The following is a 69,599-nucleotide window of genomic DNA, read 5'->3' as shown; positions in this document are numbered from 1 at the left end:
GTGTCCCTTTTGCTCTGCCTCCAGCTTGCCTCAGTCCGTCCCCTGAACACAGCGCTTGAGCCCCTTACCCGAGGGGTGGTGAAAGAAGAAAATTCCATGTAATCCTCCCATCACCTTATTTGGTCGCCAGGGGTATATGCGGGAGAGTCAAATCAGGGAATCTGCGATGTTACGGATCTGTTGCGCTGGCTGAAAAATTCTGGTAGTGTTTCCGAGGCAGAGGCCAGATTGCACGCAGGGACTCTGAGTCCCCAGACAACAAGGCCTCCGGGTGTGGTCTGGCTCGCTGGCCTTCAGGAGGACAGTCCCAAGCAGGCCCTGCTGGAATTGTCCTCTGCATGGCGCTATTTCTAGGCAGCCGCACGCTTATCCCTCATCCCTGGCTGTTCCTGGCTCCGTATCCTTGCTCTGCTTTCTCGGGATCTCAGGGTCCTGGCACGTGTCTCTCTCTCTCTCTCTCATGTCTCCCTCGGGCCCTCCCCTTTTCCACATCTCCTCCAGCAAGGACGGACTCCATCCTCCTTACACAGTAGGAGCGTTGACCCCTTAGGGCCCAAGCGTTTACCTAAAAGCCTGTTAAGGAGGTTCTGGTCTGGGCCATCCACAGCTACTGGGCAGTTTCTCCTGTCTAGCCTTGAAACCCAAAGATTGATCGTTTTCCCAATGAGGGGAAGAAGCAGTTAGTTTTGTGCCACAATGGTATTTCTCTAATTAAAGAGAATTGATGACACTTGTTTACGATAGCGCATTTTGCTGAGTTTGAAGCCTTTGTTGAGTGTCAGCACTGACCAGAAGCCACTCTGACCAGCACACTTGCCCTCTCCCTCCGGCTGGGTGGCATGCCTCTCCTCCGTGCCCCATAACAGGGCAAGAGACAGCTCTGGTCCTGCCCACACGGCACCACACTGCGCGGTCTGCTCATACTCCTGTCTCCAAGCACACCCGAGTCTTGGAGAGCACGAGCGGTGCTTTAATCACCTTCGTGATCTTTATGCCAACAGCAGTGCCCAACACACAGTAGGTGCTCAAGACATGACGGTTCTTGTTTTGTTGCATTTCATGCCCTCCTCTGATATCCGGGATGCGTGAGAGCCCTGACCCATGCCCTCAAGGATCTTACAACCAGTGCAACGTTAATTATTACTACTATGAATAACGATCCTTTCCTGATATGAGGGGGTAGATGAGACGCCAAGAATTAAGATGCAGATGGAAGACACAGAAATATATTTAGCTAACCAACAACTAATAGCTCAGATCAGCGGAATGGCCAGCTGTGATGACTCAGCATCAGTTGGGGGCTTCTCCTAAGTCCAGCAGGAGCCCAGGTGCTCTCCCTTCTCTCCAAGGTTCTGGATGAGGTCCCCACTTTGCGGAGGGGTGGTAAGTACTCTGACCCCCCGCGCAGAGTCAGATACCAAAGGGGCAGCTCACAGATGCTCCTTTCAAATCAGCTGCATGTCAAGGAAACATCCTCAAGTCTAGACGAGAATTTATTTAAAAAAAATAAAGACATGTAGCGGAGTCTAAGGGATGCATACAGGTCGGTTAGAAAAGGGAGTCTTTCGGAAACTTTCATTCTTAGGAGATGAGGCAGGCGTATGGGCAATTGGCACAGGGATATCACTCTATCTCCTTTCTCCGAATCGCAAAAATTGGCAGAGAGGCAAGATCTAGTGGTGATGAGGGACTTCAACTAGCAGGACATCTGCTGGAAGTCTCATGCAGAACATCTGATGAATTCTTGCCTTGCCCTGCTGACAACTTAATCTCTCTGTAGGTAGAGAAAGCAATGAGGGGGAACTGGTACTCAGGACTTAATTATGACCAGCAAAGAAGACCTGGGTCATGATATGCCTGTTGGAGGCAAGTGACTGGCATTTCCAAAAACGAATAATAAAGGATAGGGTGCCCTCTTCTAATAAAATATGGCAGCCACCTCCATTCCTTTTGGGAAACAGGCAATGTATGAATAAGTTAATTAAAATATTCAGATCAGTGTACCCCAGACACCAGGAGAGCCTATTTCAAAAAGGTCAGAGTGAGGGATTATGATCTTGTGACCCACGATGCAAAATAGCAATGGAACTCCATTCTTTAATGGGATGGGCACTTCTGAGACACGAAATCCAAGTAAAATAATCATGAGTCATCCTGATAAAAAGAGAAGGCAGCTAACAAAACCCACGGGGCTTCATAAAGAGCTCTTTGATGAGCTCAGATTGAATAAAGACCTGCACAAAAGATGTTAGGAGGAAAGTGGAACTCCTAGCAAATCCACAAGTTCACATAGTCCTGCAAGCCCAGGAAGAACATTAATGCCCCATAATTACTGACGACTTGCTGGGTGCCTGGTACCGTTCTCAGCACTTCACATATATTAACTCAGGGTTTCCTCAGGAGAACATGAAGAAGTAGGTGAACATTTTATCTTGTTCCCACGGATGAGTAATCTAAGAAACAAGGTGGTTAAGTCACTGGCCCAAGGTCAAAAACGAACACGGAGCGGAGGTGGGATGTGAACCTGGCGAGCTGCCTCCAGGACCCTCACTCTGGACTTCTCAGGGCACTAGGAGAAGGTGAAAGGGCGCAATGCCTCCGTCTTCGGCAAAGCAATTGCTTCGTACGGCTTTGAGAGGCTCCCCTGAAATGCTCCTTGTGTTGCCCTTTTGTCCAAAGCGAAGAATTTTAAGTGGGAGCTTGTAGACTAACCCATGCTGTGAAATTGAAGCCCAAGGAAAAAGAAAACAGCTTCTCGTTGCTCCAAAATCAGAGCTGTCCTGGGGATTCTGTTAGCCGGCCAGAAAGGAAACCGGAGCCCTGGGTGGGAGGGGCGAAGGAGGGACCGTCAGGGGACTCGCCATCCTGAAGATGCCCCCTGCTGCCGTTGTCTCGTTTTAGTCCCTGTGGTTGACTGGATGGGGCTCAGTTCTGGGTGTGATGGCCAGCAGGAAGCAGTCACCATCATGCCACCCATGCCCAGGGGAACAAAGCTGACGGTGAAGGGTGGGTGCTGCACCAAGTTCCCTCGATGGCCACGGGGCTCCCCTGTCACAACGCACATGACAGTCACAAGGCATGTCACCCTTTACAGAGTGCTGCCACACGCATCACCGTGTCAGTCCCCACAGTACGGTTCCATAGTAGATGCTCCTAGCTTACTGAACGGAGGTTTGGAGGCGGGGGCAACATGCTTGCAGACCTGGAATGGAGTTAACCACGGGCTCTGGCACCTGGAGGGCAGTGGTGTAAAAGAGGACTTCCCTGTGTCGGGGTGTGGGGGGCCCGTCTGGGCTCTGCAGGGGCAGGACGTCCCAGCAGAGGCAGCACCTGATGCTGGGAGTGTTCACGTGGGGCAGAGGGACTGGCGACTGCTTCCAGGCTGGTCTGCTAGGTTCACACTCCCTCGAGAGAACACCACCAGCAGTAATCATCACAAACGGAGGACTGGTGTGGGGGTAACAATCCTGCCAGCTGCCTTGCATCCGCCCATTAAAAGAAAGAAAACTCGGGGCACCTGGGTGGCTCATTAGGTTACGTGTCTGATTTCAGCTCAGGCCATGATCTCAGGGTCCTGGGATTGAGCTCCACATCCAGCCCTGTTCTCAGCAGGGAGTCTGCTTGCGCCTCTCCCTCTGCCCCTCCCCCTGCTCGTTCTCTCTGTCTCTCTTTCAAATAAATAAATAAAATCTTAAAAAAGAAGAAGAAAATTCAAGGCCAAAGAAAGAACAACTTACTACTACATCGGCTTTTGTTTTTACATCTTGCTAGAGACTGAGAAAAGATTTGTCACAAACTGGCAAGAATCCACAGACCAGTATTTGGGAAACATTGGATTAGAGGGTTTTTAAGGTTCTTTCTAATTCTAAAAATTGACCAACTCCAAATCACTCATTCGGGTACTTAATTACGGCTTTCTCCTGTTGCATCCAACTTCTTGACTGTGGACTGGGTGCCAAACATGGTGCCGAGCCCTTCACATGCTAGGCCAGTATAGTCTTCGGGGAACCCCTGGAAGGGGTGCTTGCTTGCACACTTCTGGTGGAAGTGTGAGACCCTGAGATGCCCGGGGCTTGTCCCTGGTCACATGGTTGGGAATCCAGCTCTGGTCTCTGTCTTCAGCGCCTTTGCTCTCAATGACCATATTACAGCCCTTTGGTTATTAAATACTCATATGATATTTCAAGTGTTTTTAGAGACCCCGAGCTCCTGGATGGCAGCGTCCGTACGTTTTCTATTTCTGTGTTTCATGCTCACAGTCAACGCACTATGTCTACTCAGTCGACAAAATCAGCAGCATGCGTGCCATGCCGGCTGCGGGTCGGCCAGTCAGCTCCGGATTTACGGAAAACACCCAGAAGCCACTGGTTAACGTTTTGGTCCGCAAATTCGTGTAGGAGAGTGGGGCATCTCTGCAATTGGTAAAATTGTACTCTTGTTTAATTTATATGCTGAATCTTCAAACTCACAGGAATCATCAGCAGAGACCGTCTTTTCTCTGACTTAACAACCCAAACAAGGAAAGTCCTGATGTGTTTTTGCTTCTCAGATGCCTCTCGGTGCCAGGGAGAACAGCAAGGACCCAGCCTGCCCTTTCTCTCTTGCGTTCTCCAACCACCCAGGCAGGCCTGCCAACTGTTTTACAACCTGGAAGACCAAACGGGCTCCCCTCTGGGGCTTTTTGAGCCTTGGCACCATTAAAAATGGTTGGGAATAACGCGGTGTGAGCCAAACAGTATGAAGGGTGGTTCTGAGAAGGGGGAGAGTGTAAGATTCTGGGGGATGGACAGCTTGGTGCCTGGCTTCCCAGCTTCTGTGCACACAGTGCACATCCTGGGCCACTGTCCCGCGTGCCCAGGGGGCCGAGGTACTGCACTGCCGGGGCCACAGGGGAGAGAGAGCCCCTTGCCCAGGGTCCGAGCTGCGAGGCTCGTCCCTGCCTGTTCCCTGCATGTGAGCACGCGGATGTGATCCAGCCGCTTCTTCCGAGGCTCACCGGCTGCCCTGGCCGCCCCTCCCCCGCCACCCGCCCCTGGGCGCTGCTGCTCGCCTTCAGCCCTGTCCTGCCCACCCCACCACACGCAGGCATCCAGTGCCGGGGCTCAGGGCCTGTGGGCGGCGGGTGAGAAGAGCAGAATCTATCCATGACAACCTGAAGGTGGCAACCATCACATCCACTTGAAAACTGCCTGAGAACGAACTGCATGTTCTTGTGTGGATATGCAAACACATGCAAATGTATGTAAATGTGCGACCCTCTTAACTACTTTCTCCATCTGGTTGTGGCCCCTTGTGGTGAGGCCAGAAGGAAGTGGGCTCCAAGTGATGGATTCTGTCCAGTTCTCCCCTGGGCGGTGGGCGTGGCTGGAGAAACAGATGCTCTGTGGGGCCGTTTGGGGAGGGCGCAGGGCACCTGGGTAGGCTCCCGCCGGCGCCATAAACGTCTCTGGTTTTGAATCAGCCTGATCCGGCCAGGAGAAGCAGGAGGAGCGGGAGCAGCCGGCCTTCTGTTCCCCGGCCCCTTCCTCATCGCCAGCCCCTCCCATCCCACACGGGCAGTCTGTGATGCCGCTATCACACTGATGGGAGGATCACGAGGACGGGGAAACCTCCACACCCCTGAGGCTCAGCCGCGGGCTGGGAAACAAGAGGGCTGAGCCCGATTCGCTTCTAGGTCCCTCCCAGAAGCTCGGATCTGAATGTCTGGGATCTGTGATGGAAAATAGAGCAACAGGGCCGTGAGGATGTGACTCACCAGCAGCGTGGATGCAAGAGAGAAGGGAGCACGCTTGAAAGGCAGCCGGGAACACAGGCCTGGGTTCAAATCTCCGATTCTTCTGGGTCCTAATAATTCCTGCGTCGACAGATCGCATAATTTCTGATTTAAGGGTCCCATTTTTCCCTTTTGGTACTTGACCTCTGTCCTGCATACATGCACCAGTATATACAACAGACACTGAAAATGCATGCTTTGTGTCCAGCCCTGGGCAAGGTTCTAGCAATGGAAAGACAAGGAAGCCATAGACTCTGTCCTTCAGACATCTAACCTGGGGGTAGGGGGCACCCAAGAGCAGAGGTGAAATAACCCAGGGTGCTAAGATCCCAGAATGCTTTGGGAGCACAGAGGATGGCCGCAGGTAAGGGGACACCTGAGGCAGGCCTGGAGGACAAGCAGGCGTTGGCCAGACAAAGGGGGAGGGGCTGTAGAGAGGGCTCAGTCCAGGAGAACAGCCCCACGCAGAAGCAGAGGGCCTGACAGAAGGCGGCTAACTTTGGGGAGCAGCTTGTCACACATCGTGTCTGGAACTTTGCGTGACTGGCACGGCGGTTCAGGGAAGGAAGGGAGGGCTGTCTGTGCCAGGCTGAGGCCTGGCTTTCCTCAAGGATGGTGGGAAGCCGGTGACTCCCGGTGGAACGGTGGGTGTGTTTTCAGAATCTTTCTTGCTGCAGGGGGAGTGGTCTCAAGACGGGTTATGGCGGGCCCGAGAAGCCCATCAAGAGGCTAGAAACGCTAGTTCCCCCACGGGCCCCAGAGAAGGTGGGTCTGTGCCCACATCCCGCCCTGTGAACCAGAGCTGCTCCTCTGCGCAACTGTGAGGCCGGGAACGATGAGCCTGGGGTCTGCATCTCTGCTGCTTCTTCCCTTTGGTTCCTGATCTGCCTCGGCTGCTCGGTTTTCTCCTGTGGCCCTTGGCTTCCTTGCAGCAACATTTCTGATACATGAGCTCGCACTTATGGTCTGGGCTTTAATTCATGGCCCGGCTTAGAGGGATTCTGTGTTAAAATGGGAACCCTGGGTGAGAGGAGGTGTTGGCCAGTGAGAGGCAGAATGCTAAGGGCAGGCGTTTGAGGAATCCGCAAGGCCTTCCCACCGCCCCACCGCGTGCTCCCATCACAGGGCAAGGCTGCCTCCTGCTGCCCGGAGACCCGCCTGCTGGGGTCAGCTCTGTGCCACCAGACGCAGCAAAGCTTGGCCTCTGCATAGAGGACAAGGTGCCCAGACTCGGGGTCAGAAGCTGAAGGCCGTGTGTGGCTGTACACATTGGCACGGGTGAGCGCGCCCGCCTGCCCCCTGACTGCGTGGCCTGGTGTGAGACCCTGTTCTGCATGATGCTCTGTGGTCTTCACTACCCAGAGGAAGGGATGCTTTCCTTCCTGCGACTCGCGGCCAGCTCCTCGGGGCCCCCAGATGCTCTGTCCTGCCTATTGCTGCACTCACAGCACCCCTGGTCTGCTGACAGTTTCCCACAGTCGCCCTTCCTGGGGTCCCTCCCAGCCCGAGCGCGGGAAGGACAGAAAGGCAGGAAGGTCGATTCTCCATCACCCCGCCCTCCCACCTGTGCCCTGTGGGGGAAGATGAGACAATCGTCTCTACTTCTGGGAATGAGGGGACTGGGGAAGGAACGGGAAAGTGTTTTTGTGTTTTTTGTGTGTGTGTGTGTGTGTGTGTGTGTGTGTTTTTCTTTTCTCACTTTTTCTAAACTGTGGGAACTAAGCGTGTGCAGAGCCTGTCCCCAGTGCATGGAAAGGTCTGAATTTTGAAGTCCAGTCTGGAGGGCAAGGAGACTGAAGAAGGGAAACGTCCCAGGAGCCAGGCCTTCACCCGCTGGGGGAGGGGTGTGGGGACTGGGGGGTGAGCGCCCGCCGACGCGTGCAGCGTTCCTCACCCTCAAATGAATTGCCCAGCATCCCATGAGAGTGCGGATTCTGACTCAGCCGCGGGTCTGGGGCCGGGCCTGGGACTCTGTATTTCCTCCAAGCTCCGAGTTCTGCCAATACTGGGATCCGCAGCCCATATTTTGAGTGGCAAAGGCATAGAAAATGTGCCATTAATCCACTGCCAGAGAGCTGAGGGCAGCTCAGCGCCTGCTGAGCGGACTGGTTCTCCCACAACAAGGCGCCTCTGAAGGACCCATGTTCCAAGGGACAGAAACCACAGGCGACCATGTGCGAGGAGCTGGGGCGTGGTCATGTTGGGGTCCCTGGGGCAGGGCTCAGTATCATAAACAGCATGGAGGAGGTATCGCTGCTTTTTGGCAGTCCAAGAACATTTTATGCTCTGCCCTAAATAATACTGTAATGCAGCCAAAGCCGGCCCAAATGCCCGGAAAATGCCTACAACAGCCACATTGTCGCCCTTGCGGGGCTGGCCTCTGTTTTAAAGGAATGTTTCCTCGGAGCTTCTCGTTAGGCTGTCTCGGGCACAGTGTATTAGCCTTTCGGTCCCAGGGCCAAGTGGAGGCCCAGGAGTGGAGGTGGAGAGCATCCAGCAGTCCAGCTCCTTCTGGCAGAGCTGACGGGCCGGGGGAGTGAGCGGCCCCGAAGGCAGTGGACGCTTTCCCAGTTGCCTGTAGGGCAGACTCTTCTTTAATACTAATGGTGGTGTATTTCCTCCGCTGGAACTCGTTTGACAGCTTCCAGTCTGTCAGTTCATTCAATCTCCAGGTCAGATCTGGGAGCAAGGCAGGACTGGCATCACTACCTGCTTTTTCTCAAGTGGGCAAACGGAAGCCTGGAGAGCCAAGTGACAGGCTCAGAACGTCTCGACCCGGCCGTCCTATCTCAGCCCAGCGCTCGGCCAAATACCGCGTCCTCACCACTGTGTACCTTCCCAGGGCACAGAGGCGACCTTGGATTCCTTGGCTGGTGGCCGGGCATCCCGAGGAGCGGTGCACTCTGGTTAGTGGAGGGTGTCTAGGTTAGGATCATCCCAGGCTTGGCAACAAGGGGCAGGTGGATGTAATCGGTCAGCGGTGCCTTTGTTCTACCACCTCCATTTCTTAATGCTAATTCTACTGAGAGCTTTCTAAAAATACGTATTTTGGCTTCTCTGCTTTCCCTTCCTTTGTCCTCTTACGGCCCATATCAACTAGTAATTTCCGGCTAAACCTGGGTCTGGAGAGACGAGGGGCCGAAGTGACCACTTCTGGCCACTAGAGGGACCCCAGGCACCAGCTTCGGTTTTTTGCAGCAGTTGGTGCCTGGAATGGCCCCCACCTCTTGGAAAGATTCATGTCAGGTGCTCATCTGGCTAAGAGTCCTTTATTGTTCTACAGACCAGGTTTGGAAGAGGCCAAAGTATTCTAGCTCTGAACCAGAGGACTTTAATTCAAGGATCCAAGCAAAGAGATTAAAATCATCACAAGTGGGACCCAGACACCGGAATCAAAGAATTAGTAGCTCTTTCATTTAACGTATCATCCCAGGGGTTTCAGAGTCTTCTGGCCCAAATATTCTGATTCAGAACATCTTGAATTGAGTCAAGGACTATTTAAAGCCTCTCCCCAGGCGATTCGGATGCACTGCCAATTTGGGGGAAAGCAGTTGGACTAGCCCTGGCTGGGTCCCCGTGCAAGGGGGATCCCTCCACTGCGTCTGAGGATTTGTTACTGTTCAGCCTCAGCTTGAGTCCTTTCTGTAACTGTGAGCTCATAACTCAAATCAGATCTGTCCTCTTATTCTCTTGCAAGATACCAGTTCTGTTCTCCTGTAACAGCATTTAGAAGCACGTGCAAGTTATCTGTCTGTTTAGTGTCTAATCTCTGCCGCTCACATTTGTCTCTAAACTCCACAAGGGCCAGGACGTCCTTGGATGTGTTTGCCACAGAAAAACAAGAGCACAGAGCAGTGCGGAGCTCCATGTGTGAGGGTGTGCGTGTGTGTGTGTGGATTGTGTGTGCACACACGTGAGTGTGTCCGTGTGCATGTATTTTTTATAGTAACAAGAATGCCATAGCCCATCCCTGTCATCTGTATTCCAATTGCAGAAAGACTTTCTTAACATTCAGCCAAAACCAATCTGTTACTGCCTCCCCGACCCAGGGTCCCTAGTTCTAAGCTACAGCTGACTTTTCTCTAATGCTCCTTTCACAGCACAGCCACTCAGTGACATGAAGAGAGCTGTGTGTTTTCTACATCCACCCAGAGTCAGGGTCTCATCTACCTCCCCTGCTCCTTCAGCCCTTCTGTTGGGGGTAGGGGTCTGTCCTTTCGGCCGCTCCCCTTTAAAGAGCTCTAATTCATTAGTGTGGGCCCCAGAGCTGAGCTCTTGGTTCCCAAACTGGCCAGGGCAGGGCAGGAAGGAGCGGTGGCACGCCCTGCCTCATCCCCTACTTCAGCTTGAGTCTGCATTAGCTTTTTGGCTGCCGCACACACTACTGAATCATCTTTAGCCTGTGGCCAAGTGAAACCTCTAAGCTGGTGGTTGGTTTTGTTTTTTTTGTTTTTTTTTTTTTAATAAGAACATCTGTCGAGCCAGGTCTCTTTCATTTTGTTTTGGTGCAATTGATCTTTTTTTTAAACACAGGTTTTGCCTTAATTTCTATTAACTCGTATTTAATTTCTGCGATTTTTGCTTTCCCAGTGGGCGTCCCTCCAACTCTGTGCTCCCAGAGATTTCCATGGATTGCTCCTTGTCAGTCAGCCCAGAATGTGGCAGGAGCAGCCCTGTCCTGGAGACTGAAGGAGTGGCCGCAGAGGAGAAACAGGGGCATGCTTTTGGAGCCTGCAGGCTGCTGGCAGAGACGGTCCACTTCGTCCTCATCTCTTCCTCGGGTCACAGACGGAAAGGGACCGACTAATTTGTAAAGGGCTTTCTTCCCCGAAGCTCCCCACCCTTTCCCTCTCCTCTGGGTAATTGCCCTCATTGTACTGACTTTCATAATCCACCACACCCACCTTGGAAGAGTGTGGAGGGAAAACACCCCCCCCCCTTTCTAGTATCTTCTTGCATCTTCTCTGTGTCTGTACAGAAAGAATGTTCCTGGCCACCCCAGGGAGGCAGGACCACCCGCTCATGCAGGGCTTTGTGATTGGCTAAGGGTCTGTGGGTGTGAAATAGAAGCCAGGACCGGGACTGAGCCGTCAAGGTGACCAAGGATCTTGCGGGGTTTCCATGTGTCCTGGGACCCAAATTCATGAAAGGTTATTAAGGAGAGAGCTGAGAAGTCCTGAGAACCTAAGAAGGAAGGGGACAGGGAGGGACCAGGTGGGTCCAGGGAGATGTCGATGTCTAGAATTGTGTCTGGGTTCTTTTTGTGTCTTCTGGGACCTCTCCCAGTGTGGTGACCTTAGGAGTCACTCAGTATATCCTTTAAATGAAATGCGTTACACACCCCTAAGTGCTTTAAAGGGTTAACCTGACCTAGTGCCCAGAACTGCAGAGAGAATGAATTGGCCACAGTGGGTGGGGGTGGGCTCCAGAAGGCTGGAGAAGGAGCCAGAGCCCAGAGGTCTGGACGGGGTGGTGGCAATGGACAGTGGGGGCCACAGGCTGAGCTGGAACTGAAGCGGAGGAGAAGGAAGAATAAAAAAACCAGCAGCAGGGAGGCCAGAGCATCTCGTAGGTCCACGAAGGGTGTGGGCTCCCTCCTTGAGTGTGATCAAATCTGAGAAGGCTGCTGGACTCCAAATTGGATTCTGAGCCACTGGAAGACTGTCTCCTTGAACTCAGGACGTCCCTGGATACTCACTTTCCCTTAAGTAAAGATGAAGAGTGACAGGCCTTCCAGCTCTCCCCCACCGCCCAGAGCTGTACTGTCCCAAAGGAAGGTGAGACTCGCTCTTCCAACCTGGTCTTGGGGCCTATGGAGAGTCCCCTGGCTGCAGCTGGCCCACGTGGACACAGAAAACAGGTTCTCAGGCCAGAAATCTTTTATTTTTTTTCCTCTGAGATGTTATTTTAATTCAAGTTAGTTAACACGGAGTGTGGTACTGGTTTCAGGAGTAGAATTCAGTGATTCATCACTTATGTACAAGTGCCCCCCTCGATGGCCATTCCCCACTCATCCCATCCCCCCACTCTCCTCCGTCCACCCAGGCCAGAAATCTTGTGCTGATTTTCCTCCGGTTTCTTCAGCCCACAGATGATTTAGGTCTGGGAGAGGAGCCCTGGAGGCCTTTGGGAGGAGGAGCTCCATGTCCTGACATTTGTTCTGGGGACTTCTGTGCTTACTTATTCCTCAGTCCCAGGGGCCTGTAAGCCCTCCAGGTTGGGGCACCACACTTTATTTGTATGAAGTTAATTAATTCACATATTTAGCACCTACTTACTGAGCTCTATGTTCCAGTTACAAAAGAGAAAAAGCTCCTGCATTCCTGACCCTTGTTTTTTGGGGTGGGGGGGTGGGGGAGGGCAGAGGAGCAGGAAACTGGCCACCAAACAATGAGGAAAGGAGACAATTTCAGAGTGTGATATACACCATGCTGGAAACATCCCCGGGGAACCCATGGAGAGTAACAGGGTGGGGTAGGTGGGGGCTCTCTCTCACTGGATGTCAGGAAAGGTGAGTCTTGGAAGAGGTGATACTTGTGTTCAGATATGGAGGATGAGAAGGAGCCAGTCACGGAAAATGCACAGGGAAGAGCGTTCCTGGCAGAAGGGATGCCAAGTGCAAAGCCCAGAGTAGACACGGGACTTGCCCATTCAGAGAACAGAAAGTTCTTTAGGTCCCTGGGCCTCAAGCTTCCTGAGCAAGGGGGAGACGAAGCCACTGTCTGATCACGGAAATTCCTGTGTTGAGTTTAACTCCAAGGGCTGTGGGGAAGAGCTCCATGCCAAATTGTGGGTGTAATATTCTATTTTCCTAAAGAGAGATTCATCACTTTCACTGGATTTTCCAAGAGACCTAGGGTTTCCCCTTCCCCAGCATTAGTAATACCCGACTTTGAGGGAGAAAAGCAGGCTCGGGTCCTTCAGAAAGAGGCCGTTTGCAGCCATAGACAGTGTGTCATTCTTTCAGGACCTAGGGAATGACGCCGGAAAAAGGTTCAAACCATTAGCCTGGAGGAGGACAAGGCTGGGACTTGGAACATTATCTGGGAATCTTGGGAGTAGGCAACTTTCAGTGCTCCCAAAACGTGGTACAAGGAAAGGCAGAGAGACTTGGCAGTGTTGGGTAGATGGGGTTCTAATGCTGAAAACCTTGTTCCCAAACACCTGGTCGGTGAATTAGACACATCTGAGAAACTGCAAGGACTTCTTCCTCTCGTTTATACAACTGTGTCTGAAAGATGTGCTAAATCTAAGTGTGACATCAAGACGGCTGAAATCCCCTATAGCTGTGCCCACCCCCAATTCCCCTGAACCAGTTTTTCAAGGGGCTCTCTGGATATCCTGCAAGGGTAGTCACAGGGGGGAGGAGAAAGCTGATGCCCACCTCTGTTGAACTCATTTCTCAACCAGCCCCACCCCCTGGCCCACATCCCACCTGCCCAAATCACCCAGAAGATATGCGGATTCGATCTGGAAGGACTTGGACTTGTTAATTAACCTAAACAGTCACATTTGTCTACAAGGTGCATTATTGTTAATTAAAGCTGCGATTCTCCTTGTGCCCAGACGGCGGGCTGCTCTTGTCAGAATAATTAGATAGCATACGATGGTTTTCATGCAAATCCCTGGCAATTAGAGCTGGCGATGAATTGGATTTGAAATCCCAGTGAAGTTCTCAATCAGAATTCCCCAGAGGGCCGCCTCTGGGGGAAGGTGATGATGGGGCTGTGGGGTTCGGACATGGGAGTGGGAAAAAGGGTGTGAGGACAGGTATCCGTTTCCTACAACCTCTGGGAGGGGCCCCCCGGGGCCTGGAATAAATGACCTGTGGGTGTCACTGTGATCTTCAGTCTTCCCCCAAAGGAATAAGTCTCCCTCCAGGAGTGCAGGTGGACCTTCCCCAGGGCCTGGCGAGCGCCCCATGCTCACCTGCTCCCTGCTCTCCTCTGTGGGAAACAATTGTTCCCCTAGCCCGGAGGCCCCCTAACTCAGACACAGGGAATGTCCCTGCCGACCCTAAGATGAAATTCTGAAGGGTTCTCGGGAAACAGGAGCTGGGTTCCTGAGGGGTTGCTGGAAAGATGCCAGGTTCAGAACAGTTTTGGGGAAGCTGGTGGCATGTGGTGGGTGGGTTAGACGGCTTGGGGTGACAGCCTGGGGTAGGAGGACCCCAGGAAAGCCTTGAAGAAACATCCGAGACTCACAGAAGAAGCATCCCAGTGCAGGAGACCGTGCAGGAAAGGGTCGTGGGGAAGGACTGGGGTAAAGCGGCAGGGCAGGAGTAGGATGGGCGGGAGATAAGTGTGGGGAGGCCCTCCCCAAACCTCCCTCCCCAGCCTCCCGGACCTCTTATCAGCCACCGGCTTCTGCCTCGTCCTTGGCTTGGTGAGGGATGTGATAGGGGGCTCTCTGGGCTTCTTTCCAGCGAGACCCTGCAGGCGCAGTTTGTGTCTCCTGGGCTGGGGTCGCTGGGGTCGCTGGGGCTGGGGCCGGGCTGGGGTGCACAGCGCCCCGGGGCTGGAGTACAGCCCCCTGAGCATCAGGTTGACCCTGGAGAGTTCTGGACGGAGAGCACCCTGCGCTTCCCCTCCGCTAGGTCAGCCTCTTAGGCAGGGCCCTGAGCGGGGTTGGGGGGTGGGGGGTGTCCAGGGTGTCGTTGGAGAAGGGGGTTGTGGGGCAATGTCAGGTAGGATGGAGAGGGGGAGGGGCTGGCGGGTTCCGAGAAGTCCTCTCTGGAAAGCGGCTGAGAGAGAAATCCTTGTGCCGCCTTCGCGAACTGTGGTTGGAGGCCTTAGTATAATTTAGGTTTGTAAATTCTCTTTTTCCTTCATTTTCCTTCTCTCTTTCCTGTCTCAGAACGAACGCCTCCTGCGGCTCCTCGGGCCCTAAGTCCCGCCTTTCAATTTAGGATGCACCAATCAGCCGCTACCCTGATGGTTGCTAAGAGACGGGAGGAGGAGGGGGTTGGATTTGGAGGCTTTGTCACGCACCCACCCAGGAAAATTCCCGAGGATGTTCTGGCTCGTGCCTGGGCGCCTCCTGCACTCTCCCAGTTATCTCCAAGCCCAGAGTCGAGCAGAAACGGTGTAGGGGAAGCCAGGCTAGAGCACATCTGTACAACACGGGAAGGCTGTGTCGGGATTCAGACAGATGGAAGGCACCCTTCAAGTCTCCCCAGCTTTCACTTGGGTTGGAGGGAGAAACTCATTTTTGGGTGCGTGGCATCCTGGGCAGAGGGTGAGTTTGTTGGTGGCAGTAGAAGTTCTTGCCCTTACAGAGAGGGCTTATCCACTGTCCTTCCAACCACTACCCAGACTTGGAGAAAAACGCTCCAGGACTATGACTATGGGCAGGGCATGGGGCTGTGGTGTGAAAGGTGGAAGGAAAGACCCGTTTCAGGAGCTGGGGTTCAAAGGGGGTTAAAATCCAGAGGATTCTAAGTGGAAGACAAGTCAGATCAGGCCCCTCCCCTCAAAGTGCCTCAACCCCCTTGACTTCTTGGTTTTTAGTTCCCTGTATGCATCCTACACAGACACACAGAGAAGACTCGGCATAGAAGCCAGGGGAAAGAAAACCCATTTGGGTAAGGGAGTGAGTCATTAATCCTGATTCCACATTCGGAAAACAAGGATAGAGGGAGGAGCCCGGAGGAAGGAGGGTCTGAGAGAGGGCACACAGGTGTGTGCGGCAGACACCGACGGAGAGGCAGCCCCACGTGGACCGGTGCTATTCCGTTCTTGCACCTAGCAAGGATGTAGGTTCCAACAGATGGAGACACACAGATGCACACACACATACACACACGTGCACGCTCACACACACAGGGATTAGTGTCCTGCCGAGAAACAAACCTCGGGGAGATGATTCCTAAGAAGTGGCTTTTGGAATTATCTTGATATGTTCCCTGGACAAAGTGAGGCCCCCTGGGATGCTTCTCTGCCTGATCTCTAAGCAAAGCCAACAGCTATCAGGGAGATAGTAGTCGGAGAGGAAGGCTAGACAAGTTAGACAGGGCGGGGGCCGTGCTCTCGGCTCTTCTCTGGTTTTCTCTCTCCAGTTTTTATTCCTATTTCATTTGCTTTCCCGAGCAGTTTCTCTTCTTCCTTCATCTCTTCTGGTTTCTCAGGCGCCCTGCTCCCCTCATACTCAGGCGAATCTCCTCCCCTTTGAGACGGCAATAACCTCACACCTCTGGAGAACATCTCTGTGCCCTGAGGAAGTTTGTATGTCCTTCACTTTCTCCCCAGGCCGGCTAGAGAAACGGATGCCTGCAGCAAGGTCTGGCCTGAAATGCTTTTCTCTCCATTCTCCTTCCTCTCCTCTACGTCCCCGGATAAAATAAGAAACCACAGCTTCATTAAAGCAGCGTAGACTTTAATTCAGGTGGACAGGTGGGAAGAGAGCTAGGACTTGCCTCCCTGGGTGTCCAGATGAGAAGGCCGTCTCAGAGGCAGGGGCAGGGGGGGCGGCGTGGCGCGTGCGGTCTGGTGGTAGGACAGGGCCAGGAGCAGGGGTGTGGCCACACAGTGCAGAATGGCCAGGGCCTCTGCCAGGTGCTGTAGCAAGTCCAGAGCCTGCTGGGCCAGACATGTCCACAGGACCAAGGCCTTGGACCTCACGAGGAAGTCCAAGCCCACAGCTACCCCATGAGGCCACCAGAACACAAACCAGGCCCACAGGACATTGGCCCAGGGACACTGCCACCTGCCCCGTATTTTCGTCAGCACCTTGGCTCCTAGCAAACCCAGTGGCAGCAAGGTGAAGATGGCGCAGCAGGTGATGGCATGCAACAGAGGCAGAAACCAGGGGCTCTTGCTGAATGTCAGGGAGCAGAATCCATGAGAAGTGTCACTGGCCAGGGTGACCGGCAGCCCCAGCAAGACAGCCATTCCCCAGAGTCCCACACCAAGCCTCAGGGTGAGGTTGGGGACCTGACCTGTGCCCATTTTGGGGCCCAGGCAGGCATGGCACCCTATCAGCAGAGCCTGGGCAAAGGCTGAGCCATACCAGACCATGTGGGCCAGGTGGCACAGAGGGGTGCCCTGGAGCCCTTTAAGCCCTCGGGCCAGGAAGGGCACCGCAATGCTGAAGAGAGTGCTGCCCACGGCCATCTGTACTAGGAAAGGCCGTTCGGGGCACGCCTGCCAGTGGAAGAGAGGTCTGAGGAGGGCAAAGAGGACGGCTCCCCCGGCCAGGATGCCCAGGACGCTGGTGAGGATGAAGAAGGGCAAGGAGGAGTCGTCCAACAGGCTGCAGGAGCGGCAGGGGGCAGCTGCGTCCACGTTGCTGTAGTTATAGTTCAGGCCATAGGAATCATTAAAGTCATCCCAAATATCGTCTTCGAAGGTGAACTTAGTAGAGTCCTCATTCGCCACCTGGAGGACAGCCCCAGAGGGGACAGTCAGATCATCTGTTTACCCCACTCAAGAGTCCCTGGGAATAAAGGGAGCGGGAGGGGGAGACGGAGCGGAGGCCAGCCTGGAGGAGGGGATGCAGTGGGGACAGTGGGAAAGGATGGCACAGGAGCCTCGGAGCCTGGGAGGAAGAGCAGGGGAGGGGAACGGACAGGCTGTGAGAGCCGGACAAGGTCAGGGCCAGGGCGCCAGGGACCTGGATGGATGAGGGACCCCAGAGACCAGAGTAAGAAGGAGGAGAAGGAAACAGAGGGAAGGATGAGAGATGAGGGGAGAAGGAAAGAGGTGCAAAGGCCCTGGGGCAGACAGAAAGAGGTTGTGGGGCAAAGAGATGGGGGACTGTGGGCCCAGCCCCACACTCACCTGGTGCTGCAGACAGTTCCCCATGGCGCTGCTGGGCTAAGGGCAGGCAGAGAGAAGGGCTGGGAACGTCCCGTGGGTGGCTGCGGCTCCAAGATAAGTGCCAGGGGCTAATGAAGGCCATCAGTTCTGGGCAGGGCCAGGGGATAGGCAGTGGGGGGGAGCCGGGCATTCAGGAAGCCTTCGCCCCACACCCATGGCCCGCCTCAAGCTCAGGCCCAGAAGGGGCAATAGCCCGGGGCTTCCTGTTTTGAGGTTGGATTTCACTGGTGGGGACCTGCACTCAGGAAAGGAAAAAGATGGCCCGCAGATAGCGGGTGTTTTCCCGAAGGTGGAAAGGGGGGCTGAGAAGCCAGGGGGGTTTCCAGCAGGGATGGAGTCTTCGAGCACCAGGAAGGAAGAGGGGCCAGGGGTGATTTGTGAGGCAGAGATAAGAGACCTGCTGGGAAGGCAGAGGGAAGGGGCAGCTGATGACTCTCACTGAGTCTCCACCCCCTTGAACTGGATCCAAAGAAAGACAGCTCCAGGGGGACATTCGAGGGAGGGGCTGTGAGTGGCGCCTGAGGTCGGACCAGCCCCTGTTGATAGCTCTGTGCTGTGCAAGCCGTCTCTGTGTGTGGCTATGCGTGTTGTGTGTCGTGAGCACATAGCCGAGGGCTAGGTGGTAGGTGGGTGCTGGGTGCTTCAGCGTGAGGACAGGAAGGCCTGGGAGCCAGCGGTCAAGGCTGTGTGAGGAAGCTGCTTCGGGGAGCGGCTGGGCGTTGGTCTAGCCACCTACGGGCGCCGCGAACGCATTCTCCATACCAAACATGACGCGCTGTCTGACGAGCTAAAGCAGGCTCTGGGGGACAATGGGGCAGCACATTCTACAATGGGACTGTCGCCCATGGGGCGCTCTCGATCATATTTGTGTTGGGGGACAGACAGGCTCGGAACGGCCTCACTGGAGGGCCTCTCGGCGATGTGTGCAGTTCCTTATGGGGGTGGGGCTTCTGTTTCTCTCCAGCTGGCAGAGCGAAAGCATTTACTCCGCACATGCAGGCTCCTGAACCCACACCTCTGCTCCCGGCAGCCTCACCCCTCCAGGGCTTCTGCACCGTCTCTGCGCTTTCCCTGCCTTTTCTTGGGTGGGGAAACGGCCGGGACTTCGGGACCGGTGAGTCATGGGGTCTCAGGAGCTGGTTAGGCGACACTATCTCATTCCAGGAAAGCCTGGGGTGTTTCAACTCAATCTCACCAGGAAGCCCTTTTGCATTCAGGTAGGGGTGCATGGAGTCAGAGTAGGGGAGCCGAGACGCAAAGGTTGGTGCCTTACGCAGATCGCCATCCCCTTTCTTCCCAGGATGACTGCTCCGGTGTCAGCTTCAACGTGAGCGGGGCTAGACAGTAGCCCTGGGGTGGGTCTGTCCTGCTGTGGGGCCAGCTGCGTCTCTGCCGTCATTGTGTCCTTCTCCGGTACTGCCCGGCGGGGGGCAGCGGGGAGCAGGCAGACACCCCTCCCCAACCGTGCGAGAAAGCAAGGACCCTGCCGGAGGGGGTGAACAGCCAGCCTCCCTGGGAAAGCTCTGCTGTCTCGGCGCAGGGATGCCCTTGGGAGAGGGGCCACCCCGCGGGGTCCAGGTGCAGGGGACACCAGCAGAACCCCCCTCACGCACACACACCCCGACTGGAGCAAGAGCAGCAAGAAGGAGGCAGCCGGACGACACGGATAATCCAGATATATTGAGGGCGGCCCCTCGGAGATTAGCACAGGAGAGTTAGAAAGATTATAAAGATACACGGTCCCCTCCCTGCTCCCCTCCCCCCACCCACAGACAGACACACACAGCACAACAGCCCCTCCCCCCCGCCCCCGTACAAATATGGCTTCTGTGTAATATGGACAGAGTGGTTCAGCTCAAAGAGGAAAGGTCATTTTCCCAAAAGCGGGTGCTGGGAGACAGGGAGCCAACAGGCCTGGGGCCCAAGGCTGCCTTGCTGCTGTGAGGGGGGGCCCTGGCTGAGGTGGGGGGTGGTGCCCGTGCTGCCCAAGGGCCCTAACCAGCGGCTGGAAGAATCACGAGGATATTACCTGAACTGAGGGGGGTGGACAGGCCTGCGGGCTGTAGCAGGGAGGACGTGCTGGAGGGAGTGAGTGGGGGCCCTGCCGGGACAGGGAGGGCGAGCCACCTCATCTCCACGGCAGCGCAGGAAGACAGAAAATCAAAAGCAGGGGTGGAGATGGGAAGGAGACAGAGGTTCACTCCCAGCCCTCGCCACCCAGGGGACAGACTCTGGGGGGGGAAGAAGTGAAAATGGTCCTTCCAGGGTCAGTGCCGGGGAGAGGCCTGAGGGGTGCATAGCAAAGGCTGTAGCACTGACTCTGTGGCTCTGAGAAGGGAAATTGAGGCAGGGTTTGAATGCTCTGTGTTTTTGGGACAGATGAGATGGGCAACTGAGCAAAACACACCCTGGGACTGTTTTCTCCATGACAGATGGGCACCTGGGACACATGGGGATGGAGCCACAGCCCAGGCGAGGTCCACAGCCCAAATCAGAACCCTCCCCGCCTGAAGCCCTCCTTTGCAAAGCATCCCGCAGCCCCCACCCGCCTGGGCGCTCCCTCCGTCCCTCTTCCACACGCGTGCATATACACACAGATGCAAGCACAGACACGAGAACCACACACTCACAGAGTTCACATTACTCCCTCGTTTGGGCAGGACACAGCTCAGTGCAGTGAAGCTCCTTTTAGTGTTTTTGTTGTTATGTCTGCCTGGCTGCTGAGCGAACGGGAAGGGGCAGGGCAGGCGGCACAAGACAGGAGCAGTGGTTGCCGTGCGACAGTCAGGGCTCAGGTCAGAGCCAGGGGCCCGGAGCAGCGCCTCTCCCACAGCTGCTGGAGCAGTCCCCCCTGGGGCTGGGCTTCATTCGTCATGGGGGGGCAAGGGGTACAGGCCCATCTCTGCCATCCTCCCCCTGCAGAACTACCCGCTCCTGGCAGGGACCTGTGTCCTTCCCATGTGGGAGCCCTGGGTCCCTGTGTGGCTACCTTCCACCTGCTGGCTCACACCTCCTGGGGACCCCCACTCACCCCTTTCCTGTCATGGTGGACGAGGGGTGACCGGGCAGCCCGCTTCCCTGTCGGTAACTTGAGGTGCGTGACTAGCAGAGGAAAAGCCCCCTCCAGCTTCTGCTTACCACCTCCCCATTCCCCCAGGAGGCCAGGAAGCGGTGGAGGCCGGAGGGCGATGGGGGAGGGCCCCCACACCAGCTCGGCTTGGCTCCCAGTCCTCACCCCTCCGCCTTCGCTCTCCTCCTACGCTCCAGGGTTTTGCTTTCCTCACCCAGGGCCCCTGCCCCTCCAGCCTGGAGACGGATTTGATTTGGGATTGTTATAAAAATAATAATAACCCAAACGCAGAGAAGCCACGGAAAGGGCTGAGGGTAACCCTCCCTCCCCACCGCCCTCCTCCCTCCCCATTCCAAACCGAGTACAAAACCGCACCCAAAGCAGACATTCTGTACAGGGGGGTTGGGGGGCTGGGGAGCAAGCGGGAGGGGCGGCCCTGGGGTCGCTCTGTACAAGTCCAGGTTGGTGATGGCCCCAGCAGTCCCCGTGGGGCCCCTGGGGTGCAGGAGGTGTCCGGGCGCCTCTAGATGAAATATTCCTTCTTGTCGTCTCCACCCGACTGCCCGCCTTCTGCGTTGATGATGGCCGTGTCTGCATCTGGGGCGTCATCAGAGCCTTTGGCCTCATGTGTCAGGTAGGTTCCTGCAGAGAAAGAGACCCCTCCTTTCAGTTGCAGGAGCGGTCTCCACTCCTCCAAAGCCCACCCCCACCCCTGCCCTGCCGGCCCACTGCCCCCTGCTCCTGCAACATTTCTCCTGCCTGGAGCTCTCTACCTCCCCACCTGACACAGTTTACATCTTGCTGCCAACACCCATCACCTGACCACACCTCATGAATAGTGAATGAATGCTGCCCTTAACTAGAATCTCATTCATAAAACAAGAAAAAAACCCGAGTGTACATTTGTGTATGTGTGCATGCGTGTGGGTGTATGCGTGCACCTGTGTGCCTGCACGTCTGTATAAGTGTGCATGCGCACACCTGCGTGTGCACGCCTGTGTGCCCGCGTGTGGGTGCGCACACGCGTGTGTCTGCCTGCACGTCTGAGTGTGCACGTGTGCACTTGTGTGTACAGGTGTGTGCCAATAGGTGCATGTATGTCTGTGTGTACCTGTGCGTGTGTGTGCACGTGTGTGTGCACCTGTACGTGTAGCACCTGTATGTACCTCTGTGCATGTGTGCTCCCTTCTGCGTGTGTGTGTGCACACATGCACACCTAGGTGGGGACAGGGAAACTGCAGGTCAGCCGTGAACAGGTAGCTAAGGTCTGGGTCAGCCGTGCAGCGGGGCTGCTGGCTGAAGTAGCACAGAGGGGAAAGTCTAAGGAGTGGGCAGGCATGGAAACGGGAGAGGAGCAGAGATGCTGTGGGATGGAAGGACGAAGAGATGAGAAAGGAAGCCAGTGCAGAAAGAGATGGGAGTGGCAGAGTCAGCTGGTCTCCACTCAGAGCAGGAGACCCTAGGGGCAGAGCAGCAGGGCGAGGGGGGGGGCAGCATGGACTGAGATGGAAGGCTCCATTTGACTTGGAGGACCACCAAGTGATGGGGCTCTACTGCAGGGTTGGTGGTGCTCGGTCATCACAGGGCTGGCTGTCTTCTTTCTTCCTCTTGCCCTCCAAGGGCCAGTGGAGTCCCCAAAGGAGCGTAGGGCAGCCAGCGCCCTGCTGCTTCCCTGCCTGCCACCCCCACCACGGCTCCCCGCTGGCTCTGACCTTTGTGCCTGATCAAGTAGTGGCCCAGGAAGATGAGCAGGATCAGCAGCAGGAAGACGATGAACGCCACGATCCCGCCGATGATGGCGTGGTAGGTGCTGGAGGACGAGGGCACCGGGCTGGGGTCTGCGGGGGGGAGCGCACAGTCAGATCTGGAAGAGCCCTTGTCTTAGCGCATCTCTGGCCCGGCCGTGGTCCATCTGACACGGCACAGGACACAGGCTGACATCCGCTGAACAGACCAAATCGAACGGCAAAGGGGACACGCCTGGTTTTGCACCCTTCTTTCTTACGCTTCATCTGGAATGCAGTAATTCTCCTTAAAAATTGTGTATTCGTGAATAAGTTGACAGATCTGCTCACACTCAACCCTTTCAGCTGTGTTTCTGGCACGGAAGCTCTGGTCAAATTCATCCCGTTAACACCCATGTCGTCTCTTGTTCTCGCTCTTGCTTTTACTTTTGGGGGGATCAGACTACTCCTTCTCTCTCTCTCTCGTCTGCTTGCCCTTCAGAGCTGGCCTCCAGCCTATTCCTCGTTGCCCCAAGCCCAGACAGTGAGACACCGATGAAACTGCGAAGGGGAACTCTGACGGCGCCTCCCAGAAGGCCATGCACTGAGGTCACCGTGTGAAGAGCCGTTCCAGGGTCCAACTACATCGCAGTCCTCCAGCAGGCCTCCACCGGGAGGCCTCGGACTCCAGCGTCACATCCCAGCCTCCAGAGGTTTGTGGGAAAGGCAAGGACTTCCTTCATGGATGCCCCTCCCCCGCCCACACCCTGAGCTTCTTCCCATGATGGCCAATGTCTCCGCCATCTTCCTTCCACGGCAGGGTGGGGGAGGGGGTAGATCCTCAGAGTGCACACTGGGCCGGGCACGACGAGGACAACACCAGCCTCATCCAAGTCCCAAATACCCGAGGAGACAGCGCCCAGGCCCAGGACCCAGTTCTGATGCGTCCAAAATTACATGAGCCATAGGTGTACCTGTCCCACCCACGGGAAGGCTACTGTTTTCCTACAGAGTCAGCTTGAGTCTTGATGCCTCACTGACTCCTTATATATTTTGTCTTTCCTGCCTCACGTCTCCTCAAGCTTGACTGGGCCAACTTTTTCGTTCCTTGACTGTCTACACCTAATTGGAAAAGAAAACATTTATGTTCTGATTTTTTATGCTCTGCTGGGGAGGGAGGGAGAGGATGGGCCTAGGGGCTCCATGATATGGTGGGTGGGTATGAAGGTGTTGAGTGGGAAGAAGCAGAGGGACGTTGCCCCTGTCTTTCTCCCAGGCAGTAGGTGCACACAGTCTCACATTAAAAAATCGTCATCATCATCATCATCATCATCCTGGGTAATTGTTTCAGAGGCTATGGAAAGGGAAATCCCTCAGAAAAACAGAGCTTCCCATGGCCAAAATGACCTCTGGGGTCATCAGTTGCAGATCCCTGTCTCTGCTGGAACTCCCTGTTTTCCCTTCCCTGTTGATAGGGTCGGGCCACTCTGGAGCCCCGGGGAAGGAGCTGCAGAGCCTCCTCCCACCACCGGGTGTCAGCACTGGCTGAGGTCGCAGTGAGGCGGGACGTGCGGGAGGAGGCCGGGAGACCAACCACCAACCGCAGGGGCCACGAACTCTCTCTCAGCACCCTGGTAGTCACCCTCAGAATTGGCCGGGAGAGCTCTGGGGGCTGACGCTGGTCCTCGCTGCTGGCATCCTACACCAGCGTTGTCTGTGGTGCCGAGGCAGCTCCCACATGCTGAGTTCTGTCCCTGGAGTCGGACTCACCCCATCTGCACAAACACCCCGGTCCCAAGGTCTCAGGTCTCTTATCTGTCACCTCACTGACTGCACGGGCATTTCTGGTAAGGGAGCCTCTAGTGTTCCCCCGACGACGCATTTCCCCTATTCTGAGCTTGTAAGGTTTTCTGGCAGGACCCTGCTGCCACGAGGATCTTCAAAAATTCTGCCCGCTCTCCAATAAGGGGACCTCTGTGCCAGCCTGTCACTGCTCCTGAGGTTTTGTGGTCACAGCTGTGGGAAGAATTTCAGAGAAGAAGCATCACTGGTGTCTCTGGGAGATAAGGCATCAGAGAAAGTGGTCTGTGTCTCAGCATCATACCAACGGGCGTCTGCGTTCTGCCTGAACCCACCCTATCCTGTCTGCAGCCAGGAAGAGGCAGTGACACACCGGTCCCATGCTGGTCACCAGAATAGCAGCCCTGAGACAGGCCCGTGGAGAGGGGAACCCCCACACCGGCCCTGGCGAGACTCCGGGGCCTCTCCACACAGAGGCATAGTTTATTGCTGCCCGGGGAGAGTAGGGGTGGGAGGATGGTGTCAGGTGCACCACTAGGGCTCACCAGAGCCCACCATTCTGATGGCTTCCATCTTGCACATTCCAGAGCAGACCTAGAGCAGACCTAGAGCCCAAGTACCACACTTCCACAGTCGGCCCTCTTGCCTCAAGGCACAGCGAGGGCTGCTCTCAGAAGAGGGAGACACAGAGCGTGGGGTGGGCAGACAGGTGAGGAGGATGCCCGGGGAGGGCTGGGAGGGCTCACCATTCACGTTGAGCGTGTAATATGCCTTGTAGCTGCCCATGTTGCTGGTGGCTGTGCAGCCATATGTCCCGCTGTCGCTCTTGTTGAGGAAGGGGAAGATGAGGGCGCTCTCCTGGGTCATCTTCAGTGGGGGCACACTGCCTTCCTTCTCCCACAGGTACTGCTGGGGGCTGTAGAGGCAGAGGAATCACAGATGTTTGGGAGCAAGCAGGTCAGGGGGCTAAAGGGAACAACAAAAAAATACCTGGGAGGAGGAAGTCAATGATGGTTTGACCCAGGCTCAGGGGCTACAGGGGCCCCAGGCACAAGCTGCTGACGGGAGGGGTGACCCTTCGGGATTTGACCCCAGGATGAGGGTGGTTTCCTAACTCGTGTCTGGCTGTGTCTTGGTGGTTCCCATGGGGACCTCGGGGGCAGCTGGGGAGGGCCCCTCTTCTGCTGCTTTGCAGGAGATGCAGTCTCCAGGGATGGACGGTGAAGGGCAGGGTCAGGGAAAGCGAGAGGCTGAGAACAGAGGGGAGATGGGGAGACTCTAAGGGAAGCTCAGGGTCTGAGGTGTGGAAGTGTCAGACCAGGAAGCAGATCTTCTTACACGGGATTGCCACGCCCCTCACAGTGGAGCAGCAGCTTCTGGCCCTCGCGGGGGTGTGGGGGGTCTGGCCTAATCTTCGCCGTGGGTGTGTCTGTGGAGAAAGAAATGATGTCAGTACACCGTTGCCACACCATCCAGGAGAATCACCCCGTTGTGCATTAAGGCTTCAACTCCTACCTGTCTCAGGCGTGGGCGGGGCTGGGGACACAGACCTCCAGCCCCAATCTCTCACGAGCAAAATCCATGGTTACTACTCAGTGTGCACGGGATTTGCATCGCAACCCCGTAGAGGTAGGATTTCTGAAGCTCTGTCTGTGATGGACACCGAAGGGGTATCCTAACAGAGAGCCGAGAAAGGCCCCTGGTTCACCTGGGCCTGGCACAGAAGTGGGACTTCATGCACATTTCTGATGGAGCAGTGAACTTGACCTGGGTCGTTTCCTGAGCTCACAACCTCCGCACCCTCTCTCCTCTGCTCCTAGGGAACAGCCTGCGAACGCCGAGTATCATTTTCAGGGTCAGAGCAAAAGTGAAGGGAGAGTTTCCCAACAACAAGAGATGGGGGTCATATTTAGGCTGCAGAGATGTGCTCTGGGAAGAAAGGATGGTGTCTGCCATGGGCACCAGAGGGCTGCTAGGAGGCTAGGACCAGATGGCTACTCAAATACAGCCAGAGGCTGGTTTAGAACAACAGATAAAGGGGCCGAGCTTCCCCTGTGGACAGAGCCAACCTTAACTACCTGCTTATGAACGTGTTTCCGTCAAATCAAACAGGACAAAGAGAATCAGGCCAGGTGAGAATATGGGGGCCCCACCCCCATCAAAGCCTCTAGCACCTTGCCTGGAGTCTAGCGCTTCTTAACTGACTGCTGATCACCATTGGGCCTCGAGAGTCAGCGCCAGAGGATCTAGTACCCAGCAGAGAAGTCTGCGGGGTTCAGACATGGGAGGGGGGACCAGGGCCTGAAGGAAGGACCCCAAGGCCAGGGGCCCCGCACGCATGACCGATCAGCAGAGAAACGTCTTAGGGTGATTGAGAACTCTGAAGTCTGCTGAGTTCTTTCCTCGGTGTCTTCCCCTTGACCCTCATGCTAATCGGTGAAGCACGCAGCGGCCCCTGGGAGAGGGCAATCTTTGGTCAAAGAGGCATAGCCAGTCAGCAGCAGTCCCACCCACAGGAATCGGGGCCGTCTGCAGCCAAATGGAAAGGGACACCCCCGGAAATCTGCCTCATGTTCAGCTTTCAGCAAGGGGTCTAGCGATTTTAAAGGGCACCAGAGTCAGTCCTGGATCTTCCATAAAAAAGAAGGTTAAGCAGTTGAGTTATTCGAGGATAATGACAAGCCTCTAGAGAAGTTAGGACAAGAAATGCATTGTTTTATGATTCTCTGTATTCTGTCTTTGCACTTTTTCTTTTTTCTTGGTTCCCACACTCAGAAAATTTACAGTTTCTCATGAGAGGGTGAAAGTTTCCTGTCCATACTCAAGGCAGAGTCCACATAGAAACGAGGACCCTTGGAAAGGCTTGGAGTAGGTACTGTGACGGTGGTCATTGTAGGTCAGAAACCCGAGAACCCTCGGGTTTTGGGGGCTGGGGCAGACGATGAGGACCACAGGGAAAATCTGGGATCCTGAAATCACAGTGTGTTGGTCTAGGACGAAGCCTTAGTGATCACCAGGTTCATCTTCTCTTAGAGGAAAGAAAGAGTCCAGCTCACTGGATGAAGCCATTTCCTTAAGCTGGCACAGCCCCTAGCGGTGGGGGTTGGGGGGAAGGGGAGATCAGCCCTGCGTCTTCTAATTCCCGGCTTGTTACAGTCGCCGCCAGAGCTCACAATCTAGCGGTACATCCCTGGCCTAGCTCAGGACTTGGTAAACTTGCCCTGGGGCCAAATCCTGCCAGCTGTGTGTTTTTGTAAATAAAGCTTTATGGGAACACAGCCACACTAATGTGCTGACATACAGTTTATGGCTATTTTCCTGCAGCAACAGCAGAATTAAGTCGTTGAGACAGAGACCATGTGACCCCCCGCCAAAGCCTCAAATACTTGCTATTGGGCCCTCTCCCAAGAAGCTTGCTGACCCTCAGCCTGGTGCCGTCATCCGTGGACTCATCGCTTATTTGCGCGAGGTGCTGCGCCTAGCCACGCGCGCTCTTGTCCCCTACCCCCATTTCATACCTGACCCTTCTTCACCCACAAGCCCACCACATACATAGAACTTCAATGCGTTGGGAAGTGGATCTGTCAGCTCCCTTTAGAGACTCATGGTTCACAGAGCACACGATGTCCGCCCCGTCGTCCTCCCGGGAAACCTGGAATGTCACTGAGCTGCTCACGGTGAAGGTTTTACCATTGGGGTCTTCCTGAACGCGGGTTGGTTCTCCTGGAGTACAGAACAGACACGTCCACGCGCATACACACAGACACAGCGTGAGCCCTAACATACAGACACAGTGTGGGCCCACGGCAGGCATACAGATGGCGAGTCTCCACTTAGACAAACTTAGAAAGTTGTGAAATGGTGATGTACACACAGGGAGAATGTGGGCCCTAACATACACACTCACACACACACACACACACACACACAAGTGTGCACAAAACACCTGTCCTTCTCCTACACCATGCTGATGCGCGCACACACAGACATGTACCCCTCTCTTCCTCACCCATCCTACCCTCTCCCCCCGAGCCCCAAAGCAGGGAGAACTTACCGTGGAGCTCTTGCTCACCCTTCCGCCAGGCAAGCTGGGCTGCAGGTTTGCTTCCAGAAGACTGACAGTTTAGGGTGGTTGTCTCCTTTTCCCGTAATGATGACTTGTAGCCAGTAATGATGGGCTTCTGTGGGATTCCTGCCATGGAGGGGGTCGGCCAAGACAGGAAGGAGAGGCACCATGAGGGGACCTCAGCTCTGCCTGCAGAGATGGCCTCTCAGGGACTCAGGATGCACGAGTCCTACTTCGGGTTAGAATGGGTAGAAGACTAGAGAAATCATCTTTTTCTCCCATCTCCTCCCTAAGAACCCACAGGGAAGATCTAGTACGTAGCCCGGCACCCCACAGCACCACTGGCTGGCTACAGAAAGGATGTAAAGCCCAGGGGAGCAAGGAAGGAAACTGAAACACAGGACCCAGCTGAGAGCACATAAGCAGCAGGAGGGTACTTGGACCTTAGAATCAACACTGCAAAGACTTCTCATGTTTCCCTCATACAGTCTTAGGAGGTACGCAGAACAGACGTCAGCATCTTTTTTTATCATAGTTTAGGAAATTCAGGCTCAGAGGGACTAAGAGATTCCTCCCAGAGCACACGGTAAGTAGAGCAGAAAGGATCAGAACCCAGTACTCTCTGCATTTTGTTCCATTGCAAAGGAAGCACAGACTGAAGTTTCCCCAAATGCTCAGAGACTCGCTGGGCCTCTGACTGCCTCGGGGGCTCACCTAGGAGCTGTGTTTGCAAAGAGGCATGCTGCGGAGCCCCTGAGGTTAGGGAGCCTCACCGAGAACAGTGACGAGGGACTTGGCCGTCCTCACGGGCATGGTGAAGATGGAGCAGGTGTACTCGCCCTCGTCCGCCAGGGCCACGTTGCTGATGCTGATGCTGAGCTCATGGGGAGTGGATCTAACCAGCTGGATCCGATTATCACGAAGGGCTGGGGACATTGGGAGAACGGGGAGCAGGGCTTTTACTGGCACTTTTCACAGTCATCTTCCAGTTCCAGGCCAGCGTCTTTGGGAGAAGGGCTCCAGCATGGTTTGGGGCGGGGAAACTCCTCCTGAGTTTGAGCCCTCTTTACGCCGTCACATTCCTGAGCCACTGGGCAGGCACAGTAGCCTCAGGGACGCTCAGAAAAGTAGGCCTGAATCTCGTGGGGGTGCCTTGTGAAGTACTTGGGGCAACACTTGACACCAGCTAAGTCTTAGGGCTGCTTTGAGGTGTCGCCCCCGGAGGACGGTGCACGGCTCAGGTCGGAGCTGTAACACCATGGTTTCTCTGGAGCGTGCAGATGAGCCCCTGGCTTGTTGCCTCCTCAAACAGCACACCTTCCAGGTGCCCAGCCTTCGCACCCCAGGCACATGCTGCCCTGGGCTCTGCGGACCCCCGCCCCAGTCCACAGCTCCCCTGGAGAGAGGAGACCTGTGGCAGTACCTCTCTTCTCTCCAAAGTAGAGAGTCTGCTGGGCAGGGTTGGACCACTGCAGAGACGAGTCCTCGTGGTCCTTCACTTGGCACTTGAGCACCACCGTCCCTCCAGCCACCACGGTCTCATCCGACGTCCAGGGCTGGCTATCTGCAGGAGCGCAAGAGGGTCAGCACCCTGAGGAAGCCCGGCCCCTCCACCCACTTCTGGGCCAAAGCGCGCCTCATCTAACCCAGACGGTCCAAGGCGCCCGTGTCTGCGTTCTCTTAAGGCATCGTGGGAGAAGGAGCAGAGGTGCTGGGGAAGGGGAGACAGACCTTATTTCCTCTTGCTTGCAATACACAGAAAAACAGTCATTTGTTGAATGTTTGCTGAGTGGAGGGGAACACAGGCGTCCCGATCTACACAGAGCACCGCACATGCAACTCTCCTGAGAGGCGCTGCCCTTCACTTTGAAAGCGCGCACACGCACCTGTCAGTCTACGCTCCGCCTCCCTGCCTCCGCCTGCCTCTACGAGCAAGGCCGGGAGAGGCGCTTGAGACCAGTAATCCCCAAACTAAAAGTGAGGAGAACGCCAAGCCAGCCTTGGGTCCCACATTCATTTACATAAGAGGGAGCTGATAAAACTGTGGAATAAGGAACCAAAAAGATTCAAAAAAAAAAAAAAGAAGAAGAAGAAGGAAGAAAGAAAGAAAAGCTGAAACATTTTGGCACAGACTTTACTTCCTCCCACAATAACTTCCCTTCATCATCAGCTGACACTCTTTTGGTACCAGGACAACGGTCCTGTCAACACACCAACCCAAATCACCCCCCTCCTGTTATTTTAAAGGATTAAAGTTTTCCCTGCCATTCGATGGAAATACTTTCTCACCCCTCTCTTCTTAACCAAATTAAACAAACAAACAAAGGACAGGCAAGGTATCCTAGGGAGGGGCCCTCTAGTTGGCCTGGCCGGGAACCCTCCCCCTCGACATTGTTCCGTGTTCCCTACAGCATGGCTTCTGCTCCCCATGCTCAGTCCCTCGTCTCTGGGACTGACTTTCTCTGACCTGAGAGCAGCAGCCTCTGCAGGACTAAAATCCACAACACCCTCCAGCTGGTTCTGAAGCGTCTTCACCATCCCTCCAGTGGGGCTAAGCTAGTGCAGCAGCATTATTCTCTTCATCGGAAGCCAAGAAACTTACTTCCTGCATTCCCTAATTGAGTAGTTTTAAACAGTCCCCATTCTCCCCCGGCACTGACCTTACCCCTGCCCTCTCTGTTATTCCTTTCCTCCCTGGTCACCAGAGATCCGTTTCCAAGAAATACATAATGGATGCTCCTAGCAGAGAAGGGGCCCCAAGGAGAGAAGGCAGCATGTGCTGGGCTTGATAAGAAGCACGGGTGCTTTGGGGTGTCCGTCTCCACGTGGGAGCACAAAGTCTGGCCGCTGGTTTTGGTGTTTAGAATAATAACAGAACTGAGGGGGAGCTTAGGGATCATGGAATCCAATTCCCTCATTTTACAGATGTAGACAATGAGGCCATGGACATGAATGATTGCCTACGTTCTGCTAACCGGGGACTCCCATGGGGACCACGCCCCTGTTCTTCGACTCTCAATGCAGTGGCCTTTTCATGGGACTGTTCCTCAAGTAACTGCCTGGCTTGAAAACTTAAATGATGACTTCAAGATTAGTGAGCCAGAGATGGAGCTAGCTGAATAAACCGGGACGTGATTTATCCCTGAAGCGTCTGAATGAAGGTTTGGGGAAACCTGTCATTTACCGCTCACTCTATACCAAGTTTTGACGAGCGATCCCCTTATCTGTGGGTCCCTTTGAAGAATTCTACCTCGATTGTGTCTTCCAGAACCTCTTTATTCTGAGTAATACCCTCCTCCTGGAGTCATTTTACTTTGGGGGGAAAAAGGTGGAGGGGATAGAGAGGGCTCTGCACTGGAGTAGGGAAGAGGCGTGGGTGCGAGAGAAGTTGGTGGTGTGGAACTAAGGACTAAGATGTCGGATGGAGCTGCGTGGTAATGAGGGGTGTGAGCACACAGGGCAGAGGCAACATGAGTGGGAGATGATGTGAGGATGGTGGAGGGGACCGAGGGACATTGAGATGAGGGGCCTGGATTCTCACCTTGACTGGCCAGCATGTCAGGGCTGCTCCAGACTGTGGAGCTGATGGCCTCGCCGAGTGGAGCCAGAGTTCCCAGCTCCAAATCCTGCTCCTGCCAGTAGCCTGGGGAAAGAATCTCCATCACGGATGAGCCCCTATATATTTGCTGCTATGGTCTGGGACACTTTGGTGGTTGGGGGCGGGGAGAGGGCAGGCCCTTAGTGAAAAGCAGGTGTGCCAGGATCCCTAAGAGAAGTGGGTTTCTCACAACGGGGAGAGATTTAACGAGAGTCCCGTAGAAGGAAGTGAGCTCTTCCTCCGAAGGCGGGATAAAAGGAGGATGCTAAGTTTTACCAGCCAGTCATACAACGTCAGAGCCAGAAGAGACCTTAAAGGTCCTCTGGTCCGGTTCTCCCGCTTTACAGATGAGGACAATGGAGCTTACAGAGGTTAAAAATCACTTTGGTGAAGGTCATCCCAGTAAAGGAGAGATAAAGGAATATGTTTCATTCCTCATCCAGGATCCTTTCGGCTACACCATATTATCTACTAAAACAACAACAGATCTAACAGTTAGATTACTCTTAATTAGTTTACTCTTAACCCTTTTCGTAGACCTGTGGAATAAACGCGCTGGTTCCTGTTTTGCAGCGTGGAAACAGGCTGCAGTCACTTGCCCAATGTCATACAAACGGAAGAGCGAAGACTGGAAATGTAAGCCTGATCCCAAGCGCAGAGCTCTGCTGCTTCCCAGCTGAGGCCCCTACGACTGCGGGCAGGCCTGGGAGCCCCCGCGGCCACCTGCTAGCGCGCAGCTCGGACTCTCAGGGGCACCCGGGCCGCTGCCCGCTTGATCCCCCCCGGCTCTGCTCCTTGCCCGCCACAGCCAACCCCCGGGGCCGGAGTCACCGCTAGTCTTCCCGGCCCGCGGCCCCTGCACCCGCCGCACACACGCCGCACGCGCCAGGGCCCGGCTCCCCGGCTCCACCTGAAGACGCCGGGGGGACAAAGAAAGCCGCCCTGAGAGTCGGCCAAGTCTCCCGCCGCAGGCCCAGAACTAGCCAATCACGGGCGCGAGGCTCAGTGACGTCATCGGCTGCCGGGCAGAGTCCGGAGCCGCCGCGCGTCCCGGGCCGGGAGTCGCGGGAACTTGGCGGGCAGACCCGCGGGCGCGCGGGAAAGGGACAGGCCAGCGCTGCCCCCGCGGTGCTAGGCAGGGTCGGGGATGCGGGCCAGGGGTGCGAGATCAGACTGAAAGGTGGGCCTGAAGATAGGGAGCGGGACGAGGGGGGCATTGCGGAATTCGATGAAGGGGAGACGGGGCAGGTGGGGGCGGGGAGCAGGGGAAGGGAGGGGAGAGGCGGAGAAAGAGGGCTAGGGCCTGAGAGCGCCTCCGAGGGTCAGCGGCCTCCAGGGGCCCTCACACACACCCTCCAGGAGATTCGAGAAAACATCTCCAAGAGGAGAAGCACCAATGCCCAAATGGGGAGGAGAGTAGAGAGGAGACAGCGGAGCACCTGCACCCCGTGGAGAGAAGCAGGCGGCGAAGTGTTGGAGAAGGGACGCAAGAAGGCTGAGGTGGCCAGTGCTGGCACGGGGTGGGCGGGGGCTCTCAGACCCTGCAGTGCCCCCCACCCCAGCCCGCGCCAGGCCCTTGCCCGCTGCCTCCCGCGGACTTAAAGGCTGGAGGCAACCTGACGCTGGTGAGTGTTTCAGCTTCTTTTCCAGGTTGTGTATTTGTGGGTGCTTGGACAGAGGGGGTGGAAAAGGCAGATTGGGGTGCTAGAGGGACAAGGGGAAGCCAGAGAGGAGTCGGTGCTCAGATGCCCACCCCCGGTCCTGGTGCTGTGTGCAGTGGGCACGGAAGAGGCCTTTGCTCAGCTGAAAGGAGGGAACAGCCGTCTGAAACTTTGGCACAGGACTTTTCAGCTTGCAGGGCGGGTCTTCAGCCACCGGTTCCCTGGCTTACAAAAAGACCTTGAGAGACGGGCAGCCAAACAATCGCTTCTTAGAGATGAGGTTGAGAGAGGTCCCGTGGCTTACCTAGAGGCACACAAACAGCGCACCTCTCAAGAATCCGCTTTCGCTCTCCCCGGGGCTCTCAAAGCTTTTTCAGCAGCTCCTTTCTCTTTCGTGTGGCATTTCTGCCCATTGTGCCGCTGTCCACTTGTTTGCTGATCAGTTTCCCCATCTAAACTCTAAGCTGGTGAAGAGCAGAGGCCTGACCTTATTCAGCGTCGCAGCTTCAGCTCTTAGGGCAAATCGGGTTCCTGGTGCATGAAATCGGTTCTGCTCATTCACTCAGACACACCTGGGGCTGTGCTGGGTCTGCTGGCGGTCGGGCAGGGGATGGATATGCCCAACGGCAGCGCGGGTTTCGTCTCCACTCTCCTGCTCCTTCTCTCCTCTGTGCTTTTTGCTGCCTTCCCTTGGTGTTCTCCCCTGTTTCTATTTCTTTCCTCTCTTCCCTCCTCCCGGCTTTTGTTGGCATTTTCTCCCCCTTTGTAGGATTAATATGGGACATGGGAAGGTAGGCCGTTCAAACCACATTGAATGGTGCAGATGAGGGGACTGATAATTAAACCGGATACTCTCCAATAAATGGCCTACATTGTCTGTAGATTTCCAGGGAACTCAGTCTGGTTTGTAGCGTTTTAAGAAGTTATAAACATATAACTGTGTGTGTGCATTTTTTTTTCCTTTCCCTGCTGCAGTGATATTTCTCCCTCTAGTTCTGAAAACTACTTATGATCTCATGTCTTCTCTTGAGAACTGTCTGTTAGTATTCCTGAAAGTTTCCTCACTGTTCTTATAACATTGTGCACCTGTAATGATAAGTTCAGAATGGCTCCCAGCAGTGGACAAGGGATTATAATGCTATTAACAGAAACATGGATAAGTAACAGAAATTATGACCGGGGTTGCAAAGGCCTTGTGACTTTGGGTTCAGATTGTGCCGTTCATTTATGACATCAGTGTAGAAGCCCTCTGAAAGGGTGGCATCGGACACTTCTGCAGTGGACACAGTTGACCTTCTGCTCAGGCAGGGACACTGGAGGGCAGTGCAGTCTGGACCACAGAGCCCCTTGTGTGTGTGTGTCGTGGGGGGTGGAGGGGGAGAAATCAGGCTAATCATAGGGAAAAGCGGTGAAGAGATTCTATTCAAATGGGCCTTATGGTCTTTCTGCTTCTGAGCCTTCACTGAATCCCATGGTCTGCACATAATACTCAAATGTGTTGGGCTGGCCTTCGAGATCCTGTGCAGTCTGATGCCATTGTGATTTCCAGCTTTGTTTTTCCTTTATCCTACCCATATCCCAGACATGATGCCAGTCTGAGTTTTGTATAAACCCTTGGCTTTCCTGCCCACATTCCCTTTCCTACCATAACCCTGCTGATAATGCCCTCCACCCATCTTCATACATCTAAGCCCCACCAGTGCTTAAAGCCTACCCTCTGTGGCACTGCCTCCGAGAAGTCTTCCTTAATTGTCCCAGATGGAACTAGCTTCTGGTTTCTCTGAGTTGCAACACTTGATCTACTTTTCTTAAGCTGTGCATTGCTCTGTGTGGTACAGGAAGGTTGGCTTCCCCCCTAACTATAAAGATTCCACAGGTGGGGTTGATATCTGATTCATCTCTGTATCCAGCATTGACTCTAATGCGGCAGACTGCACATGGGAGGGGCATAATAAATACATATTTAATAAATGAATCCAAGATGCTGAGCGTCTTCTGTTGTGAGAACTCGGCTCAGCCTCTGCCAGTTGAGAGGGACCAGCAAACCAAACAGGAGGAGGAAGAAATAGGACACAGGAGAGGGTAGACCATCCTGAGGCTGAAGCTCTAGGAGCTACAACAGGGTGGGGATCGATATTTATTGATCACCTTGTGTGCGTCAAAGCCCAAGTTAGGTGCTCTGTAATCATTATCCAGAACAGGTATTATCATGCACACATTAAGGATGAGTTGGCGAGGACTCAGAAAAATTAAGTAATTCATCCACGTGACGTAGCCAGTAAGTGTTGGGATGGGACAGTCGTCAAACTTAGACCCCTTTGACCTCAGAGCCCAGACTTCATGCACGTCTCTGCTGCACTGTCTCCCTCTCTGTGTGTGTGTGTGTGTGTGTGTGTGTGTGTGTAGGGGGGAGAACAGGGGTTCTAGGGGTCAAGATTCCTTCCTGCATGGCTGGCTGGGGTGGCTCACGAAACAGTATTCACAGGCTCATCTGTAAAATGATCAATGTAACAATGTAGCAAGTTGGGAATGGGGGCTTGTGTGGTGATGGGATGGCTTACACTCCCCAAATTTCCTTGTTAATTGGATTTCTTCATGTGGCTTCATCTATACCTCTGGGGGATACTTCATTTACCCCCAAGAGCTTTACAATGGAGGACTTTTCCGTTAACCAAGCAGCAGATGCGTGTAGTTAAAACCAACAGAATCCTCTCACGTTTTCATGGGACTCCAGTGTCTGGGCTGAAAACCAAAAGAGTGTCTTGTTTGCCTTCAGTTGCCTTGGGGGTTTCTTAATTCCTGGTTTATTTATCCGTGGGTTCTAGTATCTTTAGGACTCCTGGCATTTTAAAGGACAAAGTAGCCTTTTCCCCCACCCATGTCCTTTTGGTGCATTGTTCACATTAGGACTAGCAGAGGTGGGAACAGGGGACTGAGCAGCGCGCCCTTGAAGTGCAGTGCTACCTGTGACTCAGGTTTTCACTCATAACACATGTCCTCACAAAGAGTAAGCGCTCAATAAATATTTATTGAATAAATAAATGAGCGACGCCAATGAATGGCAATGTAGGATGTCTCCTGTCTGAGGGATGCTAGGAGGGACGCCTGAGAGAATGTGCCAGTATGAGTCCCGATTGCTCGGTTCATGTCTTCCTTGCCCTGTCTGTTCTGGGAATCTATGGTGCGTTGCCCTAAGGCCCGTGAACAGGGTCACAGGTGGGATGGGGGGACAGGGAAGACGCGCTCCCAGGTCACCACTGCCGGCCTTGCAGACACCTGGGTCCAGAGCTTCGCTTTCCTGACTAGAGAAAACCAACTCCCTGAGTAGGAGTTGATGATGATGGTGATGGCGATGGTGATGTGATGAGTCAGCATTTCTAACTCCACAGTTAAAAATATTCTTCATCCCAGCCTACTTGTTATTCCTCACGACTACCATGACAGGTGGGTGGAGGAGTGTTATCTCCAAGGGAAAAACACACTGGGGGCTGTGGCCCAAAATACTGAAGGGACCCACTTTTAGGTTCATTTACCCACACCCTTTACGAGGTGCCCCGGCCAGGGGATCTCTCTTGGGTTCCTCCCTGACCTGAGCTACTCGTGAATCCTTGTGTATGTGTGGATCACACCCAGAAGAGAATGGGTCTGGCAAAATCAGATTTAGAACTCAGTCCCTGGACCTTTGCTGTGTGCCCAGAGCCTCACGTCTAACAGTGAATGTCCGATTCTGTGTCTGGAGGAAGGTGGGCCAGGCCTGTGCAGGTACTGATTTAGATGCTAACTCTGAGATCTGGGGGGAGTCCCTTTGACCCGAGAGACTTTAGAGCACAATACCCTGATCGAAAAAGAATTTGTTTCATACTTTTACACTTTCCCGTGTGCTGCTGGGAATTACGCTACTTCTGCTGATGTTACCGTGGTGGTTCTTGTCTAGGGCACTGAGGGCCTGAGCGTCGAAAAACTCTTACTTCCACTTTCTGTCCCTTTCGAACTCTGTCCTCCCCCGAGATCTCAATCCCTCTTTCTTTCTCTCTATACTATAGTGCAGTCAGACAAAAGCTGGGGTCATGAGAGGTGGGAGTTTTGTCAATTTGGGATTTCCTGTCTTTCCAGGTATATTTCCTGCTCTCTCTGTGGCTCCACTGGGATCGGCCTCTGTCCCCGCCCAGGTTCCAGGATCGCCTAAAGGGTGGCCTGGCTGAGCTCAGGGATGCTCCAGCTCATGGTTCCTGTGGGACTTCCGAGCTCAGTCACGCCCCAGCAGCCTGCCTCTGTCACTTCCGCCTCCCCTCCACCCTCTCTCTGGCAGGGCCACTGAGACCCCACTGCTTGTTTCCTCCCTCCGTTCTTTCTGTTGCCGTCTGGCTTTTCCTCCTGGAGTCTTGTTTACCTCCTTTCCCTCTGGCTCCCAGCAGCCTCTCGGGCCCAGAAGGCACAACTCTCTCAGCCTTGCTGTACTGTCCCAGGAGGCATGCAGTATATAAGTGAAAATAGACGGTAAACAGAGTGAGAAAGAGAACCTTTGCTAGAAGAAGTGCCTGTTACGCTGATTTACCCTGTAGCCTGCTGAAGCATGGCTGAGAGGTTCAGATCTACAGAACCAGGGATCCTACGCTAGTCAATAATCCAAGAGATTTAGGTTCAGAAGGGGCTGGTCCAGGCTTCAACAGGTTTATTACTGAATGTTGGCAGATGCCTTTTGGTTCCATCCTAAGCAGGTCATTGAAAATGAAAGGCTTTTGTTTCCTGGGCTTGGAATGGTGTGTGGCTAAGCTTTTCCAGGCTGAATGAGGAGGAGGGAATCTTTGGGTTCGTTGGCTAGCTCGCCTGTGGTGGGTGTGAGGGTGGGGTTAAGAAGAAAAGCTTATCTGTGTGTTAACCCCCTTTTCATTAAAAAAAGAGAACCAAACCAAAGAACAAAAAACAAAAAAACTCCCCAAAACCCCAAAAGCAAACTTTGTTATTCCAAATGTTTTGTCTTACCCAAATGTTAGAAAAAAGTACCAAACTATAATATGTCATGAATAAATACATTTTGTATATTTCCTAAAACTCATCTGGTCATTTTCTACTGACCCCTAATGGCCAGAGGTAGTTAATCCTAAAATCTTTTTGATTCTCTCACACAGAGGATGGAATTGATGTCCTTTCTGACCCCCTCTTAGCAAACATTGATTCCTTTCTTCCTTCTGTTATGCTTAATCTTCCACAAAATATTTTCTCCTCTATCGTTTTTAGAAGCATAGACTTTGAGAGGTGACACAAACCCAAAGTAACATCTAGTGCAAATCTCATTTTAAAGAAGAAAAACCAGGGCTCAGAGAGGTTGAGCCCTTGGGCAAGGTCACACAGGCAGTCGGTGGAACCCGTGGTTAGAAGCCTGTCCCCAGTGGTTACTGTCATTTGGTTGCAGTCCTGTGGGCCAAGGGATTCAGAGGCTAATTTACCAGCTGGTGTGATTTTACTTTCTGTGACATCTACCCTCTCTGCTCCCCATCTCTGTATGGTAGCGAGTCTGCCTCTGTAGAGGCAAGGGACCCTGGACCTCAAAGCAGGGAAGCCTCCTAAACGCCAGGCAGGTGAGAGGTGGGATGAGACGTGGTGTGAGCTCCTGCAGCCGTGAAGAATGGCATCTTCACAGACTCAGGGCCTTACTGGCTGCTTCCACATCTCCCCAGAGAGGACACCAAGAGGCAGAAGGCACTTCCCTGCCCTTAGCTGTGAAAAGGCTGACTGAGGACAGGCTGTGTGCGCACACACGTGTGCTGGCCTCTGGCGGTGGAGAGTGGCAGAATGCAGGGCTAGCCGTGAGGAGGGGGACAGCTACGGGAGGGGAGAAAGCAGAGGAGCATGTCCTATTCTTGAGCTCAGGAGAGAGAAAAATCTGGAGGCAGAAGTGGGCTTGTGGTAGGCTGAGGGGGCCCCTCAGAGACTTAGTTAAGATTCTGAGGAGCGGAGACTGGGAAGTGGGTGGCGGAGAAGGAGGTGGGGACAGCTGTTGCTTTGATTTGCTATTGAGTCAGTATTCTCGGTGCATTAGCACTGGGAGGGAGCCCCGGGCTGGCCCCCAACAGAAACAAGCCCCTCTGTAGCTAGTACTGTCTTGTAGCAAGAACTGCATTTGGGAGGCAAAGAGGAAGGGGATCTGATCCCCAAAAAGCCCCTCCCCAGGCTGAGCTCTTTCTTTGCAGGACTGGGCTGTGTCCTGGGGACAAGCATCTAGTGTTCCGGACTAAGAGGCTGGGAGGGGATGAGGCAGAACAAAGAGGACGCCTCGGGAGGAGCTGCTGGGAGAGTGGCCCGGGTCTGTGCAGGGGGCTGTCTCACCCATTGTTGCTCAGGTAAGCCTGCAAGGCTGGGCATGACATCACTCCCTTGACAGTAGCTCTGAGCCATTTTGGGAGCGTCCATTTACCCCACCTCCTCATTCCCCTCCTACACACGCTCACGCACGCAGAAATCAGGACAGGTGGGACCCAGGGTCTGCAGGCTGATGCGGGAGTCAGGAAGCTGGGCTTTGTCTGAACTCTGAGATGTCCCCCTGAACCAGGGGCAAGTACTTCATACCCCTCCCCTAAATTTACCTTTCTGCTTTCACACGTATGGAATAGAACCGGGGAAAAATCTCCCATCTTGGAACATACATGGGAAAGGACACCTAACAGAGGCAGGGGGGAGTACACGAATGCAGAATTCCACCAGATTACTGGACACAGTATGTTTGCGGAAAAGGAGGGACTGGGGATGGGCAAGGTAGCCCGGGGCACGGGCGAGAGGTAAAGAGCGGGTTCCCTGAGGGACCCAGTCTGGGCTTCGGAGCCTCAGGCTGCTTGGGCACACGGACGGCCTCCCTTTCTCAGCAGGCTCTTGTACTCTCCTTGGCGCTAAAGTCCTACTTTAGATACCTCAGCCCACTGGCTTGGTGTGGGGGATAACAATGCTGGGAAGAGTTTCACTTGTTCGAAGTCAGGCAAGAAAGCGTTCGTCTCTGCTGCTTCTGGTTTTACTATTTCCCTCCACTGCGTCATAAGAGTCAGGTGTGGCTGGAGGGTTCAAGGCAGCCGTGAGGAGCATTACATGAAGACAGATATGTTCCTCTCTGCACACCCTCACTGCTCCAGGCCCCCTCCCTCAGTCCTAACAGACTTCATCTCTTCCTTTCACTTTTTTTCACGTAAAAAATGTGTTTTCCAGAGGATGGGACGTTGTCCAATTAGCCTGACTTGGCCCTTCCGGGGGCAGCTGAGCGCTTCTGTGAAACAGACATATTCTTCCGTGCTACAGACTTCATGGTCCCCACAACGGGGCCTCACAGATCTCCTGTTCTTTTCTTAAACCCTCATGGAGTCCCTTCTCTGAGGAGGGTATATACTCAGTTTTTGTTCTCCATGATGTACATATATTCCAACCGAGTTACTCTCTTTCTCTCATTCAGCATGTGTCCCTCAACACACATCACATGCTAGAGTTTTCACTATTTGTATCTCTGTTTTTATTTTTTTCTGACACAAACACAGCTTTTCTTATGACCCAGATACAGAGCCCTTTTCTGCAGCCCATTATTAGTCAGAACCCCTTACTTCCAGAAAACCATATGGCTTAAACTCAGAGATTCTCCCCAAAGCAGAATTTAGGCTCTCTCTTCTGCTCAAAAACCCCGGGAGAGGGACAGAATCCTCTCTCCTCCCAAGGGCTGAGGCTCAGGCCATCTGTCACTGACACTGGACTCCAGGGCTTGGAAACCAGAAGAGGGTTGGCATGAAGCAGTAATTGAGGATAAATGAGAATATCTGAGGCCCACGGGCTTAGTAGTGGTGGTTTTTATATTTGATTGAGATGATAGAATAGAGATCAGAGGAGAAAACATATAGTATGTGTTTGGAGAGACATCATGCTTAGGAATTAGAGTAAGAGTTAGTAAGAATGAATACAGTTGTCCTACTGTCGTTTTTGCATTTGCTGAGGGACAACTGGTTAGGAGCAGATGGCAAAACTGGCCGCTTGTTTCATAATAAGGAAAGAGCTTGGCTCTAGGCTCTTCGGAGGTTGACCTAAGCCATGCTAAGTTTCAAGTTACTTGTCGTCAGTGTAATTATGAGAGTCTTGCTGGGTTTCTAAGAAGTACCAGGTATTTCAGTCAGACACTCTAGAAAACAATTCACTCTCTGGAGCTTTTTACCATGAGGCTTTGGCTGGAATTCTAGAATCAGGATTGGAAGCAAAGAATTGGGGCAACAGAAGAAGACAAATAAGTGTAGGAAGCCAGGATTTGCACATTCATAATGAAATCTGGTATTGGAAGTACTGGTTCCCCACTCTGCCTAGCTAATATCTGGGATTATATGAAGGAAGTGCGGGGCTAAGTAGTGGTTAGCTTAGAAATGAATGGCTGAGAGAGCAGCCTTCATTTCTTGTTCCTTTTTTCCCCTAGGGCAAGGTAATGCATCTGACCTTCCTGACCCTGAACTGGAAGTAAATGAACCAAAGGTGCTTATAATTAGCAATCAATACACAATTAGTGCAGGTCTAGCTGGAGTAAGGAAAAATAAATCCTTAGAGAAGACTACATTTAAGTTCTTTTTGTTGTTTAGCTTTCTTACCATTCTCCTGGAGATCTCTAGGAGACAGGGAGAGAGAGGTTTAAGGAATCCCAGAGGGAGGAACTCAGCACAGAAGAATGATACACATTTTGAAAAAAAAATATTGGAAGCTCTGCATTAGAATCCTTTCTGAAACATGTCCACTGCCCATGAGGACAGGGGCCTCAGAGAGATGAGTAGATAGGAGATACTCCAGCTGTTACTGTAACCCAACTTCTGTCTTCCTGAAGGCTTGCTCATGAAGATAAATCACTTCCATTACCTGTCCTTGAGGAATGAAGTTTCTCCTTGTTTCACATGAGGAGATGGAAGAGGGGCCCTGGAAATTCATCCTGGAAGCTTGCCTCCCCAACTAGATGCTGCTGTAGGTCATTCACCAGTGTTAACTCTTAGAGGAACTATTACTGAGAAATTGATATGGGGGAATCAGCATGTAGGGGACGATAAGCTTGTGTGGTTCCAGCGTAATGGGAGGAACAGGCTGTCTAGTCTCAGACTGGCAGGGGCTGAACGTTCTCCACTCCTAGCTGCATATGACGTCATCAGTACTGGCAGATACCCCCAGAGTAGCAGAGTCCAGTTTAAAGATGCACCTCTTGGGGGGCCTGGGTGGCTCAGTGGGTTAAGCCTCTGCCTTCGGCTCAGGTCATGATCCCAGGGTCCTGGGATCGAGCCCCGCATCGGGCTCTCTGCTCAGCAGGAAGCCTGCCTCCACCTCTCTCTCTCTGCCTGCCTCTCTGCCTGCTTGTGATCTCTGTCTGTCAAAGAAATAAATCAAATCTTTAAAAATTAAAAAAAAAATAAAGACGCACCTCTTGAGATTTGGCCAAGGACTTGGCCTCTGGGATAAGATGGTTGTAAAGATGGGGGATGTGAGTCAGGGTTTTGGTATTTGTCCTGGTGCCTCTCATATATTAAATTCCTCCCTTATCTATCCGGATAATTCATCAGTATGTATTATCTTTGTATTCACTGCTAAGGCTGAGGGAAAAGAGAAAACAAGCACTGTGACAGGACAGTTTGAGCTGGTCATCAGGCTCAGAGTGGTTTAAGAGGGGCGTACTTAGCAAACTGAGGTGGGCACATTTACGTGTTCCACACTTACAGGGCAGATGTGGTACTACTGTGTATGAGCAATACTGTCTTCATCTAAAACAGGACTACTTGTAGTTTTGTTTTTCACTTATGACTCCACATATGGCAAAACATCCAGTTCTTCCAAGGCCATCTGAGGTCACCATAAGCCCTCGTCTCCTGAGCATTTCAAACAGTCCTTCTTCTCAACCTCAGTGTCACTTGCTCTTTCTGTCTCCTTTCTACAGTTGTTTAGGTGGTCGTGAGCACCTTTCATATGTATATCTCAAGGTTTGGTCCCCTCTTCCTGGTGGAGCTGGTCAGGGATCATAGCCAAGATCATATGCCTTTGTGGTGAGGGGAAGGAGATGCACCTTAGGAAAGGTGGAAATTGGGAAGTCTGGAGGGAGGGCAGGACCACGGAGAGCAGCAAAGAGAGCCTGTAGTGGCTGTGGGGGCTAGCACCATGGAGAGCTCAGAGCTCCAGTTCCTTCCTCAAAAAGCAGAGGGGAACAGGGATCATGGATTAAGGCATCCAGCTCTCCAGAAGTCAGACTGAAACCACAGACATCAGGACTTCTGTTAGGATCATGCTATACCCATCACTTGCTCTAAAAGGCCTCCTGAAATACTTTGTTTGAACCTGATATCTATATCTATATCTATATCTATATCTATATCTATATCTATCTCCAAGATCATATAAAAGTGAGCACCAGGGTGTGGTGCATAAACAATGAATTTTGGGACACTGAAAAGAAATAAAATAAAATGAAAAAAAAAAGTGAAGACCACCACCAGACTGAGTTTGTCAACATGAGCCTTAGTAATTATGATGATTACCTGAGTATTAGTGGTGGTGAAGAGGGTTTTCATTTGCCACAGTCAATTATGAATAAAAGTATTTTCTAATGAGGGAAATAGTGCCACAGACCTGTGTCCCCTCAGAGACACCAGGGCATGACAACACCAAAGTGTGTCTTACCATCAGATAGGCTGTGACATGTGCCAGAGTCAGGGTGCCCTGAACCTTCCCCAAATTGCCATGGACAGTCCAGTCTTCATCATGCGTGGGAAAGAGGAGTGGATCACGCCTCTTAAAAAGGCGTTTGTGTTCATGACACAGCTGGGACATTTGGTCAGTATCTTTACACTTAGATAAATTTTGGTAAAGGGACAAGTCTAGTTCTCTCTCCAGTACTTGTTGCTGCAGTGAAGAATATCTAGCTTTGCTAAACCTCTGTTTTGCAAAAGTCTCAGCAGCTTCGAGACACTTGAAGGCTTGGCTTCTCAGTGCTAGAAGGGATGGATCTCCTCGTTATAACAGGATTGGATTGGGTTTTTACTTGGGTTATAGGAACTCTGAGCACCAGCTTGTTCTGACCTTGTAAGGAATCATTACTACCGCTGATCCTAGAGGAAGAGGCAGGTCCTTGGCCCCAGAGACTTAACTCTTCTCTATTTTATAGTTGCTTGGGGGTTTTGTTCTTAATCTGACTGAGTTTTTAGGGACCTGAATCTTTATTGGATGGCTTGTTTCTTCGGGCTCTTTTTCTAATGGTTTGTTTCTTTCTATCTCTTATAAGCATTCCCATGGGGATTGCTGTTCTCAGAGTTTATGCATAGACCTCTAGGACATGACCTCATCCAGGAAACAGAATGTTCCAGTATATGGGCCTATAGCCAGTGGTTAAACAGGAAATGTTAAATTTTAACATGAAAAATGAGAGAGGGAGATATAATTACCAAAACTTTCTAATGCCTTGGGGATGTTTCATTCAGTGGTCAAGTAAGGAGGTAGTCCAGGCCACCAGTTGCTTTCATGGAGAATCTGCAACCTAGGTCACCATCCTTAGGTGACATTCCCTTACTGAGAAGCAGATGACAGAGTAGGGATCATAGAGCAATTTACTGAAGCAGGAAACAACAAAGAATGTCATGCCTCACAGCCAATGTTCCCCCCCCCGCACCCTGAGGATTTACCTCTTTAGTGATAACTGTGAAAATATTGGTCCTAGCATGTGACTTAAGGACAAGCAGCTTTTGATCCCCTTCTGCATCGTATGTGGACTATAAGGAAGTACTATCGGTGAGGAGTACCAACGTCAGATCTCAAGATCTACAGAACAATGGCACAACTACCCAATCTGCTGTTGCAAAGTGACCAGCACACCCAAAAGATACCATCTGTGAAATTTTATGGCTGCAGGACTGTGAGTCACTCTCCAAGTCAAGAGGGAATGTCTCCAACAAGGCACTCTTGAAATTAGACTTGGACCTCCAGTCTTCCTCAATTGGAAGAAGAAGGAAAGAGCATCTGAGGGCAGTGGGCAGGCTTCCTTGCTGTCAGGCGAGGACAGAGGACCTCAAGCTGTGTGTAGCAGAGCACTCGGGTGTCAAGATTGTTGGGAGTGGAGGGGGGAGATAGGAAGAAGGGTAAAAGACCCACAGGTCTATCTTCTCTCTTTCAAGAAGAACAATTCTCCTTTGATCTGTTTTTCTTATGTGATAAAGGAATTTCACATCTTCAAAACTTAAAGTGAGAAAACCACTGTCCTAGTCCTGGAAAAAATTCCTTTGACCAGCAGTGCTGCCTAGTGCCAGAGAGAGCTTGGGGCAGAGCCCTTGGTGGGACTCTGGATGGCCAGCGGGCATACCACAGCTTGGAGCCCTTGTCAGATAGACTGGTTCTGCATGGAGATCACAGATCCCTGCCACACCAGCCTCTCTCTGAAGGCCTCAACTTCTCAGTGCCAGGAAAACGCATGTCTATCCTTCCCAAGGGCTACAGCTGTACTAGGGAGAGCATGGGAACAGGAACAGAATGGTTACAGCTGCAGGGAGGAAGAAGCAGGATGGAGGAGGTCTGCCAAGCAGACCCGAGGGCAGCTCTGGAGTGAATGCCTTCTGGACTTCTCTGGCACATTGGGCATGAGCTCTACACTGGGCACCTGGCCAGGGGGCTGAAGAATGGATGGCAGGGACAGAAGGTCACTGGAAAGGGAAAGATATTCATGTGTGGGGCAGTGCGGTGCAAGGTTAAATTGCTACAGGCTGAAGCAAAGTCAGGCTGTTTACCCATCCTCTACACTCGCTCAGCTCCCAGGGTTCCGGAAATGACGAGAAGGAGGAGCCCAAGGAAGGTTGGTCACAGTGTTGAATATTGAGCTGCTTGTCAGAGATCACCACAGAACACATTAAGTTCATGGGGTTCCCACCTACCAAACCTGGGGTTGCCAGCTTCTGCCGGGACTAGTGGGGAAATGTGAGAGGGAAGGGGCAGGTGCAAACTGAGTGGGCAAACAGGTCATGGGCCTCCAGCTACAGCATGAAAGGTCAGGTTCCCATAGTATTTCCCGCCCTTCTCCAGCCTCTCAGTCCCTGTTCAGCCTTATGAACCCTCCTCCAGGGCTCTCTGTATCCCAGCAGCACCTGACGTTTGTTTCCCTCCCTCTGCGTGGAACTAGCCACTCCACCACACACCCAAGACCACTCAAGCCTCCATGTGTTAGGGCATGTTGTGCTCATGCTTTTATGTCGCATCTCGTTTTGGGCAAACATTGTCAGGGAGACTATACACTGCCTTGCCCTCTGCCAGGGGACCCAGGCCACGTCAGGGGTACCACACCCACCTTCTGCATGACCCTGGTCAGAATGGTTATCAAGACCACCACCCATGAGTCTCAGAGCTGAACTACTCCCTCCTGCATCAGAGCTGGCCCTTTTAGGTCCAGAAATTAAGAGGTGGAATTAATTTAGGTAAAGACTGTGTGTGGCTGTATGTCTTGTACACCAGTAAGTCCCAGGACTTTGCACATCAGACATATGTCCACTATCCAGACAGATAACACTCTACAAGGAAAATGAGGTTTCATTTGATTCTTCCTTGGGAACAGACCTCCCTCCCCATCTCTGACTTCCTGACCTCTCCTCTGGAAATTCTCCATTCCCAACTTAGTGCCTTGTACTCTTTCCCTCCAGCACTGCTGGGATGTTTTATAAATGTGAGGGCAGAGGGTTTCTCTTCCTCTCAACCCGACACCTAAGTAGTGCTGGGCTCCTGAATCAAGGGCCAAGATAAAATACTGTGTTTGGTGAAGAAAAACTTGGCTGTATACAGAGTAACTCTGTTCTACGATGTTTATGTCCTAGAGCTGAAGAGCTCCCAGCTTTCTGGGGTGACTCTGGGCCCCAGGCTGGGACCATCCATCCCCACTACTGAACAGGTACAGTTTGGTGGGGTCACACTGCCTATGCTGAATGCAGCTAGCGGGACGAGAAATCCAGGGGCTGTAGCTGAAAGTCAAGGCCTAGAAGAGAATCATTACTGAGACGTACAACCAGCAATCTCTCCTTGCCTTGCACCTAGCTGGCCCCTGGGACTCTCCTCACTTCCTCAGTGAGTAGGGTCATGACTGCAGTTCTCCAGGGAAGGGGGATTCCACGGAGGGGAGGGGCTGCTGTCTCTGTGGTGACTGGGGTGGGGACTCCCTTTGGGGTGTTGATGGGGATGGCGTGGAAGGAGTCAGCCAGCCAGCTACAGGGAGGGGATCCCCAGCGTCTTCATCCCAACTGAAGCTCCTTTACGGGGATGGAGACAGGGCTAGGGGAGGAGGTCAGGGGAGACGGAGCAATTATTCCTCTGGCACCCTGGCTCTCCGCCTGTTTTCTTCAGATGAAATTCTTTACATCATCCTCCCCAGTTTCAACCCCTCCCCTCTCCACCCCCGCCCCGCCCTGGCCCTATGCCCATCCCTGCTGGCCACTGGGTCCATAGCCCAGGAGCCGCCTCCCCTTTCTCCTCCCCTGCGGTTCTTTCTGTTTTTCGTTGGCATCTGTCCGGGCATAGCCACCACCCTCTCTCTCACTCTCCCCACATCCCTTTGCTCCGCAGAGGTCCTGTCCCCTCTCCCCCAAGGCAGCCCAGCCCTCCTCCGACTGGGCGGAGAAGACCAGGCTTTGCATTCCGTTAGTTAGTCCCTCTCCTGCCTGCCCTCCCTCCTCTGGGGACCTGAGGCTCAGAGCCATGGCTCCCTTCCTGGGCTCCCTACAAACTGTACCCTGCCACCCCATGAACCGTTAGCAGCCTTTAAGAAAACTGAGGGGCCCCCACAGCGCTGACCTACATAGCCTGGTCCAGGGCGGGAGGGGCTCTTCCCCAGGTCCCCTGGCCCTGGCCCCGCCTCCCTGCTCCCCCCACTCTCTTCCTTGTCTCGTCCCTGACAAACCCAAGAAGGGTTGAGTTCCCACCTGGGGCAAAGGGGACCAGGCGAGCTACCCCACCCCAAAATCTGGCAAAATCAGTGCTTAGCCCAGGACAGCTTTGGGTTTTCTCGGCATCCTCCTTCCCATATCTTGATCCTTCCTTTCGCCCAACCTTCCCCCACCTCCTCCGCTCCTGTCTGGGTTTCTTTTCCCAGCTGCTGCCACCGCTAGGGATACTGCCATCCTGGGGCCCCCCGCCCTGTGTTGTTGTTTTGCTCCAAGGAGAAGCCCCCCCCTTCCTTGCCCACGCCCCCCTCGGCAGCCTCACCCAGGCCCCCTTCCCTGCCCACTCGGAGCTGCGCCGCTGGTGGGGGCGGGCGGGGGGGGAGCGATGTTTGCATACAGCAGTTTGGGGGTTTGCACTGGCTATCCAACCCTTCCAGACACATACACAAACCCCCGACACACGCCCTGACTGAACCGGCGACAGATCTCACTCCGCCCCCAACACACACTGACACAGACATACACACAGATACTGACACAGAAACGCAGAGGCAGACACCAACACAGACGCGCACACCCAGACACACGCACACGGACATCGGCACAGCCAGAGCCCGGGCTGCTGCGAGCAGAGCGAGCCCGGTGCGCACGCAGACAGCAAGGCGTACGGCAGGTGCACGGCCGGCACAGCCCAGCCCCACACCGACACGGATGCCGGGGCAGACCCACCCGGGTACAGCGGCGGCGGCGACTGGAACCCTGCTTCCAGACAAAGCCCACAGGCTCCCCCCGGCCCCCGCTGCGATCGGAGCCCCCGCCCCGGTATCCCCCCACCCCAGCGCCTCCCCCTCCCCACCCAAACTCACCGTCCTGGGAGAGGTTGGCCCCGCCGGGCGCCCCGCAGCAGGCGAGGAGCAGCAGCAGGGGCAGGGCGGAGGGGCCCCCCATGGCGCGTCCCGGCCGGCTCCCCGCTGCGCGCTGGTGAGCCTGGGTCCCCGGGGGCGGGGGCTGGGCAGGGGGGTGGGCGACGACGCTGACCGACAGGGCGCCCCCGAGCCGCTTCGGAGCCCGGGGCCGAGGCGGGGACCGGGAGGGAGCCGGCGCTGCTGCAGTCGCGGGGATTAAATAGGGCGCTCGGAGCAAACCATTCCGTTGGAGGTGGAGGGGGGGCGGCGGGGGGTTGGGCTGGTCGCGGGGGGGCCAAGCTGCCGCATTCCCCACTCCCCCCGCCTCCCACACCCCCTCCGCGCCCTCGTGGTGCCTTCCACCTTCTCCCCCGGGAGCTCCGCCAGCCCGGCGCGGGTGTGGAGCCGAGGGAGGGAGCTGGCTCAGCAGTGGGACCGGGCTCGCACCCCTCTTAGGCTTGGGTGGAGGGAGGGGAGTCGGGCAGGGCCTCGGGCCAGCTGGCGAGAGCGGCCACTGCAGGCCTGGGCAAGGGCGTGCCCACTAGCCAGAGATCGTCCGGCCCCGCCCTCCCTCTTTTGGCAACTGGGGAACCCCATGAGCCTGGGGGGGGCTATCAGGAGTGTTGCCCAGCGACATCTCCCCACGGGTAGCCAGTTACCCTGCCCATTCTCCTAAACGCACACCTCCCTAGCTCCTCTGACCCAAGAGCCCCCACCCCCAGTTATCTGTCCAGCAACAGTGTGCGGCCCCAGGCAATTTCCCTTGAAAGCCTTCTTCCAGCAAACCCCCAGGCCATGGGAATCCACATTTCCCTCAACCCCTTGTTCAAGAAATGACTCCCCCTCTAAAACCCACTCCGGAGTCTTGCCCAAGTAAGCAGCCTCCAGAGCAACTCTGTAGTTTCACCTTAGTCCTGCCTACCCTGCCTTCCCTCCCAGCCCTTCACCCCAGTATTTTTGCTTCTTTCTCAGGCTTCCGGAGGAGCTCATTCTTCTCATGTTTTAATAAGTAAGATTCTTGGGTGAATGGTCTGATGGACCTTCTTCACGGAGCCATGCCTCTGTGGCTAATGCGGCTCTTGGCCCTGAGGCCAGATGTAAGATGGATGAGAGGCGAAGGGCCTTTGCACTTGCTTTTAGTTCCAAGGTCCCAAGTCCCTAGGGTTTGCTGTTCTGTGTGGTCTGTGTATTTCTGGAAGACTCTTGGTACATCTCAGAAAGGGATCCCTGGAAGTCAGTTTTGCTCAAGCTTCGGTTTTGGGTATACAGCCCCAAATCTTAGACTTTCTGAATCAAAGAATTTGAGCTATGTAAGGATTCTTCAAAAGCATTTGGCAGAACCCCTCATTGTACAAATGCAGCTAAGGTGATGGATGTTAACTGCCTTTCCAAGGGTTAAGGTCACACTGACAGTTAATAGTAGAAAACGCAAATGGTGGTTTGGCCGTGGGGCAGTATGTCTTCTAATCCCTACGCCAGTCCCCTTTCTGCACTGGGACTGTGCCTCACCATGCGGATCCTTCATGTTTGGGTCATCTCTGCCCCTTCTGACAGGCTTTCTCAGCCCTCTGTGATGGGCTCAACTGTCTGCCCCCTCGTAGTTCAAGGACAAGGATGGGGGAGGTACTCCATATCCGGGAAAGCTCTCTATCCATGTTAGCCACTGATGGAGTTGCCAGTGAATGTTCTCTTGCAAGTTCCTTCAGGAGGCCAGAATGCTGCCCCACTGTTTCTCTGTTTCTAGAATCTGTCTGGGGTCTCTGGGAGAAGAGCTGTTCTTGCCCCTTACGTGTTTCCTGAGCGTCTGGGTAGTTATTTGGAATTAGTTGCAGGCGTTTTTGGCCTCCTTGGGCTGTCTGACTTGCTTGCATTCCCCATTTCAATGACTCCAAACCATTCTGCTCCCTGGGGTTCCCTGACATTTAAAAATCTCCGAGAGATTAAAATAGAGGGGGGCAGAGTGTGATTGAAGGCTGTACAGACCAGGATGCAAGAGAGAGGAGAGGCCCGAAGGGAAGTTTGGGCTTTCTGATAGTGGTGGGACCAGGCTGGCATGAGTTTAGTCCTACAGAGAAAAAGAAGGAGTGGGTGTGTTTTCAGAGAGAATGGGGCTTCAGAAGGGAAGGGTCAGGCTTTCCCAGTCAAAGGTATTTATTTATTTATTTATTTATTTATTTATTTATTTATTTTATTAGAGAGATAGAGAGAGACCACAAGGAAGGCAGAGCAGCAGGCAGAGGAAGGAGAAACAGGCTCTCTGCTGAGCAGGGAGCCTGATGTGGGGCTCGATCCCAGGACTCTGGGATCATGACCTGAGCCGAAGGCAGAGGCTTTAACCCACTGAGCCACCCAGGTGCCCCAACCAGTTAAAGGTCTTGATGGGTAAAGAGTATTATCTTTGGAGGTAGGAAAAGCCTTAGAGATCATCTTCGTGGGCTTAAGAGAGGACAGGTGAGTATTGCGGGACTAAGAGGGGATGGGCGGGATGGGATGGCAGGATAAGGGATTAGGTCTCAAGCTCCTCTAACTAATCATCTTTTCCATCTGCTGCTCTGCTGTGATCCCCTTCTGCCTGTCCTCACTTCCTTCTCTATGGACTGCTGGTTCACTGTGCCCCTCCCTTCCCCCAACTGTAACTGCGAGGGAGGAGGACCCAGGGTGGGAGGAGAGGGGAGAGCTGTTTTGGAGGGACTATTAAGAGCTAGCACATGAGACTCCGGGATGTTCTTTTCCTACTGGTTCCTTTTCCCTTTTCTGCATCATCAGCATCGGTTTGGCGGCAGCACGTTAGGCCCTGGGAATAGGAAGCCGACATTGGCTTTTAGAATTACAGAATGAAAGAATATTAGAGTTGTAAGCAACCTTCAAGATTACCTCATCAATGCCCCTTGTTGAAGGGATGAAGATGGGGCAAGGAGAAGTTAAGTGACTTCCCATGATCACACAGATGCACAGTAAAGGAGTTACCCACGTTGGATAGGGAGGCAGATAGTCCCCTTGGGGGCAGGAGGAATAAGGAGAATTATCATCAGTACTTCTGAGCAGCGTACAGATTGAGGAATTGCTCAGTCCTGCATGTCTCTGAGGGGAAGGGTAGTTTCTCCTGCGGATGTGGATGTCTCCACTGAGAATAGCTCCTTGCCTATAATCATTCTCATGCCCTTTGTACATGCATGCACACCCAGCGTCTCAGTCCTATTCACTAGGAGGAGAGAGTTTTTGCAAAGCAAGTCTGGCCTATAAGGATTATCTCCATCATGTAAATAGGTAAAATAAAAGTATCCATGTTGGGTTGTGATCTCTATGGTTACTTTCCACTCTGAAATGCTGTGACACACAATATGCATTTCCAAGAGACTTGCACAAAGTGTGGAGTAGGTTGTCTGTGGGATTAAAGAGCTGGTAGTTACAGTGGAGGCTGGGGGAGGGGGAGAAGCAGAGAAGGAGGGTAGGGAGAAGGCGGGGTTTGGCTTCTGGATGCTCCTGTCCACTCAGCAACAGCCTGGGGAGCTGGGGGTGTGGAATGTGTTGGCATCGGTGTTGGGCTAGACGGCAGCTGTGTGGGCCCTGGGCATTCCTTTCCCCACGCTGGCTGCTCCTGCTTCCGATGGGAGGGGGCCTCCACCGAGGGGTGAATCCTAGGTATTACTCATCCAACAGGGGGATGACCGCACCTGTAGGAAACAGCTCAGAAGCCTTGGCTCAGTTATGCTCTGGACTCTAATCCTTCTCGTCTCTAAGACTTTCCCTTTATCAGTGAATTCTACGTGGGTTTCCACATTGCTTTCCTCTTTAATTTTCCACCCAACTAAACCAGTACTCCTCATACTGCTTCCTTCTTCCATTATCCAGTTTTAATTAACCCCATCCTTAATAATCACCTCTGTATGCATTTTAATTCTAACCTTAATTGAATTCTAATTTCAATCCTAACCCTAATCTATTACAGACTCTAACTATTAATCCTCATACCAACCCCAATTTAATTGTCGATTTGATCCAGCATCTTCATTCTAACCTGCTATGAGCCAGCAACTAGGACAGCAACACAGATATAATAAAAATGATCACGGGTACCGAGCCCAATGTTTGCCACATTTGGCACTGGGTACTTTACATGCAGAGCATCTCATTGAGGGGCTGGAAAGTACCTGAAGGTGGTTGGAATTATTAGCTGCCTTACAAATATGAGGAAACAAAGGCTTAACGAGATTATGTCATTTGTCAATAGTGGGTCCGAATCTACTATTTAAGGTCTGCTTGAGCTGAAAGCCTGTGCTCATTCCCCTTTCTGCCAACACATACTTTCTGATCAACCCTCTCCTAAAAACCTAACTAAATTTGACTAGAATGACTTCTACAATACTGAGCTTCCCTAGAGTGTATTATTAATTTAGGGTTTTTATTTGTTTGCTTAGTGAATTGTGGTACAAAATAGAAGCCAAGCAAATACACCAACCAAGAAAAAGCCAAAATCTCCCTGCCCAGAAACCTCATTGACACTTTGAAAACATGAATGTATTTGTGAAGTTGAAATAATCAAACTATAGACAGAAACACTCTGGAAGAAAAGCCTCCTTTCCTTCCCAGACTCATCGAATTCTGCCCACCCCTCACCTCAGGGTGGGGGGAGGGGAGAGGGACGTTGTTGGCATTGAATTTGTCCAGCAACACGGCCTCCCACAGCATATCACAACAGCAAAAAGAGTCAAGGTCAGTACCTGCCCATGAAATTGCCATATGTGACTTAGGCATGAGAATCACAAGACAATTTGAATTTATGATTAACAGTAACTGTTAAAGACCAATGATATGCCAGGTGCTACACAAAGTTCTTTCCCGTTAGTATTCCTTTTGGCACTCCCGAGCTTTCTCCACAGCATGCATTACCCCTCCTGGACAGCCGGGAGTGATCCTGTCTGAGCCTCAGGTGGAGAAAAAGCTTGGAGAGGCCAAAAGACTGGCCCAAGGGCACAGAGACCCAGGTTTCAGATCCAGATCCATCTTACCCCAGAGCCTACATGTTCGGTGCCTGGGTTTAGCCAGCAGACTTGTTAGATAGAAGAGGTCATTTGAGCTTTGTTCTGCAGGAGGGAAGAGGCATTGCTTGACATTGGAGAGGAGGCTGACCTGAGAGACTGCAGGAGGACGAAGATCGATCTGGGAGGAGGCATGCAAGGGGAAACTGAGCAGGATGACTGGGACACAGAGGGAAATGAGCGCAAGGTGCATGTCATCGGGGACGGAACAAATACGAGCTGAGACTGGGGACAGTTTTTGTGATAAATTCAGGCAAATATAAAATCATGCAATAAATTTGTGTGCCACTATTTCTTCGGCAATGGGGTGATTGATGTATTTCGGAAAGACAGTAGACGCACAGAATCATCTGCAAACAAAAATGCACATTTTCAGTTACATGGGTATCTTCAGCCTCTCCAATGAGTATCTCGGCTTCTTTCTCCTTGCGTTCTGTGCTCCAGCAGTATTAAATGGCTTGTAATTTCCCAAACACACTGTTTGGTTTCATGCCTCAGTGTCTTTGCACATACTATTTCCTATACCAGGATTGCCCATCTCATTAAGCCTGATGAAACTGGTGCTTGTGTTTATCTATCCAAACTTTGATTAGGTGCTGCTGCCTCTGTGAAGTGTTCTAGCCAGAGATGATCACTCCTTGCTAGGTGCTACCACTAAAGGGGGTATAAACTCCCCCTGTTATCCTTCTTTCATGGTGGTACAAGGATTTGTCTGTGTTTTTCTTCACTGACTGTGAGCTCTTTGAGGGCAGACATGATATTTCACAAATCTTGTATTCAGTGCTTAGTGTAGAAACAGAAAAATAGTAGATTCTGTTAATTTTACTGCATTTAGCTGAAATGGCGTATTTATAAACACAGAAGCTTGATGAACCATTTTTCTCCAGAAGTACATACATGTGTATAACCAAGCACATTTCACTGGCATGTCCCCTGCCGTTACGTATGCCTTCAAGTAGATACAATGTATCCAAAATAAGTTGAATGATTCTAATATACATGTACACTATTTCCAACTACTTGTTCAAGATACATTTTTGTCATTCTGGGAATTGACTTGAGAGCTTGCTACATCTTTTTGCATATCTTCAGTTGTGGAAAATTTTCATCCTTTGAGGATGGCTTTTAATTTTGAAAATAGCTGAATGTCCTTAGGATCCAAGGCTTATGGATAAGTGGTGGTTCGTGTTGGGTAATTCAAAAACAGGATTTGACCGAGAGGTAATAGTAGATGACTGGTTGACTAACATGGTGGTTCTTAAGGCAGTTCCCAAAGAGAAATTCTAGAAAATTTCTGAGCAATGGCATTCTGGTCTATTTGTTAATACAAACAAAATTAAGCAAGAGTGTTGTCATTTTGTACTCACACCTGGTGGACATATTTGCTTGGATATAAAAACACAAGAGATCATATGTCCAAGAATAGAACTCTCTGATGATTCCTTCATTCTTTCATTTGTAGCTATGGAGTTTTTATGTGCAATGGACAATGCTAGTTGAAATCGGGTGTTTTGACCCAGCTGTTTTGTTGCAATCTATAAAAAAAAAAATCTGTAAACCCTCAGGTTTTATTTTTTCCAATTACAAAATAAAATGATCAGTGGCTCTTCTTAACCCCTCTCCAATTTCCAACCCAGTTTTGAGTCTTATTTTTTTCTGTGAGGAAATATACGAAAGTCAGGGATAGGATAATATTCAGGGATTCAAAATACTTGGTAATTAAGACTAGTCTGGCAGTAATGGTTTGCTTTTTAGAATCACAAGATAGGAGTGAATGTTAAAAACTGCTACAGCAAAATGTCAGTGTCTGGTGCGGGGCTCTTGAGATGAGCAAGTCTGAAACTAACCTTTAAGGAGCTCAGAGTCCAGTCGGAAAATAGGCATGTAAGCACATAATTGCTACACCGTGTGATAAATACTGTGATGCGATTCCAAATATGGCCCATAGAATCACAAAAGAGACAGGGATTACATTTGTGGGAAACGTTAAGGAAGGACTGGGAGTTGACCAGGTATAAAAAGGATGAAGGCATTAACAAGAGAGGGGAGAGTGGACACAAAAGGAGGAAAGCAAGAAACAGCACCATCAGTTGTTGCTAGATTGTGAAAGGAATTTATACCAGAGATAGCTCCTAATTCTGCCGACCAGGAGCCATTGGAGGGTTTTAAGCAGGGAACTGTCAGTGTCGGATTTGCATTTTAGAGCGATAGCTCTGTCAGTAGTGGATGGATGGACTGGAGGATGCCCATCATTTGATTCAGAAGACTGACCCTTCCGGGGACCTCAGATCTGATACCATGACATTCAGTAGGACCGACGGAGTGTGGGCTTGTCTGATCCTGTGGGCAGAGAAGAGATAATGCCCAGAGCCCAGCTTTAGGACCCAGCCATCTGTATTACACCCCCCCACCCCCGTGGGCAGTGCTGTGGAGACAGGAAGGGGTTGTGTCCTCGAGGAAGGGGGTAGGTACGATGGCCAACCATCCTGCTTCCCAGGGACTGAGGTGCTTCCCAGAATGTTCAGTGCTAAGATTGGGAAAGTGCTGGACAAACTGGGGTGGTTGGTCAACAGACAGTTGCTCAGTGGCACCTGGTACTCGGACCGTCTCCCGGGCAACCCGCCGGGGGTCATCTCCAGGGCACACTGTAAGGGAAGGAATACACAAACCAGAATACACAAACTAAGCTGAGTGGTTCGTGGTTTAGGGGCAGGGAGAGGTGGGAGTAAGTGGGGATAGTGGTGATTCAAAAGAGCTGGGCCAGTTGAAGGGAAAAGAGAAGAAAGGCTGAGTAGGAGACAGAGTGTGGAGGTTGGCTTCTGCCCGGGACCCCACCTCCACTCTCCGAGGCACTGGGCTCTCTGCTGGTGGTAGGGAGCATTACAGACTGAGAAGAACAGGCATTGCTGAGACTGAACATGTGTATTTAGCTTCTCCTTCATGCACGGGTTCCGATATTCATGCATTCACTCATTCATCCGGCGTTCACGGAGGGCTACCGTGCAGATACGCTCTCATTTATTTAGTCTTCTCATTGCCTGGGAGGTAGAATTATTCCCATTTTCCAGATGAGGAAAAAGAGTCTCAGGAAATGTGGTAACTTCCTTTGAGTCACACACTACCTGGCAGAGCTGAGGTCGCAGCCCAGCTGTGTCTCCAAAGTGCCCGGCATTCCAGCAATCCAGCATATCCATCTGGCACAAATGATACAGCTACTCAGGGTTCCTGGCTTTGTAACCTCATAATCAAGATTCCCAGCCTCACTGTTAGCAAGTGCCCACAGAGGAGGCCCAGACCCCGACGGTCCTGAGTCCACGTCTCCTCACAGAGACCCTGCTGACTCGTGAGACGACCCCATGTGTAAGTCGCTCGGTAGAATACAGTTACGTTAAGTTTTAAAAGCAAAACATGACCGAGTTTCTCGGTAAGTAGTTTTCTTGACTTTTTCTCTGCAACCATTGCTGAATGTTTATTATCTACAAAGCCCTGAGCACTCTGGCCCTTTCCTAGCTCTCTGACGCCCTGTAACCTGGTGGCCACGCGATTCTGCCTTGATCATCCGTGTCTAAGCCACACAAGCCTTGGCGCTAGCTGCTGTGCCCTCTGGAGCCGGGACCTTCCCCTCTGCTCCGCAGGAGGCTGCTCTCGCTGGCACATCTCAGCTTCAGTGTCGTCTCCTCTGAGAGGCCTTCCCACCGCCTTGCAAACACCTCTTATTTTCAGCTACAATCTTAATCATGTGTCTCGGGTTTGTGTATTCGCGGTCTGTGCCGCTTTTCCTGGTAGAGGAAAACTCCACAAGACAGGGGAGCCCTGTCAGCTTGGATCAGAGGTGTTGCCAGGAGCAGAAGGATATCGTGCGTAACAACGTCTGGCGCATAGTAGGTGCTTATTAAATGTTTGTGTAAATGCACCAGAGAGAACGTTCTCACTCATCACACGCCATGTAAGCTGTTTCCCTCTGATTCATGAAAGAAAATGTCTCTTTCTCTTCACTAGCCTCGATGTAGCATCTTCTGCAGGCTCTGAGACTGTTGGGAACTTGCCCCTCAACCTCCCGGGTGTCAGGTGAATGTGTCCTAACTCCTGACTTCCTGCCTATTCTTATCTCTTTGGAACCTCGTCTCTGACCGTCCTCACTTAGACGGTTGGGTTCAGAACAGGTCCTGGTGGGTGAGGAAGGCCCTGTCTGAGGATTACGGGCATCTCATGCTCCTCCTGGCTTTCTTGTATGTTCTCCTGCTGTTTTGTTTATTTATTTTTTTTTTCAGGAGGGATGACCACTTTTATTTATTTATTTTTAAAGATTTTATTTACTAGAGAGAGAGTGAGTGAGAGCACAAGCAGGGGCAATGGCAGGCGGAAGGAGAGGGAGAAGCAGGCTCTCCACCGAGCAGGGACTCTAACATGGGGCTCCATCCCAGGATGCTGGGATCATTACCTGAGCCGAAGGCAGAAGAGAAGCTTCACTGACTGAGCCACCCAGGGGCCCCATTTTTCTGCTGTTTTTGATTTCAACTCTCTCATGGTCAGTTATGGTCCATTTTGGCTCAAATACCTTTGTAAGCCCTACAGTTCCAGAGCTTGCTACTGCTAAGGGTAACCTTTGCCAGGTGACACCTGATGAGATTTGTCACCCCAGGGCTTCCTCGTGGACTAGTTCTCGCACATGTGCATACCTGTTGGGCTGCCCAGTGCTGCTGCTGCTCCTGTGGCTGAACCATGGGGGCAGCCACACTTGGGGTGTTTTCAACTCTACTCATGGGAGCGTTGGGCCGAGTGACTGTGTCCTGTTCTATGAAGCCTAAACAAGTTTGAGGAGCCACTCCTGACTCACTGAAGATACAGTGCAGGGAGGGAGAAAGTGTGGGTTTTGAAGTTGGGCTCCCCTGTGCTTGAAGACGTACCCACTGAGTCATGTCCTTTGAGATCAGTCTTTTCATTTGTTAATCATGAGACATCACCATCACTGTCCTCGCTGTCTCCTGGTGAAGAGGGAAGACATTCATATTCATGGGAAATACTGATCTGATCTAAGAGCTCAGTACATGTTGTCCCTCTCTCTGTGCCCCTTCGCCCTGGAGCAGAGGTAGGAGGGATTGTCTCCGGCTGCCTGGGTGGACCACAGATTCTTGTCTGAGTAGAAAGTGCTACCTGGATCTAGAGATTCTGTTCCAACTCCTTGATTCCGCCTACCTTGAGCACAGCCGTTAGGCCTGCTCTCTGCTACCCTCGTGTGGCCACCCTGACCCCACCCCATTCCCGGTCCTCTGCTCCCTCGGTGTGGCCGCTCTGCTGTAATGCAGCCTCTCGCAGCTTCTTTGCCAAACTGGCTCAAGACTCTTCTGTCTCTCCAACACACACATAAACCAGAGTTGAGTTTAATTTCGGTCTTGTCTGGTCAGGTAGTATGAGATCAGTTCTTCTAAACATTCCTCATCCCTTCTAATATGCATCTCATCCATGAGAGATGCCACCGGAGAGACGGTGAGAGTTTGGGCGCCAGTAAGGTCGCTTTGGGTTTCAAATCCCATGATCTGTTTGTTGCTTGTTCGACACAAAGTTCCCTGACCCGTAAGTGCTGAGACAACAGTATATTGCCATGGACTATTATTTTTTTAAGATTTTATTTATTTATTTGACAGAAAGAGAGATCACAAGCAGGCAGAGAGGCAGGCAGAGAGAGAGAGGGGAAGCAGGCTCCCCGCTGAGCAGAGAGCCCGATGCGGGGCTCAATCCCAGGACCCTGGGATCATGACCTGAGCCGAAGGCAGAGGCTCAACCCACTGAGACCCCCAGGCACCCCCCCCCATAGGTTATTTAGTCATAGAAATCCTCTTTTTTTGCCCTTATATTCAGATCTCTGCTGCCGCCTCTCCTATTGGCGTGGTTGTCTAGGAAGAAAGACAAATGGTTATTTGGGATACAGTAAATACACTATTCTGTTTGAAAAACTTTGAGGATAAGAATAAAGGGAAATTCACTTGGTGAAGTGGCTTTAAACTAAATTTGAGAGGGTAAGACTTGAATACTAGACACTGAAAAGGTTTTTAGTTATTTTATTGATTTATTTATTTATTTTGAGAGAGTGTAGGGAGAGGCAGAGGGACAAAGAGAGAAGGAGAGAGAATCTTAAGCAGGTTTCACACCCAGCACAGAACCTGATTCAGGGCTCGGTCTCACAACCCTGAGATCATGACTTGAGCCGAAATCAAGAGTCACATGCTTGACTGACTGAGCCACGTAGGTGCCCCTGCAGAGTCTTATCTTTATCCCAGGGTCAGTGAGAAAAATTTCGTGGCAGAATATTATGTGATTGAATTGGTGCTTAAAGGTTAGCGGTCAGATTCACCAAGGTGTTACTTCTCTTTCCCTCTCAATCTGTAAATTCAGTGTCAATCCCATGCTAAATCCCAATATTTTATTTTATTTTTGTTTTTGAAGATTTTATTCATTCATTTATTTATTTGAGAGGGTCAAGAGTCCAATGCCTCACCGACTGTACCTCTAGCCTCTAATATTTTATTTGTATGGGATTTGATCAGTTGACCCTAACATTCCCCTATAAGAGAAAGTCAAGAATAACCATAGATCACATATATATATTTTAACACATGCAGTCGGGGAGGTTAGAGATATGGTGTTCCAGCTTTCCTAAGTTACTTTAAAATTACGGCAATGAGAACACTAAAGTATTGTCCAGGAACACATAACTGATTCAAGGGAGCACGAAAGAGGTCGTGGCCACAAACCGATATGGAGATTTAGTGTGTGAGGAATCGTGCATTATATCATACACTATTTCTAGTCACTGACTAAGGGTTAGACTGTCTAACGTATGGTATCAGAATGATAGATGATCTATTTGCCAACTGGCGTGGCGTATGTTGAGACCTCCCTCATACCAAATGCAAAAATAAATTTCAGCTGTATTGAAGGACTAAATTTTATAAACAAAGCAAACCAAAAGAAATTGTTAAACACTGTAGAAAAATATATTTAACCTCAGAGTGGCAAAGACCTTCCTAAGCCAGACACAAAAGCCAGAATCCATGAAAGAAAGGATTGACAAGTTTTACTGCTTGTTTTTTTTTAATGATGTAAACGTAGATACCATAGATTAAAAAAAATAAAAGTAAGTTATATCCAGGGGACAATTTATATACAATACATATAGCTAAGTATTCCATGGATAACATGCAAAATACCTAATAAATCACATAAAAAGCCAAACAGTCCAGATGAAAATTAGAGTATGTGAGCAGGAATTCTCAGGAGAAACAGTTATCTATTAAACATCTGAAAACATGGTCAAGGGCATTTGAATTCAGAGAAATAGGAGTCAAAGTAACAAAGAGATCTGAGATTGTTAAAGGTATCAAAGACCTAGGGGCACCTGGGTATCACTGTCAGTTAAGCATCGGTTCTTTGTTTCAGCTCAGGTCATGATGTCAGGGTCCTGAGATCGAGCCCCATGCCTGGCTCCACGCTGAGCACAGAGTCTGGTTGAGAGTCTCTCTCCTCCTTCTGCCCCTCCTGCTTGTGTGGTCTCTCTCTCTCTCTCTTTCAAAATCAATAATTTTTTTAAAAAGTATCAAAGACCCATCAGATTGTTAAAAATTAAAATGATGGATCACATCTAGTGTTGGCAAGTGTTTGGGGGAAATAGGCACCTTCATTTATTGTTAGTGAAAATGTAAATTGGGGCAGCCGTCTTAGACATATTTTGGCAGAATGTATCAAAATTAAAAATTGAAACACCAGTGGTGCTGTTTCCACAAATCTGTGCTATACGACTAGTCACACATGAGTGCCGTAATTTATGTGCATAGATGTGAATCATGTCATTGTTTCCAGCAGTGAAAAAATGGCAAAGAGCCAAAATATCCATCAATAGAGAATTGGTTAAATAAATTATACTATATCCATACTTTGTAATAACGCATAACAGTTAAAAAGAATGAGGTAAATTTATATATACCAAGTTGGAAAGATAACCAAGATGTATTGTTAAATGAAAATACAAAGAAGGTACACATGCTATTATCCTTTTTGTGAAAAATAAGAAAGAAGCCTCGAACAATAGATGTGCCTTGGTTATGTTTCGTCTCCACATAAACGTGTGTTTAAGTTGAACTGCTACTTACGGCTGTGTGACTTTGGACAAGGTGCTTAACCTCTCAGTGTTTATTCTCCCTGTGTGGAGAATAGAGATAGTGATAATCATACATATCCCCTAGGGTTGTAGAGTATGAGGACATAAATTAATCTCTTTAAAGTTCTTTGAATGGTACATGGCACATAGGCACTTGAGGAGTGCTCCTATGATTCTGATCCTGGAAAATTAGGAGTTCTGAGGTGGGAGTGAGAGGTAAGTCACAAGGGAGGGGAACTCTAATTGTTTATATGCTATACTTAATATTTTTACAGTGATCCCGTGCTTCGGAGTGGAGTGATTAGAAAATAATTTTAAAAGCTTATTCTAAGGAGATCTGTTAAAAGGTAATTACAGAAATGCGGGGGATGAAGTCAGGAGGTTCCGAGCTGGGGTGGTGACATTTGGGAACAGAAAGGAGGGGCTCTGTTTGGTCGTGGTTGTAGGAGGTGAGAGAGGGAAAAGGCAGACGCCGCTCTCAGGCTGAGAGATGGACCTGGAAAATGCTGAACCGTGGGATCTTTTCGTGAGGTGGAGTACTTTGAGACGGAGGGAGATTCGTTTTTTCCAAGTTGTGTTGAGGGTGGGCTTCTGGGGCCCACGCTAACACCACACATTCGGTAGACTGGGTGCAGAGACTGGAGTCCTGGACAAAGCTGACTGTTTCGATACCACTTTGAGGCAGAACAGTGGAAAAAGTCTTAACTTCTCAGGTCTCATTTTAAGGGTTCCCGTGTCATATTTCCATTATAAAGATAAACACACATGCTGTTCTGGAACAGTCTCCAGGCTAGGGAGACAGAGACCTGTTCTATCCATTGTTTATCAATATTTCCCCCAGCACACGTCTACGGAGTAACTACCACCGGCCAGGCGCTGTGCAGACTGACAAGGCACAAGGGGCTCCTGCTGCTTCATGTCTCACAGGACTCAGATGCACATACAGTGAGGGCAGCGCCGTGTGCCCTGTGCTCCAAGAGGCATGTGTGCACGGGGCGGTCGCGGTGTGAAGCTGGGGGGCTCCAGTCTGTGGGGGTTGGTGTGGGTGTTGGGGGAGATCGTACAGAAAAAGAGGGGAATGACCTGAGTCTTTAAGGAGGAGGAGCAGTTACCAGGTGGATGTGGGAGCGGGAAAAGGGAAGGGCATTCTGGAAAGAGGAAAGGGCCCATACCAAGGCATCGCCAGCACAGTGCTTGTGTGTGTGTGTGTGCGTGTGTGTGTGCGTTTAGGGGATTATGAGTATTTGGGCATCGTGCAACATGAGGCCAGGCGTGAGTGGGGAATGATCATAAAGGAACCTGAAAAGAGGGGTGGGAGTCAGACTCTAGATCGCCATTGGGCTCTTCTCCAGGCTACGGGTTTTCCTTCCAGAAAAATCACCATGGCTCCATCGGCTGTGTGGCAGAGGGTGGAAAGGGAAAGAGCCAGGTGCAGATAGACAAGCGAGGGGTTATGAAAATATTCCAGGAGCCCTGCCCATGAGCTGGGGGCAGCTGGATCTGAGGGCCCCAGAGAGGCAGAACTCCCACGGCTCCAGGGCTGCTGAGACGGGGGGACCCACTGAGGGAAGGTGTCGCCGCAGACTCCAGGCTTCACGCGTGGGTGACCTGACGGCCGGTCCTGTCTCCCTCGTGCTCTTTTCTGTCAAATCAGTCTTGTCCTTTCAATCCACTGTGTGTAGCCGGTTCTATGCCTGGGGTGCGGACCTCTGTTAGGTCTTACCTTGCTTGGCGAGGCCCCGAAGTCTCCACTCCACGTGCCCTCTGGGAATGGTCTAGCCCACGGCAGCCGGAGCCATCTGTCTGAAATACACCTCAGACCGCAGTTCTCCCTGACTTTAAACCCTTCCACGCCCCTGCAGCTCCTGCGGGATTAACATCGAACATGGCACAGGAAGGTCTCCCTGATCTGTTCTTCCAGCCATGGGCTATCACGCTCTGCCAGGACTCTGGGCTTCAGCGACCCCCCATTTCTCGTAGTTTCTCACACAGATAGAGGGTTTGGGGCCTATCTCTATCCTGCTGTCCTCTCTTAGAGCTCTGTTCTCCCCTAGTTTCCCCAACACGCGTGCACACACGCACGCCTGTGCATGCATACACTCCCTGACCCAACCCCTTCTTTTGCTCCAGGGAATACCTCTCCCTGCTTTCTACAGCTTATGTCTGTGGCTCCAGCAAACCTTCCCAGACCCTCATCGGGGTTAGTCTGCCCACAGTCCCTATTACCATACACCCTGCGTGTATCTCCCATGTGATTCTGCTTGGTTGTTGTCTCTGACTCTGACTTTGGTGAGGGCAGATGTGGCTTCCTCAGAATCTCTGTGTTCCCAGTGCCCAGCGCATCTCTCGACATGTAGAACATGTTCATGGATTGGCAGAATAAATAAACTAATAGACTAGGGGTGGATGGGGCTGCCATTAAATGAATCAGTAGATCGTGGAGAGCAGAAGATTTACGGGGAAATGTAAGTTCGGATTTGTACATTTTACTGCTGAAATGGCCCTGAGTCACCGAGGGGTGGTTATTTCAAGGTTGCTGAGTAAACCAGGCCAGCTGTCAGGTGTGGAGAGCGGCGCGCTCAGCTCCTAGTGGGTAATCTGTGCTAAGGTGTCTTTTCAGATGATTTAGAGAGAAAATAGAAGATAAGAGAAGCCATGCACACTTGAGGGCAGTGTGTTTGACCACAACCCAAAGAGGAAATCAATTTATTTTTTCTTACAACCGAGAACACACATGTCTACACAAAGACCTGTACGTTTAACTAGAACAACGTTTCAGGAAATAATACAGGGTCTTGTTAGAAGATGATGCCGTTTTCTGTTCTACTGTGCTCTGCCTCCTCCTGTCCTAGCCTCGGCTACCATTTCTCTTCTCTTCTATTTAATGATGTGAAATGCTGCTGACATTCTGACTGGGGGTCTGATAACCACTGCTCTTTGGGATGCTGGGAAGGGGCCAGAGAAGGAGGGGACGAGAGATAGGAGAGGCCCATGCGCACGGACAGCAGGGGAGTGAATGTTCTAGAGAGCGAAGTGGGTTTGGTGTGAAATGTTGCAGAAAGTTGATGGGATCCTTGTGAATCTGATGGTGAGGACGCCATTAGCGACCTGAGCAAGAACCTCCTCTGTACAAACAGAGACCCAGGCACGGGGCTGCCTGGGGTTTTCTCCTCTTTGTCTCATTTTCGCCTTGTGATGGCCCCACAAGGCAGGTGTTCTCGCTTCTGTGAGTTCTGAAAGAAATAGGCAAGCTGAGCCCCAGAAAGTTTCCTTGAGGCGCTCACTGTCTCGCAGTAAGTGACAGAGCTGGGATTCAAACCTCGGTCCATCCTGACTTTAAAGTCTGTATTTTTCTGGTCAGACCACAGCAGCTAGTCTATTTTTGTAATATTGGGTAAGTAATTTAATTTCTATGGGCATGAGTTTACTAATCTATGTAATTACAGATGAGAGGGTTGACAAAAATTATAGACTACAGAAATATACAAAATAAAGAGCAAACATTCACCCACTTAGCATTATCAATTGAATCTTCAGACTAGTTTTTTCTTAATTTATAAAAGTAATAAGATCATATGGTAAAAATTCAACTCATGCATAATGTTAAACATGAAACTTAAATTATTTTAAAATCTCTTTCCTTTCAGGGCATTCAGTGATTCCAAGACGAGGCCACTTGATCCTTTCGATTTTCTCATTTTCAGTGATGACCGAACACTGAGCATACCATCCCTTCCCCACACTCCATTCTGCATGGATACTCCACCGGGCTGACCCCGTAGCGGTGTACCAAGAGCCCTCAAGGAGCCACCAGAAAGCCCAGGACTGGGCGCAGCTCTGTGAGTGACCGGCTGACCTGGAGGAAGGCAGTTTGTTTATCTGGACGTGGGTTCCTCTGCTTGACCTCTGGTGACTGAAGGGACAAGGAGTCACTGAGGGGAGACCACGGGGCAGGGGGCTTACTCACCCTCACCAGGCACCACCCTGTCTGCTTAGCCTGTATCTGCTTGGCCTGCAGACCTACCCTCCACCCGTGGCCATCACATGTCCTCCCATCCTTCCCTTGGGCCACCACCCCTCGATTACAAGGGCAGGGGAGAGACTTGTGGGGAGGGTCTCAGACCAGTGTCACAGGATGCCTGGCTCTCAGAGCACGTCATCTGGGGACACCTGCCCGTGGTGGGAGAAGTCGGAGGGCAGAGGTCTGAGCAGCACCAGAGGCTCTGCTCAGCCCACTGCTTCCCGGCTGAGGACTTTGGCAAGCCCCAGACTGTCCTTGGTCGAGGCTTTCCTTTTATAAAACGAGGATGATGATCATTACTCTTTCCACAATCTAGGAGAGTTCTGATGATAAGATGAGATGAAGAATTAAAAAGACTTTTATCATCACGATGCCTCTTGTTAATACTGTTTCTTAGACTCTTTGATGGATGAGGGAGGACCATGGAAATGCAGCTCTCCTTCCTTTGAGAGGAAGGGAATCTGAGCCTGCAGATTAGCTGGTTACTCAAAGTAAAACCCCGTCCTCTTGAGCCCGTGTCCAGTGTGCAAACCACGTGCTTGCTGGGAGAGCCTTGGGAAGGCCAGTCCCACAGAGGCTAGGACCGGCTCTTGGATGTTCTTGGATAAGGACAGTGGTGCAGGCCTTCCTCTGACTCGTCAGACGGAGGCCTCCTGTGTGAGGGCAGCCTTAGTGCCTGGGAGGGAGATGCTCCTGGTCACACTTTGTGGAAACTGAGGCCTTGTAGAAGATGGACGCCGTTCTTCTCTGGCTGTTACAGAGTCTGCGTATGATGTTCACCTCTAGGCTTCTTCCAAGCTCAATGGGAAGTGGAGCTGAGGTAGCTAAAGGACAAAGAAATCCCTTTTACTCCCAATATTAGGCACAGCCGAGGTTCTCGAGCCCCTGGGCCTGTGACCAGAGTCACTGATGCTCGAAGGGTCTGTCTTCTAACTCTTTGGCCTCTGGCCTGTAGTATCTGGCCTAGATAGAGCCTCTGCCCTTTTATGGACCAGGACCCCTGTGGTGTCTGTGAAGACTGGGGAGCCTCGTTGCCAGGCCATCCCCACGGTCACTCAGAGCTGGGGGATCAGCAGGGCCCAATCAGGCCCCCAGCTTTAAAAGGGCACAGAACCCCAGCACGGAAGGAGAGCAGACACAGGTGCCCATCAGAGCAGACAGCTCACGGACGTCTGGAGATGGACAAGGCAAAGGCCATTCTGGACAGGAATGTGGCCTGCGGATGGGGTGGAAGGAGGTTCAGAAGAACGGGTCCTACGGACGGAAGATTTGGGAAGTAGGAGCGATCTGGACTGAAAGGCGGGGTGGGGGGGATGTAAAGAGATCTGGAGAATGGAATCTAGAGGAAAGGAAGATGGGCCTCATGGTGAAGGAACGGACATGCCGACACTTTGGAGCAAGTGGCAGACCCAGAGATCACTGGCCAGGGCGAAGGCGCTGGGAGGTCTGGGAGATCAGACAGCCTTACCGCCAGAGGCACTGGGGGCCAAGACAGGAGCAGTGGCCTAAGTGTGCCTGAGACGAGGAACGCCGCATGTGGATGGTAGTATTTGGAATAGATGGACCCTAGATGAGAATGGATGGGAGTGGCCAAGAAGTTGGGCATGTCAGAGGATAGACCTCGTGGGGAAGGATTAGGGAATGCCAACGACATGTGGAAATTGAGGAGAGGGGAGATGGACAGGAGCATGGAGAGGTAAGATGAGAGGGAGGGGCATCCAAGTCAGGATGTGACCACAGGTGATGCGTCTGCTCTGCAGGAGAAGGACAGATAGAGGGGGTGACAAGGCACAAGAAGAAGACAGACTGAAGACCTAGTACTGAACACACACGAGGATGGTGGCCTGGGGTCAGGATTACAGGCATAGAGAGAGAGAGCCTGGATTCTAGAGAGGAAAAGTGGGGGTTGAGCTGGAGGGGTAGCACCAGGAATTAACTCACTCACTGGGAAATTGGAGGGAAGCAGAGAGAACATCTCCTTCCAAATTCCCAGAAAGATCTGGTGGGACGTGCTAGCCCACTACCTCTCCTTTCATTACATGCTGCTGGTTTCCTCATGCTTGTCGACCAAAGAGAATTTGCATCCTTGGAGCATAGGCTCTAGAATTCTCTGGACAGTTTCCTGGAGGAGGCTGAGAGGGGAGGAACAGGCAGGCAAACGGGAAGATGCCGTCCTCAGACTCCTTTGGGGGTGGACCTCTGCGTAGACTGTTGTGACCTTGGCTAGTGCCTGGAGGTGCAGTCCATTGTCAGGACAGATTTGGTCCACGTCTATCTTTGGGGAGACTTGTGAGTAACCCATTGTGCTGGGCTAGACCTGGGACGTAGGATGTGATGATTCAGGTAGAATTTGCCCTCCTCTGACCTCCTTTGGCTTGACTCTAGACCCACTAATTACCTGGATCATCTCACTTCTTCCCTCTTTGAGGATAGGAAAAGGGACCAGGAGGGAATAAAAAATCTTCAGCCAGGTTCTTCAGATGAGGAAGGAAGGAAACAAAATGCTTTAGGAACATAAATGCTTTGTTATGATGGCTTAGAAAAAATGCACGAGAAAAAGAGACCGTGAGCACCGGGCAAGACCCCATGAGGACGAAAAGTCTGGAAAAGAATGGAGGGACCTTTGTTTTGGAGGGATGTCCATGCTGCCCTTCTCTGAGGGACAGGGAGTTATGAGCTGCACATCTGTGAGCTGTGCAGAGTGGGCCTGACTTCACCGAGCTCTTTCTCAGCTCCGCCGAGAGGCGCTCAGCGGGGGAGTGGGAGGGAGGAGCAGAGAAAGGGATGAAACTGATGGTGGTTGGGGACACAGAAGATGGCCTGTCTAAGCCCCTTCTAAATGCCCACAGTGGAGGTGAATGAATCAGGTTTGGGTCACGGCGGGCCCTGGAAGATGATACTATCACGGATTGTCCAAGGCTGTGTTGTCCAAATGTCTGGCTCATGGTGTTACTCCATCTAAATTCTTGAGCATTTAAAATTTGGGCTGGTCGGGATAGGCCCCCAGGGAAGCTGTGAGTAAGACCACAGTAGCGTGTTAAGATTTAACTGTATTTGTTCCTGGGCCAATGGGAGACGTTTTTTTG

The 69,599-nt window shown here is 52.1% G+C and overlaps 2 protein-coding genes and 1 long non-coding RNA gene across 4 annotated transcripts; 1 reads left to right on the top strand and 2 right to left on the bottom strand.

The window, feature by feature from the left end:
• Window positions 1-16,126: 16,126 nt before the first annotated feature.
• ACKR1 (atypical chemokine receptor 1 (Duffy blood group)) lies at window positions 16,127-18,118 on the bottom strand. The gene is made up of 2 exons (XM_032845617.1): window positions 17,551-18,118; window positions 16,127-17,148 (listed from the first exon to the last, which is right to left on the bottom strand). Exons 1-2 carry the CDS (start codon window positions 17,572-17,574, stop codon window positions 16,177-16,179), a joined length of 996 nt encoding a protein of 331 aa, XP_032701508.1. The 5' UTR covers window positions 17,575-18,118; the 3' UTR covers window positions 16,127-16,176.
• Window positions 18,119-20,210: 2,092 nt separating this feature from the next.
• On the bottom strand, window positions 20,211-49,496 carry CADM3 (cell adhesion molecule 3). Of its 2 annotated transcripts, XM_032845614.1 has the most exons (10): window positions 49,260-49,496; window positions 31,791-31,892; window positions 29,673-29,813; window positions 29,023-29,175; window positions 28,238-28,375; window positions 27,736-27,906; window positions 25,522-25,612; window positions 24,930-25,099; window positions 22,372-22,497; window positions 20,211-21,301 (listed from the first exon to the last, which is right to left on the bottom strand). In XM_032845614.1, exons 1-10 carry the CDS (start codon window positions 49,339-49,341, stop codon window positions 21,183-21,185), a joined length of 1,293 nt encoding a protein of 430 aa, XP_032701505.1. In that variant the 5' UTR covers window positions 49,342-49,496; the 3' UTR covers window positions 20,211-21,182. The 2 variants fall into 2 exon arrangements, with proteins under 2 accessions (XP_032701505.1, XP_032701506.1); XM_032845615.1 differs by lacking the exon at window positions 31,791-31,892 and having other exon boundaries at window positions 49,260-49,495.
• Window positions 49,497-58,042: 8,546 nt separating this feature from the next.
• On the top strand, window positions 58,043-66,524 carry LOC116859907. The gene is made up of 3 exons (XR_004381230.1): window positions 58,043-58,218; window positions 62,768-62,839; window positions 66,197-66,524. It is a non-coding gene; the product is annotated as an uncharacterized LOC116859907 (long non-coding RNA).
• The last annotated feature ends 3,075 nt before the right edge of the window (window positions 66,525-69,599 follow it).

This window comes from Lontra canadensis, unplaced genomic scaffold, assembly GCF_010015895.1.
Source record: "Lontra canadensis isolate GAN:19392208 unplaced genomic scaffold, GSC_riverotter_1.0 scaffold168, whole genome shotgun sequence".
NCBI lineage: Eukaryota > Metazoa > Chordata > Mammalia > Carnivora > Mustelidae > Lontra > Lontra canadensis.
The sequence above is the reverse complement of the archived record's forward strand: the minus strand, read 5'-3'. Positions and strand labels throughout refer to the sequence as shown.

What these genes read in the sequence shown, in the direction of transcription:
- CADM3 (XM_032845614.1), bottom strand. Translation starts at nt 49,341, where the DNA reads ATGGGGGGCCCCTCCGCCCTGCCCCTGCTGCTGCTCCTCGCCTGCTGC. An exon ending in GGCCAACCTCTCCCAGGACG is followed by an intron (nt 31,893 to 49,259) that starts GTGAGTTTGGGT and finishes TTCTTTCCCCAG; the next exon opens with GCTACTGGCAGGAGCAGGAT. An exon ending in CCAACGCATTGAAGTTCTAT is followed by an intron (nt 25,613 to 27,735) that starts GTATGTGGTGGG and finishes CTTTCTCCACAG; the next exon opens with ACACACCCACGGCGAAGATT.
- ACKR1 (XM_032845617.1), bottom strand. Translation starts at nt 17,574, where the DNA reads ATGGGGAACTGTCTGCAGCACCAG. An exon ending in GGAACTGTCTGCAGCACCAG is followed by an intron (nt 17,149 to 17,550) that starts GTGAGTGTGGGG and finishes GCTGTCCTCCAG; the next exon opens with GTGGCGAATGAGGACTCTAC.